The following is a 71,636-nucleotide window of genomic DNA, read 5'->3' as shown; positions in this document are numbered from 1 at the left end:
AATGTTTTGCAGATTTAATTATCTCTGTTTTATCGATGGACAATTCCTGATTATGATTTGACTTGCCTTGATAGTATTTCTCATCTGATTCTCCCATGTTTTAACATTTCCCAGTGGTGAAAATTAACTCAGTTAGTCAATGACTGTGTTTCAGTACAGTTTTGAGGTATTTAAATTAAAATTTTGTACAACTTTATCCTTCTGTCCTTTTATTTTTATTTAACAGCTCTATTACTATTCACTATATTATTCAGTCCAAGATTTTGCACCACAAACTTGATTTGGTTTATAATATTTTTAATAGTACAGTCCCATGAAAAAGTATTTGACCCCCTGCTAATTTAATTCCCCCGCTCCCCTTTTGCTTATTTGTAAATTTGTCACAGTTAAATGTATCAGATCAACAGATCAAAATGAATGAACTTTGTCCCCAATTCACTGAATACTATGGGGAAATGTAGCAGGAATATGTCATGGTCCTGGGCCATGTGGGCCCAGTATTCTTAGTTTTCATGTATTTTTGTATTTTGTTCTTTATTTAGGCCATGCTTCCTGGGTTGATCTGTTACGTTGTTCCTTATGTGTTTTCCCTTCGTGACTCTTACCCCCTGTGTGCCCCTCTGTGTATTTATGAGCCCTCGTCTCTCTTTGTGCTTTATTCTATGTTTTCCCCAGCCCGTTATGTCTGCGTTCTTCCCGTGCTCTCTCTCCTCCTGTCTGAACCTCTGTGCCTGTACCCGTCAGCGTTATGTTCACCCCGCCCTGTCTCGTTATGGTTATCTGTGTCACCTGTGTTCCCCGTGTGTTCCCACTTTCCTCGTTAACCCTCTGTGTATTTCTGTCGGCGTCTTCCTCTGTTCGGCGTCGCGTTCTCCCTCATGTTGTGTGGATCTTCCTGTGTCTCCCTGCGAGTGTTAGTTTACTTTTCCCAGTTAGTTCTGTATGTCCTGTATTCTACCGTGCCAGCATTAAAGCTGTGTTCTTTAAGTTTATCCCCGTGTCTGTGAGTCTGCATCTTGGGTCCTTCTCCTGCCTGCCACACAACGAACCATGACAGGAATATTTCCTGGAATTAAAGATCGTAACTCCTTATACACCATGGAAAAGAAATACTAGGCCATGAACACATTCCACCTACAGGAGCTGCTCAGCTATGGAAACCCATGCCGTGAACCTCCAGCACACAGTTTTTGTGCTGATGTTAATGCCAGAGCTCTTAGAGCTCTGCAGTCATCGAGTCAGCAGAGGTTGGCAACTTTTAAACACTAAGCACCTCAGCAAACCCCACGCTGTAACTTTATGTGGTCTTTATGTGGGGCAGGGATAGCTCAGTAGGTAGAGTGGTGGCCCCATGACCGTGGCAACGGGACAGAAAACACCTGAATTCAAAGAGTTAAAAGTTGTGGCTTAATAATTTTGTTCGTATAATATAAATATATAAACAGACCAAGAGCAAATTTTAACTAAACACGTGAAAAAAATTAGTATAGAGACAGGATGGCCATCTATGTCAAGAATTGGTAGTCAGATATTTCATCTGTTTAATATCTATCCAGTGCATGTAAACATTGTGGGAATGGAAGCACGCTTAACATCACAATAATGAAAGTGGATTAAAAGAAATAGACCTGAAACCAGCTAACAGGGGTTCATTGTAAAGGTCTGATATTCATTGCAGTCTTGGTTTACCACTGTTGATGAATATTTACCTTTGCATAAAAATAGGCAGACCTTACACTGAAAATTCAGTGTTATGAAAGGGTTTTATCTCCATTTATCTCCTTATTTTAGTGATCAGCACATTTCTACATTGGCTATTACACAGGTTTCTCATCTCTCTTAGCACCTGAAATGCATCCAGTTTCACAGACCTCTTCAGCTGGGCAGAAATCGCAGCCAACCAACAATCCTGTGAAACATGCTGATTTCTTCAGTACTCAAGAATATCACTAAAATGTACCTCTCTTTTTTTCCAAACTCCCTTTTCTTTTCTTTTTTAGCTCTTTCTTTACCCAACAGGTGACCATGCATGATTTTATGTTTTTTGTGTCTTTGGATTTTTAGTTTTTGGAAACATCAGTCGAAGCTCAAGGTTGGAAAAATTTGACAGGGTCTGTATTTAAAATGCAGGTTTTGCACACTGAATTCATAATGTGAGCAAAAATGTGCAACAAAACCCATGATAAGTGCATCAGTGTATTTATTAAACACAGCTAAAGGCTGAATGACTCTAGACAAATAATTATTCATCGAATTTCAAATGATGGCCATTTGCATCACAGAAAAGCTGTGAAATGCCGCTTTTTAGCAGATGCACAGAGACTTGTCAGAACCCTTAAACATCTGACACATGGCTTGTGTTACTGCTGTGGTCTGGCTAGGTGTGAGGAGTGCATTAGCACTCAACCAAAGCTGGAAGGGATGCATGTTGAAGCAATACCTTTCCCTCTCTTTGAATGTCTATGCCACTATTCTATCTTTTTAGTTAATGTTCATATTATTTCCATTGCTATTTTTCCACCAAACAGCAACCACAATTCCCAACAGAATCGTGGCAACACACCGAATAGTGTTTTGCGGTCTGCAGGCCTGTTGATGCCCTTGATTAGTTGGTAATTATCCTGTCATGACACAGCAATTAAACGGTGGTATTTAAAGCCAGCGCACAACGTGAAAGAGATTCCTCAAATAATAGGCTCACTTCCCACTCCCGTCCAGCAGCAATTCTCCTGCTCTGTGTGGGTGTGAGTTACTATTGAAATAAAGGGAACATGAATTTGCATATGGCTAACACCAAGTGGTTTAAAAGCTAATCTCAGGAGTTGTTTTTCCTGAGCGCTGTGTAAGAGTTTAATGTACTCGCCTTTTCATTTAATTTATTTATGAACTGAAAGAAATAAAACCTACCTACTACACCAACTATTTGTGTGTAGTGGAATAAATATATATTTGCTTTAAATATAAATATATTATAAAATCTTAACTGACATATCTCTTTATAATGTGAATACAGTGTAGACGATAGTCAAGCCATAATTTCTTTCTAGGAACTTTCTAAACAGACCTGAAAGATGGATAAATGCAGCCAAACAAACAATACCTCAGCATGATGATATCACTGCCATGCATCATGTTGTGTATTTAACTGTGTTAATTGTCTTTGCTTCATTTATTATAATTTGGTGCCCTCTTGGTCACATTAGGTATTCTGGGAGGTTTGTAATACCCAGCTAAGGCTAACAGCTAGCTAACACAATTGCATAGAGGTACAGTTTTAACCAAGTGAAATCTTGGCCCAGGCAAGCCTCTGCTATCACCTTGCTATTTGACTCAGTATGATTTGAGTATATTAAGTTAAGTTACTCAGTTAATAAGCTGTGTAGCTATGAATTATTTGTATGTTTAATACTAGCAAGTATAAATTAGCATGTGTATGCTAATGCATTATCAGGAATAATGCTACTTCACTGAATGTTATTTTGAATTTATTTAGGCTACTTTGGGATTTATATTATTGCTATTTATGACAATGACACTCAGTCTCAGCGATAATGTTTATGCATGCTCAGTAAATGAAAAAAAAAAAGTTCCCCTCACTCCCAAGGCGTAATATACCGATGATTTGTCAAGTCCCAAGGCGTTCCTGAGGAACACGAAAGGTGACCTTCCGCGTTATGCTACACGCCGGGTTATGGATGAAATCGAGTAGAATGATGCTACATGTTCCAGCCATAACCATAACCTTATCCCTAACTAGCACTTTAATGACGTTAGTGTTTTCCAAAGCGATTTAAGTAAAAATAAACATAAATGTGTAGATTCATTCCAAATGGTTCTCATGTTTCCTCTTTTTTCCGATCTCGTAATATAGGGACGTGTTAGGTGCCCGCAAGCATAATATATCAATGATTTGTCACCTAGCGTAAAATGTTACGCTTTAGGAGTGAAAACGTGTTGGAAAAAATATTGATCTGTATTGTTGTTTTGTGTTTATTTAGTTTTACAAAAAAAAATTATCCTGTGCTTCCTAATGTTATAAAATGTTATAAAACAAATATGACTCCCCTCGCCTCATTACCTTCTGTATGTCTGCATCCTCTCCTCATCCTTTGTCGCATCCTCCCTCCTTGCCGTGTGTTCCCTTGGTCCATGTTTCCCAAAGTTATGTGCTCTGTTGCTCAGTGGTTTCCTCAGGTATCAGCTGAGATTAAAGCAAGACAGTTATTAGAAAATACTGATATTATCTAACATTTTTTTTAAAAAAGCATAAGCGGTGCAGAAAACCTCCCTCAAGTCAAAAACTCATGTTTTCTTTTATTTCTTTATTTTTTTTCAGTAATGGAAGCAAACTGCTTTGATTTGCCAGGTTGCAGTCACCTCACAGACACAAGTGATAGACAGAATTTGAGATTTTAGCTCACGATCAACAAACATCTAACATATAAAGAGGCATTTCTGTGAATTTGTACCATATCACATAAAATCAACATTCAGCTTTTGAGAAGGTGAGAGATTCTGCTTTATCAGCTACTATGACACAAGGACAGATGTGAGGATATTGCTCGAAAAATCGTGATACTTAAGGTGGCATCTGTGGTGTGATGGTTAATCCAGCCTTGCAAATTAAAGCAAAAGGGTGGCATGACAAAATGAACACATTATTCCTTCATAACTGCTCCACTTCAAGCTCCATATCTATATTTTCCTTGCAGAAGGTTTTTCTTAGAATAGAGCCTCAAGTATATATATTTTTCTGTCCACATTGGCCTTAACATGCTATTACATTCTCTGTACAAGATTCAGGAGAAAATAACTACTTATTTAGCTGCTAAAGGCTGCACTATGTACTCCAGTCTAGTTGCAAGCTTTGTGTTTGACATTTGCTGCTGGGCTGACAGCATGCTGCACGTTCTGAGGTTTTATTGTGGATTGAAAAAATGGAACAGGTAGAAAATCTCTATCAACAGCACTGATAGAATAGTTATTACGTTATTATTAAATACTCATTAAAGCAGGTTTAACTTTTGCTTCTTTATTTGTTATCGTTTCCTTTTATTTAACTATTTCCTGCCAAATCTTTTGTCGTATTCATAATCATTCATGTGTCTCTCCCGGTTTTCAATTTGAATGTAGTCAGTGAGTCCAGTAGCCATCAGAACTCATCAGAAAAAAAACCCCTGAAACTCAAATTCTGAAAGTATTAGGAAACGAGTTATTTTTATATGGTGATGAATGACTGGTGAGCGGCTTAAATGCAGAGACAGAGTATAGACCAGCAGCAACCACAGCAAGGAAACAGGCAGCCTTTTTAGGAAAGGTTAATCTCACCTTGCTTGTGTCTTAACAGGGATGCTTGCATATTTACCAAAAGTTGACTAAGCCATGTATCATATTTGCATATAATATGTATACCATAAAAAGCTACACAAAAACCAGTCAAATATCTAAAATCCACAAGCAACTTGGTGAGACTCCGTTTCTCAAGGAACCTTCAAAGGCTGTTCAAAGCTCTGTAGTCAAAGGACCAAACAAGTGAAGAAGCACTCCACCCAATTCAGTCAACACTAACTTAAACCTACAGCCCTACACACAATAAGTTGAACCACACGATCTGTTTCATTCCCTACGGCTAATATAGTCGCTTACAGGATCTGTCAACCGTACACAGAATAGCTGCTCAAGTGCGTGGAAGACAGAAGCATACACAAATCATTAGAATGTTTAATAGATAACCAATAAATATTTCAGAGTTCTCGTGTGCAAGTTGATGCATTTTAATGTGCAAGTCTTTTTTCTTACAGTGCAGAGTGTTCGCTGAAGTGCAAATGTGCCTAATGTTCTCTAAGAGAGAATAGATTTTATTCAGGATCAGTAACAAAATACTTCTTCACTACACACATGAAACTTCTTTTTCGAGGTTTTGTTTTTGGCACAGCTCTGCTGAAACTCACGTCTCCTACAGAACAGGTGGATTTCCAACAACTTGCTGCAGGGTGGCAGTTAAAATCATTCTGCCCTCAAGCAAGATCTCTTTGTGTTTCTGGCACCAGTGATCAGTAAGCAGGTGGTGCAGGTCTATGAGGCTATTTAATCATTAGTCATCAGCATTTGTCATGCCATTTGGGATGCATGGAGCCTCCACAATTTTTGCTTTTATGGTGCAGGAAGTCGGGCATCCTCCTGTTCCCCACTGATTGGAACCTGCCAGGTTTGGAGCTTTGATGCATACATCTCACTGAATGCCAGCCCAAAAGGAAAATGAGATTTTTAATGGTGTAAAATAATGATAATAAGAATAAATCTGTTCTTTCTGAAGCATAATGACTCCAGGCGTAGTTTTGGTTTTGGTCCTTTAAAGAAGCTCTTTCACCCAGCCACATTGAATCACCTTCATCCATTTGTGTGTAATTACCTGCTTTTAGCCTCTCAAAGTAAAACCATATAATATATCATTCTCCTTGGCCTGGAGTTTAAATGCATGTCAGAAATGGCAGAAAAAGGAGCTGTGTCTTTCTACAAGCTGCTCACGCATGGCAAATTACTTACTGAAATATTTCAGGCCCTTTAATGAGGAAAGGATTTTGTTGAAGATTGTGGGAGGCCAGTTATTAACATGTCACAGTTCAGGCTTTTTTCTCATCTGCCAAGAACACCAGGACAAAAACATGACAGCTGAGATGTTATGATGGAAGATGACTAGAGACAATCTGATGTTTTTCAGACTCCATCAATCTGAGTAATGGCACATGGCATTGTCAACTCATCCCCCATTACATGCCCACAAAGTACCTTAAATTATTGAGCGTGTTGCTTTTTAACGCTGGCGATGGCAGCGATGACAATCAATCTGCAAGTCAGGTAACGAGACATATGCACTTCAATTTTGGGGAGCCGACAGTGCTTTCCCCGTATATAAAAAGGAGGGAGGACAGATTAAGATGACCATTTCCAAAGCTGTATCACCAATGAAGCATCCACCAGTAGATGCTAAGGTCACTGGGACAACCACTGGAGACATATAAATAGCTTCTGAAATATTGTGGCCTATAGCGAGATGCTATCATGCATTTTATAATACTATATGAATGCCATATAACAGTTTATCACTACAGAATGGCAGGAAGGTGACTTTCTCGTTTATGCTCCTAACAGCACCATCAGTCTGGTCTCAGAAGGAAAGACTGCTGAGATAAAAGTGCAGTAAACTGTTTTTTTCCCTGCCAGAGAACACCACAGCTTTTTAAATATTCTCCCTTTTTTACAGTTTCATAAAATTACAAAAATACAACATACATAAGTACACTTTGCTCATACAGCACATGTGGTTGTCTATATATGCATTGGCATGGAGCGCCTAGTTAAGAATTTGATTGAACAATTCGACGTCATTCACACATTAGGACTATGCAATATGGCGAAATATATCAGATGATGATCATCCATTGTCCATTGTTTCCTATTATACTCTAGCATATATTCCTTGCTGTCCCAAAATACAGTTTGCTGCAGGGGTCTCAAACTCCAGTCCTCGAGGGCCGGTGTCCTGAAACTTTTCCATGTGTCCCTGTTGCAACACACCTGAAGACAATTAGTAGGTCATTAGCAAGAGTATAGAACTTGACTGCATGCTCAAGTGGCAACCCATAACCATACTCAAGTAAATTTAAGTAAATGTTTGGAAAAATGTACTTCTAAAAGTATTTTTATTGCACCACGTTCGTTCACTCATGAGCTGCTGTAGCATTAATCAAATGGCTGAATTGCCATCTCAGCATGCAGCCAAGTTCTATAGTCTTGCTAATGACCTACTAATTGTATTCAGGTGTGCTGCAACAGGGACACATGGAAAAGTTACAGGACACCGGCCCTCGAGGACTGGAGTTTAAGACCCCTGCTTTACTGCAATGCTTCTTAGTTTATTTAGATGAGGCTTGCAGTAGTCACCATGGCGCCACAGAAGGACCATCAAAATAAATTGAGGTCCTCATTCAGAAATGATTGGCTACCTCTGTAGGTTATGAAATGTTATGAAAATTATGGCACAAACTGCTCCCCACCACAGACACCAACACAATTAACCTCTTGTGCTATCTATGCAAGAATTATGTGAAAGAGTGTGGAGAGAGTTTACGAATGAGAAGCAAAAAGAGCCATCAGCTGCAGAGTCAAATGTCAGAACAAGCTTTTGCTGGCATATCATATAATTAAGACTCCTAAGGATAATAGCGACAACTTCTATCAATAGATATATGGTGTTGTGCACTTACCAAAACACTCGACTCCAGGTATACAATGACCAACCGAAAACATTTCTTACAAGTCAATTTGCCTTGTTTATATTACGACTGTTAGGCCAAAGTAGTGAAGGAAATCTACAGCATAGCGTACTATGCTGCAACAAAAGATAAGTGAATGAGTTTAATGGTGCACTTTATCAGAGACTGGACACTCTGCAGTCATTGTCAGTCGGAAAACCCAGACTATACTGTAATTTAGAAGAAAGCGGACTGAACATTGCACATACATGAGAAAAGAATGACGAAAACACAACAAAGACCAAAGGGAGATTCAGACAATGTACAGGGCAGAGGGGACACACCTGAGGAACGTGGCTGAAAGGAATCTAGCTGACAGGAGACAGGAAGTAAAGCAGCACGTAACATGCATGGGTTAAAAGACTGTCAAAACAGGAAACACAACACACCGAGAGCCAGACATACAAACTAGACATAGGGAGAGAGTAACAGAACACAGACACATGACAGGGACCACAGATGAACATAACCAAATATACCAACAGAGAGATATGACAGAATACAAACAGACCCACAGACTAAGCCTGACATGGGACTGTAAACCACACTCGGCCCAAAGGTAAACAAGCACTGAGACCTGACAGGCGCAGAAACACAGACTGACACAGAGACGGAAAAGTAATCAAACATGGACACATGACTGATTTCTACAGAGGGTGCATGGAGGTGAGACTAGGACAGAAGACATGGGGACACAGCTGGAGGGACAGGCAAGAATACAATGCAAGCAAAACTACGGACTACGTAGTAAAACTTCACAGCATCCACCAATAGATATTAAACCCTGTGTACATTAATATACTTTATATTATTTTGTAAATTTTAGTTGTCACATGAACAGGACAGACCATGTGCACATGTTTTTGATGAGTTGTAGGATGACATATGCAAAGATATACTTACATATGGACATGTGCTGTTTCCTTGTAAAAGAGCTTAACTGACAAAAATGTCTTTTTTCAGCCACCTACATTTTCTTGCAAGGGTACAATTAAATTTTTTTTACAAAACAGAACATTTCTTCCCCTTTCTCAGGTCAGTTTAAAAAATATATCTAACACATTCATACTGTCTCCTTCACAGAAAGTTTCCCCATTAAAAAAAGAGAGAACACAATTTCTCAAAGTCCAAACTCTTACCGGGGTTTTAATCTGTCAAACGCAGCTTCTTGTTTTTCCCCATTTTGGCTACTAATAGTCTGTCTCTGCACCATCGACCTTGACACAACTGAGCTGGAAAATGAGTCTTTCTTTATATGTAATTATTAGCTTTGTAGGTCGGGGGAAGATATCTCTATTGACAAGGGATAAACACACCAATCAATATCATCCAGAGCCGCTGTTCTTTTGACTCAGGGACACCCCATTGTTCTGTTTTTTACTTAAAGCTCTAGCTCTGGGATGCGAGGCCTCCTGGAACATGCGCTGCGTCTCTGAAGTTAATCCCCATGCTGTTTATCGGTTCTCATCCAGAGTGGGTGTTAGCCACAAGAGATCCCTTTGGAAAATGCTGGGACATAAAGATGTTCAGAGGCAGGCAGCAGGACAGCTGTAAAATCATCATTTGTCAGACATCAGATGATAAGAGTGGTTTGGGATGGAGGATTTGCCTTATGATGCAGTGCTGCAAATGCACATTGATTACAGATACTGATTCTGTAATCACATGGTTCCCACTCCCAGGCAGTGGAGAGGTTAAGACGATCATGCTGACTGAGCATTGCAGTCATTAAACTTTTATATTGTTTTCCGTTGTATTCAGCATGAATTGTAAACTTAATTTCCTGAGATACTGCATAAGAAAATGTCTTGTACAACACTGTAGACATATTCTTTTGAAATATAGTTAAATGGTTAGTACTGCTTTTACGGTATTGATTGACTGATTGATTGAAATGTGTGGACAGATGCGAAACATTAAACAAGACCTATGATCATTTTCCTTATTCGCTCATATACAGTATGTTCTATATATTCATATATATTCTTTTGGTAGTGAATACTCATATTAAACACATAATGAGGTCAGATTATCTACAAGAAATGCCAATCAGGAAGGTGTTTCAGAAACTAAGTGAGGGGATAACCCATATGGTCATTTTAAAAAACTGGCATGGTTGTGCCGGTCCATTTGGATGACCATGCAGAGTTTTGCAGACCATTGTCTATATGTTATAGGTTATCACTCGGGTGGAGAGATAAAATATGTAGAAAAAAATAGTAATGTGGGCTTTTGCTTAGCCTCTAGCTTCAAGGTTAAGGGTATACTCACTGACTTATGGCCCACTGATCCTCAGCATGCTGCTTCGTCCCTTTCCCATCCTTTTGCATCTTTACAGGAGCTATTATTAACTCCTCAGAGGTGAAGCACTTTCTAGTTCTCAGAGATTAATGAAAAGGTAGTCAGCACGTGAATAATTTAGGTTTGCCCTCTTCATTCATTGCTGAACTCAGTTTTGGACATATTTAACCCCAGAGTTTCTCCTCCTTTGATCTGAGAGCGCTACAGGAATTTTTTTATTTTAATTTTAGTGCGCAATTTTAGAATCAGAAGCTGTAAACAAATGAATAAATTATGAGTAAAAACAGAAAAATATGGTAATCGGAGAGAAATGTAATTTCTATGAATGACTGAACTTTAAAACTGCCAAGCCTCAGCAGCTAAGCTCCGCTAAAAGCTGCAGAGGAAACCATTATTTGACAGTTGACTGTCAAATTTCTGCTTCAAAACACCACTAAATATAATTTCTAGAAATGCTTGGAATGCAATTATGGAAATATTTGCAAGCAGTTCAAACATCATGCTTTAACTTCAGCACTGAGAATATTCTTTGGGTCTTACCTATTAGAAACTTTAGTGTACAGCCATCAGTTTCTAGAGTTTTCCCAGTTCTTAAAGTTAGAGCAAGCATATACACATCATCTCAAGTGACAGGAAACGTCATGGTTTTGGATTTTGATGTAGTTTTGCTTTTTTTTTTTTTTGAAATTGTGGCCAACCAGTCAGTTTTTTGGATACTAAATGAGGGAAATGACTCTGCATGGCAACCATAATGAGCTGCTCTAACTCTTTAAATACTAAGAAAAGGTGTTTCCTTTATTACACATGTAAACAGAGAAGGCTTCTGGAAGAAGATAATGCTGCCCCATTATTCATGCAACACCATTTCAACGCACCATTTGCACAAACAAATGCTCAAAATATCTTTTATGTGATGCCTAAATTGTAAAGATTAATTTGTAGCCTGCATATACATTCTGAGCCTTCAGCTACAGGCTGTTAAGCTCACCGCCAAACTCTGAACATTATGCTGCTGTGATAAAAATCTGCTTCTTTTGAAGTTGCATAACATACCACACGTGATGCTAATTCATCTGAGTTGACTAATTTTCTGTCTCTGTGAGCACCTCTGAAGTGGGCTGGAAATGTTTAGCCAAGGGTGAAGAAAATGTTTTTGGGGTCATGGTGTCACATGGTGTGTGATGTGTCAAAGAAATGTTTTCTTTTAGATTTAACATTTACTTATAATCAGACTTTAACACTATTAAGATATTGTAATGGAAAGAGTGCAAACTGTGTTTGAAGCCCACACAGAATTTTCTCCCATACAGCCTGTTTCTAAACACAACAAGCAGCTGTTTCCCACAAATAAGCCACAAAATCAGCTTACAGCTTGATATTAATACTTAATGCATTGGGCGAGTGTGTGTTTAAACGTAGTGTATTAGAATGTGGATGTGGTTAACCCAGTGCGTGATGCAAAATGTGCAGGGAACAGCAGGAAAGCTGCAATGTAGATTAGAGAAGAGATTTTGACTTGCTATACAAAGAAAAGAACAAGAGTACTAACGAGTGAAGAGTGTGTACTGAGAAGGTGGAAGGAGTTCTTTGAGGATCTCATGAATTTAAAAAAAATGAGAGCAAGGAAAACAGATAGAGGAAGGTTAGTGAATCAGGAAGTGAAAAGGAGGAAATGAGGGCAGCTATGAAGAGGATGAAGAGCGGAAAGACTGTGGGATGACATACCTGTGTAGGTATCTGTAGGAGAGAGGGCACTGGACATTTTAACCAGATTATTTAACGCTATCCTGGAGTGTGAAAGGATGATTTTCACTTCACAAATAGGGGTGATGTGCAGAGCTGTTGAGTACAGGGGGATAAAGCTGATGAACCATACCATGGAGATATGGGCAAAAAGTATTAAAACGAGCTTAAGAAGAGAGGTAATGATCAGTGAGCAGCAGTATGGCTTCCTGCTGAGAAAAGCACTGCAGATGTAAGTTGTATCTTTGAGAGTGTTGATGGAGAAAGATAGAAGACGTCAGAAGGAGTTGCACTGTGTCATTGTAGATCTAAATAAACAATATGATAGGCTGCCATGAGAGGAACTGTGGTACTGCTTGAGGATGGTGCAGGAGATGTATGAGGACTGTGTGACAGTAGTGTGGTGTGCAGCAGGAGTAAAAGGTGGGTTCACGTTGGGGGTGGAATTACATCAAGAATCAGCTCTGAGCCCCTGCTTGCAAGACTTCTTCTTCCGTGATGGATGAATAGCCACTAAATCTTGATAAAAATTGCACTCTGTCATTACCATTCTCCAACAAGGTGGAAGTTAAGGTGGATATTTAGAAATGGTTTGATTAAAATGTAAAAATTTGCAAACATGGTGGAACTCCCCAACCCTGTGCATTACACCAGTTACCCATGAAGTGTAGAAAAGGCACTGAGGCAAATCACATTTAAGAAAACATGTCTTTGAGGTGACCGGTTATCATAGAGAATACTGGTATTTTACCGGTGATTTTTTTCAGCTTTTTAAAAGTTTAATTTTATCATTCAGTGACGAAGGTGTTCTGATAGTTTGCTCATCATGTTGTTCGGTGTCTTTGTTTTTACACTTAAAGAAATGTGACTTCTAGGTTCAGAAACAAACCACTTGTTTTAAAAGCCTTGTAATAAATCTTTGCAAATGAGAATGCCCCTCTAGTTTATACTGGTGCTTTTTTCTACTATAGCATGTGAAAATGTTATACAAATGTGCAGCATGCAGGCTCCGGCTCTGAGGTTGCCTGGGCAACTTTTGCACCTCATGTGAAATGTATTCATTTCACAATAATAACATATGAGAATATATAAACGAACCTACGAACCAGAAGGATGTGGGAACTTTCTGCACACTCTTTTTTTCTGTTTCAGGATTTAGTAAAGCTGGAAGGAGGATATGTTAATGTAAAATGTGAATATAGAGGTGGTATCTCAGCAGGAGAAAGCTTCATCTGCCCTCAAGGAAAGAACAAGCTCTATCTCAAACCGTCCCCTTTTAGTTGTTTGTCCCCTGGTGTTCAGAGCGCTGGAAATGCACCGATGTACATACAGCCCAAAGTACAGCATGGAATAAAATATTCCCATTCTTCCCTGAAGGAAACATTTTGCATGGTCACAGCAGCTCTGCAGCTTTGACATTTTAAAGAGCAATTTGCAAGAAACGGATGTGAATAAGAAGTGAGCTCAACCATGTGATTGAGTTTCCCTCCTGTCCCCAACGATATTTAGAAAAGCTCAGCGCCCAGAACAGTAGAGCTCAGAACACATTATCCTCAGTCGGGTTTTCTCAAGAATCATAAAGTTGTGTGTTTGCCATGGCTGAGGGAGTGCTAATTTCTTATAGGATGATTAACAAACGCACAAACAGATGATAGCTCCTTAACAGCTTTACTTAACTGAGGATCACCAGCCAAAAAAATTGTCATCGTATGAGAACAAAAGGCAGGGGGAACCTTTAAGATGTTATATCTCCTTCATGGGAGGAACACAAAGGAGCAATGACAACTAAAAAAGCTTTCAGTGCAACTTTTTAAAGTGTGGCTTTGTCCTAATGGCAGAAAACCTTTTTCTATCACTTCTTTTTGTATCGTGCATCAGCTTCTAATTTGTCCACATTCTGAGAATGGCACATCTTCTGTTTACAGCATTATTTTTATTTTTTGCATTTTCAAGTTCTTCTAGTTCCTCTTCTTCTTCTCATTTTAGGCGTCACCTCAGCATCATCTGCCTCCCAAACATCCACAGCATGTTTTCCCTCACTATATCCTTCTCTGAAAGTCTTGAGCCACTGCCATTGAAAAACTTCACCCTTTCAGCTCTGCTACCTCCAACTCACCTCCTGTCTTTATGGTAGTCCCACCGTTTCCAAACCATAAATGTAAACTCTTGCTGCTAACCTTCTGTCACAAGTCACCCCAACATTCGTCTCCACCCACTCCATCTCTCTTCTTCGTCTCTCTTTAATGCCAGGAATGACATTAAAGGTGAGAGAGAGAAAGAATCACAACACAACCAGCACAAAAGCAGCTAAAACTGGTCAACTGAAACAGCACAGAAATTTAGACTCTATGAGAATTAAACTACCTTAAACAACATATTGACTCATCTCTGTGAGATAGAGGAGGTTACACACTTGTGAGTAAATTTTTTGTGCCTTGCTTGTTGCCTCTGCGTTTATAGTTGAACACCTGCTCTGACAGTGACAGCGGTCTATTTCTCCCGACCTCTGTGTGTTGTTATGTCTGATCAGGATGAGAGGGTGAGCAGCGGGAGGATTTGGAGATACTTGTTCTGCTTTTTGCACTAAAATGACTTTTCTTTACTGTGATTTGGGTGGGCAAGACAACCTGCTTTAAGCTGAACCTAATTAAGAAGTATTTAGTACATAACCTAAGGAGTGATTCAAAATAAAAGTAATAAGCAAAAACACAAAATATCTTCTGAGAGCAAAGAGCAAACACAAAGGAAAATAAAGAGCAAACCACATATGTCCCAAAGGGATTCATTCCATAAACACCCCTTTGGTTTCCGAAAGCTTGAGTTTTATTGCTCTTTAAAATTGGATACTTATCTCATGGTATCTGACAGAAGAGCAGCATTTAACACCTTGGCATGAAAGCGTTTTGAGAGGTTGTCTGATTATACCAGCTGCCACTTTATGCACACGTCTCGTCTTGCTCACCTGGCACAAACGGATTTTGCAGAATCCTCTGTCAGAAAATGACAACAAAGCCTTTGTGCATTAAAATGTGATGCAAAGGGGCCCTGACCCATGTGACAAGTTGACAGTAAGAATAAGTTGGACAAGTAGTTTTAAGGGTTTGTCAGAGCTCTGCCAGGGTGTGCCGAATATTAGAACATTACACGTGTCAGTCCACAGCCACACAGCACAGCGGACCACCTCTCAACCCCTGCCAGCAGTGGCATTTCCAGAGAGAACATGCATTATTGACCAAGAAGTGCTTTGCAAAACTAAAAAAGAGAGGCACAGAGAGTCTCCAGCGTCGGCACTTGAAAACATTCTCTGAAAGAGGCGAGCTGCCCTAAAAAGTAGACGGGGTCACCAGCTGTGAGCAAGTGGGGTCCAACGAAGAGTACAAAGCAGTTATTGAGTGGGTAAGGCTGAGTGCTCTCAATCTGTCTGAAAGGTCACCATCCTGCCGCTTTCGCCGATTAAAATTCTAAAGATCAATAAATTAGCTGTCAGAAGGAGTTTTGAATCAAAGCAGTCTCCACCTCAAAGTTACATTTCCCCATTTTCCCCTTTAGACTGAAGCGGTTGTTGAGAAGTCGAGTTCACCCTGAAAGATTCTGAAACTGAATAAAAGGAACACGTGATTCTGTTTCAGTATGTCGGCAATAAGCACGCACGCACGCAAGCACGCACACACACACACACACACGCACACACATACACACACACACACACACACACACGCATACACACACACACACGCATACACACACACACACACACACACACACACACGCATACACACACACACACACACACACACGCACACACACGCACACACACACACACACACACGCACACGCACACGCATACACACACACACACACACGCATACACACACACACACACACACACACACACACACACACACACGCACACACACACACAGCAGCAAAGACTCAAATGAAACTCACAAAAATAACACACTTGCACAATTTGTGTTTCCCTGAAAGACACCGCCAGAAATACATTAACAGCTTGAGTCACTCCACAAGTAATCCAACACTGGTGAGTCTCCCTCTGTCGCCTCGAAGCACATCTAACGTCTAGCAGTACTACCCAGTGACACCAGTGCTACCTGTTGTTTGACAACAGGTAGCACGATTAAAACCTAAGTACTTGGTGTTAATCTTTAAAATGATCAAAACTACAACAGGCGCCTTAAATCTTTCATCAGATCAAATGCCACTGGGGTTTAATACTATTATTCTTATAGCACCAGTGGATGAGTAGGACCACTTGCAGAATATAACTTAATACAGATATTAAGGTACTTTACAGAAGAACAGACTGAGTGCAATTGTACGTTATTCATAATTTATATTTATTTAAGTATTTATATGTTAAGCTGCTACTTTCTGCTTCGTCTCTGCTATTTTGAGGCGAATTTGTTTAATTTTTTAATATTAAGATATTTGCATATTTTTTAATATAAATGTATTAATATTTTTAAAGCTACTAATAATCATATTGATGTTATCAGAAAGAATTTAAGAGAGACATCAGGGCACACATAGAATCCTAAAAATATAACTTCCTAATAGGGAAAAAAACTTTTAAAAAATCCTGTTTTGAGTGTTACGACTGTGACCGTAATTGTGTGTGAATTTGAGTGTCCAGGTGCTCCTCCGGGATTGGTGCATCCAGGGTGGATGGATCACACCGATTGGCTGACGACTGGGAGGCAGCGGATAAGAAGAGACCGCCAGGGACTGCCAATTCATTCATCCTCGGCCCAACCCAACCGGCAGACCGTTCACTGTGTCATACTATGTTAATGTAAGAGCATGTAGGGGTGGACCGCCTTTTTGGTTGATCAGTTTTCTCCTGTTTTTGTTAGGCAGGGAGGAAAGTGATTGTCGTTTGGTTTAGTTCTTTTGAGTAGGTAAGTTGCGTTTATTCCTGAGATAGGTTACTTTTGTTTGTTGTTTTGGCCTTGGGTTTACCCTGAAGTTATGATGCTCCCTTCCTTTGTTTAACTGCACCTTGTTGTAAATAAATCACTGTCACAAAATATTAAGTGTGTGACGTGCTGCTTGGGGTTGGACGGGGATGGATCACCCTTTATGTTGTGGTCTGGCCGCGCCTAGACGGGTCATAACATGAGGAAAAGTGAAAGTTTTTAAACTTTTTTGTGACCATGGAAATTTAATTTAATATAAAAATAAAATGCTGCCTAGACACGTGTCTGCAGCTGTCTCAAAATCAGAGTTGTGAGACTTGCTTCTAGTAGGACCTTGATATTACACTGTGATATTATGAATAACTCTACTCAGCAGTATGCAAGTAACTACAGTCATCTTCAGTAAATTCACTCCAAGGTCAGACTGTGCAGTAAAAAGTCTGACATCTCATACAGAGAATTTGCAAACAAATTCAAGAGCTACATTTCAGACTCTATGGGCCTCAGTTAATGTGTTTAATGTTAAATTTTAAAACAGTACAGTTAGGATGTTTGACCACAATGCACAGCGCCATGTATGGAGAACTCGACACAGCACAAACTCCTCATACCAGCTGTCAAGCACGGTGATGGAGGGGTGATGATTTGGGCTTGTTTCTAGCCACAAGACCCTGAAACTGAATGAAAGGGATTTGGAGTCAACAGACAAACTCAAAACATCCAGGATTTATTGAACAGGCAACAAGAATTATTTGAGAGGAGATAAGAGGAGTAAAAACTGACTGCTGGTACACGGGCATCCAGACAGGTGAGTTGGACGCAACAGGGCAGGCAGGTGAAGTTAACTGGAGATTTCAGCAAACAAGTGAGAAACCAGAACTGCAGGAAGGACATGGACAGGCAACTAAGAGGCAGATGGAGAAATGAGGTTAATGAATGGAATATTAGGTTAACAAAGACAGAGCATAATTACCACCATGGTCAGCATAATGATCAGGTAGAGATCATCAGCTGTGGTAAAGATCATAGCTGATGAAGAGGCTTGGAACAGACGTAAAAGGACATCTGAAAGAGATTAAACTGAGAATGGCCTTGAAAAATGAGCGAGAGAGAGAGAGAGAAATAGAGAAACTAAAACTCCCAGCCAGCCTTGATCTGTATTCTAGAGTCACATGTCCGACCATCTGTTCAACTTCAGCTAAAACTTTCCACAGCATGTCTTTCATCCTGTCTTCCTTCTCTCACCCCAACCGGTCGCAGCAGATGGCCGCCCCTCCCTGAGCCTGGTTCTGCTGGAGGTTTCTTCCTGTTAAAAGGGAGTTTTTCCTTCCCACTGTCGCCAAAGTGCTTGCTCATAGGGGGTCATATGATTGTTGGGTTTTTCTCTGTATCTATGAAGCGCCTTGAGGCGTTGTGATTTGGTGCTATATAAATAAAATTGAATTGAATAGAATTGAGTTAGCTGAATTGAGTCATGCAATGGAACAACGACCCCATGCTCATGAGGAACTCTGCAACAGCAAAGACTGAAGGTGTTGCAACGGCCCAGTCAAAGTCCAGACCTCGGCTGTGCTGGGACCTTAGAAGAGCTGTGCATAAACAATGGATCACAAATCTCAATGAATGGAAGAGACGTTGTAACAGTGCAACAGATTAGGTGAAATTGTTCAAGATGTGAAAAAAACATATATTTCAAGTATTTAAATATTACTGTGTTAATTTTTTAAGCAGTCAAAACCTCATATAGCATCACGAATAGCACACCAGTTCCCCACCCTGGTCAAAATCAGCATTTTTGGCAGTAATTTTGAAATCAACACAACACAATCAACAGTGCTCAGACTGCAGTTTGTTGGTTTTATATATTATGCATAAAATGTTTGTAATGTGAGGAATAGTGCATTGTTTATACTGTGTAGGTGAGAAAAGGAACCTTTATTTAGTGCAGTTAATCTTTTAACATTCACCAAATCACTGGTGCAGCTGTGTTTTAGCTTTCAGCCCCTAGTTTTCATATTTTACCTTTTCAAATACCCTCTAAGACGAACCTAAACCCAAGTGGAAGCTTCTTTCATTTTTTTGCATCTTAAAAAAAGGTTCTAATTGCATCCAAAAGTATAAATAATCTTATTAGCCAAACTGTGCTCATTTAAACACCTGTGTTTCTCTTCCCCATCAAGTATCAAACACTGAGCACAGGTGTAGCAGCCAGGATCCTTGACATTAGTTTAACACATAGATAACACAGATCCAGATCATGCTATGCATTTACTGCTTGCGCACTTAAAAATCCTGGTGGGAATTTGAATAAAAGTGTGAAATAAGCATTGCTCTTCAGATGGTAACCTGTCTCCCAGTGCAGTGCTGATATCTGATCAAGTGGAAGGAATCTTATTACACAGAGACTTGCTTAGATTTCAAGTAATACAACCCTGTTTCCTATTTTCATCTCCAGCTCAGTAGCACCTTAAAAATATCTGTAATGATTCATTCCTCTGACGTGCATTAGATGGGGGGAAAAAACCCACCTTGTTGCTCTATTAAATCTATTACAATAAACTGCGGAGTGCATTCAATGTGGGAGTCCAGTCTGAAAGCAAAAAGCTTCGATGAGGCAGAATAATAAGAGCAAGACTGTTATTTAAAGACTGGAGCCATGACAACAGAAGACCACTGCTGGCGAAGGAAATTAGTTGTCCTTTTTTGAGAGTGAATTAAGAGCAGATGGGTACGTGATGCTCTAATGTTATGCATGATATTCTCTAAAGGACATAAGGTTTACTTTTAAATTCAGTACAATGAACTCGACTGACACCAACACTTTTCTCTGTTTTGTCTCACTAGACAGCAAAATCAAAGAGCTGCATGTTTAAATCGAACAACCCTTTAAATCTGACACATCGCAGTCATATTTGCAGGAACAAACCCCGAGGCAGAAGTGTTGCTGCAGACTGGTGAGAGGGTCTAGGATCTAAGATGCAAGAGTTGGCTTTGTTGAGCTGATGTTCTATTATTATAATGTCAAACCCAGAAAAAGACATGCACACTGCAGAGCCTAACAGGAAAATCTAAGATTTGCATAGTTGGGATTGGTTGTTTTCCTTGCAGTTTTTGTTTTCCCACACACAGAGTGGAAAAGAGAATAATTTCTTTTGTTGGATCAGTGTGTGATGATGTTGAAAATACACATCTTTTCTTAATACTATAGTTTCAGGTAGTTTCCACACACCCCTAAAAATGAACTGGTCAGAGTAGTACAGATGTTATAGCAGTTTTTTTAAGTAGTGGTATACTTCCAAGAGTTCAGGCTTGATTAACAGAAGAAAGGCTCAATCATATGGATTTTAAGAGAATGTAGGAAGAAAGAAAAATGTCTGGAATACAAAATAGAATAGAATAGTCAGAAAAACACTGGAATAGGATAAGATGATAAGAATAAAAATAAGATACTACACAAATTGATCTAATTTTTATACGCGTGTATTCACTAAATTTAAAAAAAAAAAAGCCAAACAACAAACTCCTACAACAACAACAAACTCCATAGCTGAAAAATGAAGCCCACGCTGAAGTGACAAAGACTGCAGTTCTTCTAATGTCCACTTGAGGCAGAAGTCAGTCACCACAGATTTTTCTCTTAAAATCCTGACTTTACAGCAATAATAAATATGTTTACAGCCTGTTAAGGGGCAGGGATTTCTGACTTCATATACACACAAAGTTTGCGCTATTACTTCCGCAAAGAACATTATGTTTGTGGTAGGGTTTGTGTTTATGTGATTCTTCCTAAAATCAAAACTGCTCAAGAGGCAACCACATAGAAGCATTAAATTAGGTAGATTTTTTTTTTAGGTTCTGGTGAGTTTAGTGTAAGATTGGAAAGGACTCCTTCAGTTTTTTTCTAGGCTAACAATATATTGTGTTCGGAGAAATCAACAGATGATAGTCATGTGCACAGCTGTGAACTCAAGCAAAGGAAACTCCAGTGCACACCAGGGATGTCTAGATCATCTCCATTTATCCATAATGTGTTTAGCAAGAACAAAAAAAGAAACACATACAGGCCCTTTTGTTTTCCTCTAAGATCTAGTTGCCACGTGAGACTCATTTTGCTGCATTATATTTCTTTAAAAGTACCTGAAAAAAATGAGCATGGGAGAATTCAGCTACCTAAACCCACTCCTACATGCATGCATTACTAGATTACTGTTACCAATGGAGCTAATTAAAAATAGCAACTTTACCATCAAGATCCACATGGTGACTCTGAGGTTGGGGATTGTGGGAGATATCTGGTGTGAAGCATCAAAGCTCCCTGGGGCAATCCAGGTTCGATAAGGAGGCTCTTGAGTCTCTGATGTTTGTTTACAGGTTGCCAATGATCAAACATATCTGAGGGGAAATAGATGAATTATATCCTCCTGTTTAGAGCAGATTTTCTGATCCACCTTTGAAGGTCGCTGCAGACTCTGGTCAGCAACTTGTAAATCAAACCTGAATGTGTCCCTGCCATGCGGTGGGAGTGAGACTGAGTCATCTGTAATGGTTGCTGATGCATAACATATTAAGTGCTATATTTGGCTGAAGTCAGCTAAGTAATATCAATTTCCCTTCATCCTTACACTGTGACAAAGTGGCTAGGACAGAATTCATTTGCCATTTGTCACTTGCATATATTGTTATTTTGTGTTCTGTTATCCCATAGTCTATCATAATGCTTTAATGTAAACACAGCACATGTAACCTTAGCTCTACATACTATCCCGGGTCTGTTTGTGGTAGCATTGGTTATATTTATGTCATCAGTGCAAATGTACTTAAAGCTAAATGTCACTTCATCATTAATTGATTTGAATCTTTCATTTGTTTATGTAGTTTGGTTATACTTACCATTGTGTGTTCCTTAGGATAGGTCCTATGTGTAAAGCAGGTATGTGGGAAGAGCCGCCCCAGTACTTCCTGATTTTATAGGATATGATGTCACTGATCATGTCAATTGGGTGTAACCAAATGAAGGGGTGTTTATTTTGTGTAAAATTGTTTATTTCATTTAAAATAACCTCATGAATCAGATTAGGTAAAGAGATTGACTTTTCAAACTGTTTAGTTGGGTGAATGAGTTTGTTAAGTGGAAAAATGATTTTATTCCTGTTTCTTTGTCTAGACCGTGTTATTTAGTCTACCCTGTTTTCCCAATGTAGAGGTTAATGAGATCCAGGTGTGAGTAGGAATTCTATATAAAGCAGGTGAGATTTTGACTCAGGGCTTCTTATGTTTTTTGAGATAATTGTTGAAGGGCGACGCCAGAAAATAAAGAACACTTAAAAGAAACTTGAACGGTCTGCAGATGCTGTCTTCCTATCACCTTTCATGCTGCTTATGTTATGCTACTTCACAAAACACACACTATGTGATGAACAGTTAAAAATTTACCTCCAAAGTCCAGCACACATTTAGAAAAAATCTGAAGGTGCAAACTTTTGAGTCACACGCCCTGAAAACATGACAGCACAAACATTTTACATAGTGCTTTCTGAGCCAGTGAAGCTGACAGATCATCATCTGAGACGGAGGATGAGGAGGTGGAGGCAGGACAGTGGAGTGAGAAGGAGACGGAGAGGAACAGCAGGTGGGGTGGGGTGATTTTCCGCACTCAGTGTGTGTGTGTGTGGGTGTATGTAGCTTTACTTTGAAGTGTTTTCCCAGCGGGGATGGCAGTTTCTAACAGACCACTGCACTGTTTCGTGTCAAATGCAATGCACAAGGAGAGATAAGCACGGAAAACTTAAAGACCAGCATGAAGATGAAGATCCAGACAGGCAGCTAGATGTACACAAAGGCACACACACAGCTAGACAGACACACACACAGGATCAACAGTTTCATTGATTTATATCACAGAAAATACTGACCCGTTCCTGCACATATCCTGCACCCACTCTCAGTGGTAAAGCATTTTTCGGGTCTGGCTAATCAAGCAGTTATTGTTATATTTCCTGTGCATGCCTGCAGGAAGAAACAAACAATGGGAGCTTAAAAGCAGCAGCTGTAGGATTGTTTAGAAATCAGCAGAAAAATTTGTCAAGGTCTCAGAGGTGTGCATTTTTAGAACCTTAATTTTGCAATTTTGTTCTGTTAAACTTTCTTTACTTCATCATTTTTGGCATCTCTGCTACTCTGTGTGTAATCTGTGTGAATAGATGTGCCAGTTTGCCGAGCTAACCATGTTGTGGTTCAAATGCACAGAAACTATGTGATATACTTTTACTGAATATGTTTCACTTGGGAGCCTTTCAATGCTTATACACTTGGAGCCATGTCACCAAAAGATGTCAGTATGAATGTTGAAACATATTTTGTGTGGATTTTTTGAGGATTAAACCTTTCCTCTGTTTTTCCAACACATTATTTGTTTGGTCTGACTTCTTTGAACTGTGCACTTGCACAAAGAGTGCAAGTGCACAAAGGCATGATGGCCTTTGTGCACTTGCACTCTTTGTGTTCCCTTTGCTCTTTTGTGTATTTGTGCACTTTTGGATTTCTGTTTTTCTTGACTCAGTCCTGTGGACTTTGTGTGCCAGGTAGTAAGCTTCCATCAGCTATCAAAACGTCCTTTCTATTGTGTTTGTATGCCTCATGTGTCCTGCATTTCAGTCCTCACTCTTAAAAATCAAAACAGACGCACTAAACACATAAATAAAAATTGTACATAAATGATGGACATAGTCACCACCCACATCATGATTTTCCTTGATTTTGATTCTAACAGTCTCTATCTAGGGAAAGTTTGAGGGACTAAGGGGCACTGCACACTCAGGCAGTAGCACTCAGCTGCAAGGTAGCCACACCCCAAAGCAAACCCTGCTTTTTGATTCTAATATGGCTATGATTAATAAAATAAAAAACATGTTGCATTGAAAAAGAGTTAAAAGCAAGAAAATGTTAACTGAGGTCATAGGCCAAGAAAGGCCCATCTATCTATCTATCTATCTTGGATAGGTGGATCTATCTATAGATAGATAAATACAGTTTGACATACTGGACATGAAAAAGAATTTAACTTTAAGCCATTTTTCACACCCAAAAACTGAGTCTGTATATTTCATATACAATCTGTCAGTACTTTACACACCATCTTTTGTTTATACTCTTGTTTCCAGTTCTTGTATCTGGGCCAAGCTACAAGAATTTATTCATCTACAATCACTTTATCCAACACTGCAAGCATGCTACCAGACAGAAATATCATGCATATCATCTTTAAACCAGGACTGTTTCTCCTGCAGAACTGAATCATTTTACCCATGAGTTGGGCAGACCTAGTTTGCATGAAAATTAATTAAAAGCCCCCCTTTCCATCCTGTCAGCCCCTGCAACATGACAAGGCCATATGTGTAATTACAACACAGCCTTCATTGAGTGAAGAGGCAGCCCACTACGACTGAAATGGATGCAGCATTTGTTGTGCTTCATTTCTGTTGCATCAAATCTGGACATTTCGAGTTGCTGTTGAGAATTTTTAGAACAGGCTCTGTAACATCAGTCTTTACTGACTCATTGTTAAAGGGATGTTATTTACTGGAGCTTTTCAAGTCTCACTCTAGCCTGGTGATGGAACAGAGGGAGAAATTTTATTTCAAAATTCTCCCGAGTATCTCTGATCTGTGGAGCCTGCGGTTGTTTGGTTTTGCAGCAAAGTTGTTGAGCTGTTAGTGACAGAATGTAGGAACGTTTGCTTCAGGCGAAACCTTAAAAAATATTGTATAGGGCTTAAAAATTATTTGCACTATGAATTCAGTTTTTCATCCAGAAAAGGAGATTCATGTCCCTGCGAAGTGAGTAAAACAAGCAATTTTATACATCTAATCAACTACATAAATAAAGTCATGTAAGATTGACAAACACAACACACAGAACTGATCCAGTCTTAACTAAAAGTCTCACTATTGTAAACCTCCTCTTTCCCTCTTGCTGCTATCCTTCTGTCACAAATCACCCCTGACACTCATCTCCACCCACTACACTCTGTCTGCACTCTCTTCTCCACCTTTCTTCTTCACTACTCAGTTGACTCCAGTTATTTAAACTCATCCACCGTCACTATCTCTGGTCTTCCCAGCCTCACTATTACATGCGTCTCCCTGTCATTCACACACAAGCACACAGTCTTGCTACTACTGACATATAATGGAATATAATGGAACTAAATAATCCTTCCCTTTTACTGCTCGAGACATCAAAGAAATACGTTTTGAAAAACCCAGAAATTTCTCTTTTCAGAAATAATGACCTGACTCATGAAAACCAAGTTCTATTTTTATTCTAGTTATTTAAAAATATATTTAAAAGGTCACCTGAGCACCAGTATCAAATGTAAAGTAATGTATAATTTCTAATGTGTTTTCCATTCTTTTTTTTTTTGTTCTTTTGGGGTGGCTGGAGGTCAGGAGGTAGAGTGGTTCTATTCCTGGTTGTATCCTTGGGACTGAACCTCAAGCTGTTTTCCGTATGTGTGTGAGATTAGATAGAAAGTGCTTAGGTGTAGAAAAACAAATGCTTGTATGAAAGGATGAATAACGTATGTTGTATAAAAAGCTTTGAGTTCTCAAGTAAAGTAGAAAAGCACTATATTAAAACCATATGTCCCCAAAGCTGTGACACGAACACTAAAATGATCTAGCAGCACAGGCCAGAGGAAAATATGCGAATTTGACTTTTGGTGATAAACTGTCCATTTAAAACAGGTGTCAAACCTACAGTCATAAATAGCCCATCATTTCAGGCTACTGAATAGTTTAGCAAATGGCAAAAATTGCAGAGAACCAGGCAGCAATTTTGGATTTCTGCTGTATTTTGCATCAAGGAGCATTGTGTTGCAGGTCCTGAAAAACGATCCATCATGAGAGTGGTCATCCAATTTTGATCTGAGTCAGAGATCTGAGTCATTGTCAGTTTTCGATCCTTCTCGCTGGCGAAGATTTTAACCATTACTTGCCATTCAGCACTGAGGTGAGATCACCGCTCCAATACGCTGTGCCATGCCTCGGTAAACTGACTAAACGTGGAAAAGCTCAGATTTATTGCTTTATCTTTCTTCCTTATTATTTTCCTATCACACTCTTTATCAGGTGTTTGATGGCTCTTGAAATGTGAATGTTTTCAAAATGTACTTCTTTACAGTAAAAGAAATGGGGAGAATTGGAGGTTTTTGAGGTTGTAAAATGAAATTACACTGTGCTGGATGCAGCCCATGAACTAAAATGACTTCTATTAAAGAACAGGTTCACATTTTAACTTTGATTTGCACACATTGCAAACAGCTGTAGAAAACAGTATACTAATGTGATTATATTTTCTGATGATATGGTCATTCTTAACCAAAGATTCAAATATTGCTATTTAAAAATTAGATTGAAAGGATTGGTGTAAGAAGCACAGCCCGATGTTTAAATGAATAGAAAACCGAGAAAGGTATCTTTGTTCCAAGATCTGTTAGAGATCACAGTCTGACTTTAATTAGCAAAGAAAAGGCTGAACAGGTGACAGCATTTAAGTATCTAGCTGTACACTTTGATTGTCAGTTACAGTGGGTTGTATGTGTGTGCATGAATTAGTCAGCGCTTGCATTTATTGAGAAGACTCAGGGTCCATAGCATGGATAAATGCATTGTGTTACTATTTTATAGGGCAACTGTTGAATCTATTGTATTTTATAGCATTACTACAGGCTTTGGTAACCTTTCTACCAAGCTCAGATCCCAAATTCAAAATTGGATTAAAAGGGCTGGAAAGATAATTGAACTGCTCCCTCCAGGAGATATTTGAAGGGTCAGTGATAAAGCAGAGTCTGAAAGTCACTAAGGATAAAAATCACATCCTTTGTAAAGAACATGAATCGATGCCCTCAGGAAAAAGGTACAAGGTACCAAACTGTAACATAAATAGGTACAAATTTTCTATGGTCCTTTTATAAATCTAATTATTCTCCCAGAGACAAAGACTAATCTAATTGTTTGTCATGCTGGTATTTAACTAAACTGAGTGTATGACGAACTGATTTGCCTTTATTCTCATTCATATTGATGTAATGATTTTCTGAGGACATGCACAATATTTTTTCACATGCAGAAGCTTTAATTCTGTGACAACAATCTTCACAATGACAAAAGGAGATAAACGGGCCACAAGCAAAAGCAACACATTGAAAATGGCCCAAACAAAGCGACAGAGGACTAAAGACAATTATGTTACTCTGTATAGGCGTTGAGTTCATAAAAAAGAATTATCTGGGGGCCTTTGATATATTTACTAAATATAACGAATTAATTATTTTTTTCTTTAATCTTTTGTTTCGGTCACACCTCAGTTAATAAATTCCTGCTTCAGTCTTTGTTTCTTTTTTCTTCTCAGAGTTTTCCTTTCTCCTAATAGCTATTTCTCCTGCGCGTCTCCTTGCCGGACTTTAGCTCCATCAGCTCCACTTCATGCTTCGCCGCTGTCTCCAGAACTTTCTGCTTGTTGTAGAAGATGACAAAGTTGTTAATGATGGGGTGGATGGGCAGCGCGATGGCTATCACCCCGCACAGAAAGCTCACGGCTGCGTTGCACTTGCCCAGAGTGGTTTTGGGGTAGATATCGCCATAGCCCACTGTGGTCATTGTGATGATGGCCCACCAAAAAGATTGCGGGATGCTCCGGAATAAAGTCTCCGGGTGGCTTTGCTCCATAGTGTAGGCCAGCGCTGAGAACACGAAGATGCCCACGCCCATATACATAAGCAGCAGCCCCAGCTCTTTGAGGCTGTTCTTCAGCGCGTAAGTCAGAGTTTGCAGTCCAGAGGAGTGGCGCGCCAACTTGAAAATACGCGCGATGCGCATGATGCGGAGGGCCTGGACAGCTTGCTGTACGTTTGCCAGCTCCATGATGGATGTGGTGCCGAGGTAAGTCAGGGCCAGGACCACGTAGAAAGGCATGATGGCCATAAAGTCTATGATGTTCATGATGGAGAGCGCAAAGCGCAGCTTGTTTGGTGACGAGGCAAGGCGCAGAAAGAATTCCGTGGTGAACCACAACATGCACACCGTCTCGATCGCCTCCAGAGTCGGATGCTCCACCAGTTTCCCTTCAGCGTCCATCACCTGGAGCTCCGGGATGGTCCCCACACACATCACCACTGCCGAGACCAAGATGAAAAGGAAGGATGCGATAGCGATGATGCGCGCCGGCAAAGAGGAATCCGGCTTCTCCATCAGCCTCCAAAGGAACCTCTGGCAACGCTGGGTGCGTGTGATGCACTGATCCACCTCCATATCCTCCAAAATGACTTTAACTTTGTTTGCAATTTCTTTCAGCTCTTCCTCCTTCTCACTTAAGTAACTTTTACAGCATTCATCTAAAACATTTTGGTCTATTTTCCAAAACTCCATCTCTTTGATGAAGCAGATGGGGCAAATGCCGCGTTTGATGTGGATTTCATCAAAGTAATAAACGTCGATGATGCACTTGAACGCGTCGGGATCTCGATCAAAGTAAAACTCCTTTCTGCCCGGATCGAAGTCATCGCAAAGTGTCGAGATAAGTTCGGAATTCTGAGTTGAGCAGTTCACCAACTCAGCCAGTCTGCTCTCCGGGTAGCGGTTCAAAACATCCCCGAAAAGCACCACTCTGACTCCGCCGATGTTCACAGCAATCTCCCCTTCGGCGCACAAACCAGCTCTGTAGTTTGGCTTCGGAATTGTCCACATTTTATCAACTGATCAATACTTGTTGATCCTAAAATGCAAAAATGAAGCTTACTAACCGGAGTTAATGCCCATGATGGCTTGCGCGTAAAATGCTTCTCTTCCAGACTGCTTGGCGCACTGAATGGCAGAGTTAGAGCAGCCAGCTTTTTCTAACGCTCTCTCTCTCTCTCCCTCGCTCTCTTTTTTTCACACACACGGACTAAGAGAGAACAGCCTCAACACCTATCATCTCTATCGCAGGCCTCCCTTTTATCACTGCAGTAATTCAGTAAAGCTTTTGGCCCTAAATAAAGCTCAGAAACAATTAAACAACACAATTAACTATTAAACACACAAACTGTGCATAATGGCTTTATATCCTTATTCTTCACTTGATACTTTTCTAAATTTAACATTTCCACACTGTGCATCATAGAATGGAATTAATCCACCAATCAGCTCCTGTACTGTCTCCAAAGGTAATCTTACAGCAGGAAACATGTGGATCAGATATTATTTATATCAGACATCAGATAAAATGGTTCATGCACACAGCAGAGACAGTGCACTCTCTGGTGACCATGTACTGAATAACAATTCAACTGTAGAAAGTAACTGAATACATTTACTCAAGTATTTCATTTAAACGCAATTATTATTTTTTTGTGTCACTTTCACTTGACTATTTACAATTTATGCTACTTTAAGGAAGCACTAGCTATATTTTTTCATGATCCTAATGTTTTTGTCTTTGTGATTGACTGCAAAAACTGATCAATTAATTAATCAATAACAAAAAACAGTATCTTCCATAGGTGAGGTCTGCTAGTGGACTCGTATCCATTGGAGTAACTTTGCGGTTGAGTTTTTTCCTTTTCCTTAGTATAAGTTACACTGTGCATGTAAACTCCAAATCTCAGTTTCAGAAGCTGGTAAGTCCTTACTCTGATTACAAGGTGCCAACATGAGCTGAGGTTATTGCGGTGCCTGCAGGTGATTCTTGGTTTCTGTTGTATGTGTATAGGTTTTACCTTCCCTGTGCTCATGAGTGTTTTCCTTTTACAGGTGTAAACCAAAAGCAGGAGACTTCTCTATTTCAAATTTTAGCTCCTTGTGTGGTGTTTTGTATTTTTACTTCTCTTCACTGTTCTTTTTTCATCCTTGATATTGTTTCAGTTGAGTTTACCCACACCTTATTATCCCACTTCCTGGCGTGTACGTATACATATAGACTGTGTGTTCTCTTTCAGTAAGGATGTCATCTAATCTTTCTCCCTTTCCAATCTTTCCTGTGTTTAGTTTATTTGGTTAGTTTATTGGAGTTTTTATTCCCTCCAACTGTGCAGTGCTTTTGGCTTTCTATATTTTCTCATTGCAGATTTTTCTTTGGTGTAATCTGACTCAAGCTTCACACTGGTCCACATAAAACACCATATAAGAATCCAAGGCCAAACAAGAATTAGTCATAAGTTCAACAGTAAAAAAAAAGTAAGCATTTGACAAAACTATATTTTCTTCTTTGGTGTGCTGTTAATCATCTTACAAAACCTGAAATGCAGCTTGTGACCCTTGTGAGCTCATGTTAGGAACCCCTGAAGTAAACTAGTACTGCTATATACTACTAGTGGTACAAAGAGTATTTTCATCCAGTTAGCAACATGTTTAGATGATATTTTTTTCTTCTTATTAACACATTAAATACATGCAAAGGTCCTCTTTATTATCACTACTGCAGAGGTGCATGCTGCTGTAGTATGCTTACAATTATGACAAACTTCATATTTAATCCACACTGTGAATGTTTACCTTCTCATACCTGTTGCAGCACAAAATTTACCTTCTGCATCACAGACGATACTGAGTCCCCAAACGTAATCTTGTAATAGGCAACACATGGATCAGATATTATTTATATCAGAGGAAAAACTTGTGGGCGTGCATACTGCTAAATGCAACCAGATGCATTAGGATATCTTGGCATCTTAGCAATTGCTGGCATATTGCATTTCACATATTTGCTACTGGGGCATATGAAATCTTAGTAAACCATACAAAATCAATCAACATACTAAACAGAATGATAGTATTGGAAAATGCACCACTGGTCTCCAGCTGTTGAGCAGAGTTGGCTGCAGATGTCTGTTAAGCACTTGATCACAGCCCACCTTAAAGCCTAAGAAAACCGAATTACGGTAGTGTTTTTCCACACGCTGCATGTTGTTATTGCAAAAATGTCAGTACTGCTTTAATTGGCAACACCACCTGGTGATTGTACAGACTATAAAAAATATACTGGCTAATTAAAAAAAAAACTGATTAGAAATTTTACTCTGAATATTGACCGCTCTACCTACTGAGCTATCCCTGCCCGTGGGTTGTTACAACATGGTGACTACTTTCAAAGTGAACCTGTTTTGCTTTTCTTTATTGTTTTTAGATACATGTACAGTTCCAGTAGTGGATATTCATAGTGAATGGCAAAAGGAGCTCTTTTCTCACCCTTGTATTTGTGTGATATCATTGAGGGGAAATTCCAAATATGGTCATTTCAGGCACACAGATCTGGCTCTGAACACAGCAGCCTCACTCACCTGCTCTCAAAGTTTCTATTTATGAAAGGCAACGAGTGAGAAAAAAGATGGTTTAAAAAGGGGGAGTTGTAAAGGGGGGAGGATCTAAGAAGCTGCACCAAGGCCTGATATAGCATAGGTGTGAACTGTGAATCATGCAAAAGTACTTTATTTCACTAGCTGGGCCCACGTCGTCATTTTAGGTTTGACAGCGTTTTAGTAGGTAAAGGTGAATGCTTGGACATGAATTGAGCTGCGGTTTGGGGAAGGCCTTGAAGGGGACTGGCGACGGCTCCTGGGCCTGGCAGATCCCCAAAGAAGGCACCCCCTAGAAGCAGTAACAACTGTGCGATACGAAGGTCGAAGATGTCAGCGGAATAATTTGATTTTTCGATTCGACTTATTTATACAGCACCGGGGTGCTTAGCTGGTTAATTACTTCAGATAAGTTAGCAATAACGACTGAGCTGATTTCTGAATTAACAGAAGTGACAGCACCAGCTCGGGAAGAGTTAATGAATTGAAAGTATGGGCTCAAAATGTGGTCATAAATATTTTGTACTTGTAAAAAAGATTTGTATGTGTAAAAAAGATTTGTGTGTGTGTAAAAAAGATTTGTATGTGTAAAAAAGATTTGTATGTGTAAAAAAGATTTGTGTGTGGACTTAGAAAAAAAACCCCTGCAAGTTACAAGTACGGATTTTTGACCCTATTTTTCTTCCCTTCATCTGATTGGTCAATGTCATGTCAATCACAAATGTAACAATCCAATCAGAGAACAGATGGGTTTGGCTGTCGGAGGGGCGCTTTTTTGAACTGCAGGTCCTTGAAGGGTGATACCGTTTGAAGCTGGAGGATCGCTATATAAATATCCGATAGCAGCTAGGTCCCCTAACTTTCAGTAGCTGTTGAAAGGAAAAGGTTGTGGTATATCAGTGGTTAGAAATAACATTATTGCTTTAGGATTAGTTTAAAAAAAAGTCAGGGCTGACCCAGGACCATTGCTGTGAGTCACAGTGCACAGCATAAAAGTCCTTTCACATCGGACGCAGGATGTGCTGCTAATGCTAACTGCTAACTAAAAGCAAAGGATCCAGAATTTGTTGCGCTGGCTGCTGGGCTCTGTGGGTTTTTGCAGCAGCTCTACCTGTACTAGATGCACCTGCTCCTTGTCGTTTTTATCTCTGACTTTATGTCCTCTACAAGAGTTTGGTTTTTTTGCTAGTTCTTCAAATGTTCAATAAAAACATGTATGCTAATTCATAACGAAGAAAGCTTTGTAATGAAGACTGTCATTTCCAAAACACTGCCCGCCCCCACCCCGCGGTCCGCAGCGCTGTTGAAAAGGCTGTGGAAGTCCCTGTATTAAACACATAGACCTGTGACATAAAAATCACCAAACTCGGACGACCACAGACTGTTTTCCTTCGTGGTGATGAAGGAAAACGCTGGGTTGGCATGTAAAAGGGCATTTATTCCCTTCAAAGACCTGCAGTTCAAAAAAAGCGCCCCTCGACAGCCAAACCCATCTGTTCTCTGATTGGATTGTTACATTTGTGATTGACATGACATTGACCAATCAGATGAAGGGAAGAAAAATAGGGTCAAAAATCCGTACTTGTAACTTGCAGGGTTTTTTTTTCTAAGTCCACACACAAATCTTTTTTACGCACACACAAATCTTTTTTACGCACACACAAATTCTTTTTACACATACAAATATTTTTTACACATACAAATCTTTTTTACGCACACACAAATCTTTTTTACACATACAAATCTTTTTTACAAGTACAAAATATTTATGACCACATTTTGAGCCCATATGAAAGACTGATTAGAGGAAAATAATCCGTATAATAATAACCCCCAAAATCGTCCGAGAGCAGAGTGCGAGTCCACTGGACTTCGTGGGAGATGATAAGCCGTTCAGACGCAGTCAGAACTGTGAGTCGACTTAGAGAGCAGTCTCGAATGATTGTGTCGAGGGTGAATGCCTGATGATGCTAGTGAAAGCACATGAGAAATGAAGGGACGCCATGAAGAATTATGTGCACGACGCAGTTTGGATGTCTTAAAAGGAGCAATAGAGGACAGAACCTGGCATCTCGGTACCACGAAGGTTCACCTTTCCTTTGCTAAGGCAGGAAAGATGGCAGCGAAACTGGCATTGCGGTGCAGAAAGCATGCTGCTGCATTTGCGAATGAGGGATAAAGAGAGAACCTGGCATCTCGGTGCCAGAAGGGTTTACTACTGCTTTGCAATAACGGATGCAGAGAAACTGGCAACGTGGTGGAAGAAGATTGCTGCTGTGATTACGAATGATGGATATAGAAGGAACCAGCTTGAAGGATTCTCTAGCCATGATGGATGGACAGGAACTGGCAACTCAGGGGTAAGAAGCTTGTCACTGCGGTTTGCACATGGCAGATATAGCAAGAACCTAACACCACTGTGCTAGAAGGGTTTGCTGCTGCTTGCAATGATAGAAGCGGAGAAACTGGCAGTTCGGTAGTAGGGAAGCTAGATGCTGCATGCAAATGGGGGATGAAGAAAAACCTGGCAACCTGGTGCCTTTTTATTTATTTGTCTATGCAGACAACTGCCAATCCGATGGTAGAAAAGCTGCTGCTGCTTTCGCGAATGAGGGATAAAGGAACCTGGCAACCCGGTGCCGACATTTGCTATGGAGTTTAGCCGAGGAGGGAAGAGGCAGTGAACCTTGAAACTCTGTGCCCGAAGCATGCTGCATTTGCTACGGAGGGAAGGAGTACTGGCAACTCTGTGCCCTTTTTTCCCCCCTTAACTATGCTGAGAAACTGGCAACCCGATGGTCGAAAAGCTTGCTGCTGCTTTTGCGAACGAAGGAGAAAGGAACTTGGCAACCCGGTGCAGAAATTTGCGAAGGATGGATGGGTGGCTGAGAACCTGGCAACCCGGTGCCAAGGTTTGTTGCAGAGTTTTGCAGATGAGAGGTTGGGAACCTGGCCACTCAGTGCTGACGTTTGCTGCAGAGTTTAGGTTGGGAACCTGGCAACTCTGTGCCAGGTTTGTTGCAGAATTTTGTGGAGGAGGGATGAGCGGCTGAGAGGCTGGCAACCCAGTGCGATGTTTGCTGCAGAGTTTAGCAGAAGAGGGTTGAGTGGCCGAGAACCTGTAGCAGCGGAGGGATGAGTAGCCGAGAACCTGTAGCAGAGGAGGGATGAGTGGCCGAGAACCTGTAGCAGAGGAGGGATGAGTGGCCGAGAACCTGGCAACTCGGTGCCAACATTTGCTGCAGAGTTCAGCAGATGAGAGTTTGGGAACCTGGCAACTCGGTGCCAAGGTTTGCTGCAAAGTTTAGCAGAGGAGGGATGAGTGGCTGCAAACCTGGCAACTCGTTGGCCACGTTTGCTGCGGAGTGTGTGTGTGTGTGTGTGTGTGTGTGTATGTGTGTGTGTGTGTGTGTGTGTGTGTGTGTTCTTTCCTGAGAAACTGGCAATTAAGTGGTAGGGAGCTTGCTGCTGCGTTTGCGAATGGCGGACAGGGAAGAACTGGGCAACCCAGTGCCAACTTGGATGAGCATTTAGCAAAAGGAGGGATGGAAACATCACGACGATGGAGAACAGTTGAGAGTATGGCGCTAGCGACAGATTTCCAGCTTGCATTAAATGGTGTTAGTGGGAATGAGAACAGAGCTGAGCTTCCCCCTGCTACCTGGCGCTGGCGGGTGGGTGGAGCTGTTGGAGCTGCGATTTGTTTGGAAGCGTGGATTCGGCGCTGGTGGCTAACTCGCCCGGCCTGTGACCCGTTTCGGAGCAACATGAGAGGAGCTGTGAGTTCTGCTGGCGGGCGACTTCGCTGGTTTTCGCTGAAGTGGCGGGCGGCCGGAGTTACTTCATGACTGGATTTAGCGGAGATAAACCGACTGGATGGATGGATGTAGCAGACCGTATGTAGGGTGGCGAGAAAACTGCTAGAAGGTCCTCAGCATTCGGTTTTTTGGAAGCGCCGCCGGAGGAAAAGCGATGGATGCCGAGCTTGAGTAGTTATTAACGTAAAATTACATTACTCCTAAGAGATGAGCTGTTTTTAAAGGTATTCGCCAAGAATGGACCCTGTTTGCACGTAAACGACAATGAACAGTTTGCTGAACTGGGGGGAACCTATCCGGTTGTTCAGTCTGACGTCACTAGCCGTGTCTGGGTCTAAACTCCGCTGCAGGTCCATATATCAAACGATCACTATGGCATTACTGAGAGTTGAAAAACTGTCTAAAGTCTTCATCTTTAATAAAATGATCAGCATTCTGCTCTGCCAGGTGTAACAATTGAGTTTAACATCCAGGCATCCATGAAAACGGAATTTATGACATTTAACGGAGTTAGAAGTTAGCAGGGAGATAGCTCGCTAGCTTCTATCTAAATACAATATAGCATGTCCTGACTGCGGGGTTTTGGAAACAAATTAAAACGTACAGCTCTGCTATCACTTCCAACATAAATGAAGACAGAAAGCTAAACAGCAGTGACGTTTGTAGGGTTACTGAAGTTTGGCTAGCTGGTATATAATGATGTGCTACGTGACCGCTAGCGACACAGCTATGTTAGCATAATATAAACAAGCTAACTTTTTCCCCACTCGATAAAAGTTACCGTGAGTGTTCTCGGTGGTCAGGAACAAATGTAATCGCATGGCAGGATGCTGTAAAAGGACCAAACTTCAGCCAGGAGAACAACTGAGATAATCCATCCACAATACGAGGTTAGTCATTCATATACTGCTGCATGGGCTGGGCTGTAGTTACATCCTAAGGTTTTAAAAACTGAGCTTAAATAAATGATTAGCGGTAATAAAAGCCGAGGGAGGTCAACAGTGATCACTGACTGTTTTAGGAGCTTTTTGAGATCAAATAGAAGAAAATACATAACATTAAACATGTTAACAACACAAATGCCATATTAAACGCAGACTACTTTAGACCCGGAAGTAGGATTCGTCGCGTCATCACTGAACAACCGGATATATAGATGACAACCGGAAGGAGCGTGTTTGGAGGCGTGGTCCCGCTCCTGAAATTCCGATACATAATCTCCAGAATCCAGAAAAACACTATGGAGTTGAAAATGAGCAGAACGGCCCCACTTTAAGATTTTGAGACTTGCAACACATGAACATTCTGATCTAAATTGGGTCACAAGTGATGTTTTGATACAGATTCATGAATCCATTCTCTGGATAATGCATTTCTAAATGTACTAGGCTGTCTTGCAGAATAACAGGCAATGGTGAATGAAGAAATCCATTTTATTTGTGCAAGCTGTAAGATTTCTAGAAATAATGTGCTCACCTAAAATGTTTGAAACCGACATTAATATTTACAGTACATATAGTTTTAAAATGAATCCCTGAAAAAAAAATCCCTCTGATATTACACATATTTTAAGGTTTTCCACAATTCCATGTGCAGCACATGACAAACACAGGACATGTGCAGCTTGCTTTGTGGTGAAGACAACCCAAGGATTATTTACACCTTCCTGTATTTACACCTTACATCTTTCTCCTTTAAGGGAAATGTTGAAAACAATATATTTATATTCTCCGGTTTTATTTTAGCCATCGGGGTCTTTATGTTTCTGGCTGTGAGTGACTGAATGGGAACAAACCACAGCTTGTGGGTGCTTGCTCTTTCAGTCTTGCTGTTGACAGCTAGCTGATGTCCAACACGTTGGTGCTGATATGAAAGCAGATGTAGGAGAAGTACTCCTGCTGACAGAGTCCTGGGATGTCACAGCTCACCTGTTTGCAGATCAGACACAGAAAACAGTCACGCACACACTGAACCAGCAGCAGTGTTTCACTAAATTCAGCTTGAGTTTGTATGTTTTTATTATTTCCTTTTTCTCTCTGTTGTCTCGAAGGTCACGAGTGAACTTGACTGAGAGATATGTTATTTCCTGCTGACTGCTGAGAGGTTCTTCCTCACTCAGACATCAACAATCTGGGAAAGCACTTCACTTGTTGGTCTGTCACTGGTCTTATATAACGATACAATTTTACCCAATAAACTATTTGCAATAATTCTGTCATGTTCTTGGGTCTTTTGCCGTTTTTTGGTCATTTGGGTTCTGCTGTTGTTAAATATCTTCAGTTTATTTCTTAGTTTGTTCCCGTGTTTAGTTACTTCCTGTTTTATTTTATTACTTATTGGTCTCTAGTGCTTTGTATTAAGTTTCACATCCCTTGTCTCGTTGCCTCAGTTGGGTTCAGCTGTCCTCCCAGGTGTCTCTTGTTTGCATTAATCACCTTGTATCCATATTCCTTCAATTTGTGTGGGGTCTTCGTTTTGTTCTCCCTCATGGTTCTGTGTGTGGCCCTGCTCTGTTTCACTAGTTATTGGATTTCTCATTCCTGTCCAGCTTTTATTTTCTATTTTGTATGAGTGCAGCATTAAACCTGTGTTTGACTTTATTCCTGTCTCCTGTGTTTCTGCATTTGCATCCAAATCCTGCCTGCAGCAGATGCACATCATGCACAATTAATTTGTGAAAACATTTAGCTTTAAGTTATTTGTTGTTGCTTGAGTCTTGATTTCAAAATGTTTAATATTTTTAACCTAAAAAAAACAAAAAAAAACAGGCTACATGAAAAGGTTCAGGTAAAAATTTACATTTTACATCACCAAGCAGCAAAATAACTGTGCACATTGAGGAAAGTGCTTACAGTCAAACCCAGAGAAGTAAAAGCTGTTACAACAGTTAAAAGGGGTCCAAGAGTACACTACGAATGTTCCACTGTTCAAAAATGAAATCTCATACTTCTGTCTGTGCTACTTTTGTAGAAACACTCTTATTTAAAAAGTAAACTACAGCAAGTTTCCAATCAAATTAAATAGCAAATAATTCAACTGTTATGAGATTGCATATTGTTGAAAAAAATAAGGTTTGAAATTTTTAAATAATGTCTACCTGCAAAAAGCTCATTTTTAGTTTATCAGGATCAGTTCAGGCAGGCCATCAAGTCGAGCACTCCCAGCAAATGAGCTCATCTGTAACACAGTGCAGATCAGATTCTCCTACGTATCTATTTGATAAGCTGATTTAACCTGGCCACAGTTGTTGTGAGCCACCTTGCTGCCTAACTCTACCCAAACTCATAATTTTGAGGCTCTGTTTGATTTACTGAGTCACACAAAAGCTTCACTTGGATACACCATGTTTCCCATTAGTGTTAACAGTTTTTTTTAAAGAACAACATTAAGGTGGACATTTCATCTTTTACTAAGGAAAGTATCATGGGTATGTTTGCAAAAGACAACACAATGAATACCGTACAAAATGGCCCAGATCATTCCTTCCACTAATTTTCAGATATCTGTGTCTGTGTGATAAATCTATGTAGCACACAACTGACGAGGCCAGCATTAGATGACAACTTCATGCTTTCATCCATATATGGTCCCTCCCAGCTTCAACAAACAAGATGTTGTCAGTTAAATCCCTCAATTTGTGGCTTTTCCAACTAATGTTGGTGCATCCATCTTCTGTATGTCTGTGCTTTACATTACTATAATGACAACATTATAACACTATGGCTTCTTACATCAGTAATGCTGGCGGTGGGGTCCAGATGCACAAACAGTGAAGCGAGTTCTTCTTTGAGTTTCTTCGAGTGCTTCCTGTCAGTCTGCAGTAGAAGAGCCTGATAATTCACAGGTAACCCATACCTGAAAGGCAATATCATCACATGAATCAATCGCGAGCCTTCTTCACGAAAAAAAAATCATCACTGTCATCAGGTGCCGACCTCAGGACTGATTCCACAAACACCCGCAATGCTTTCAAGTGAATCCAGGCAACAAACACTTCACTGAAATTCACCTTCAGCCAGCGTACAAAGATTCCCTGTGAAAGAGAGAAGCGCATTAATAAAACATAAAAAAAAAAAACCTTCAGAGAGTGTGTGTAATGTTTGACTCACATATTGCTCCTTTTTGTGAAAACTAAGCTGCATAATCTCCCGCTGTTTCTGCTCCTCCAGATCAAAGCTGTAGTCCCGCACAAAGAACCTGTGTGGACCAGAGGCTACACTTTGGTAATTCAAACAGACAACACAGATTTGACTATATTGGGTGTTTTCTGTCACACCATCCTGCTTACTTGCTTTCCTGGGCTTTGGCTTTGAATTCACACACAGCTCTTTTGAAAAGTGTCACTGAGAAGACTCCCCCCTCTCCGTTCTCATACAGCTTCCTGACAGTCACATAAGACAACAATAGAAAAGATGTAGCAACAAGGTAAAAGACAACAAGGAGTAAGTCAAGTAGTGTTTACTTGCATTTGAACTTATTGCTGCAGGTTCATTTCAAGTCTGTGTTTATTAAGCCAATACAAAGCGCCTTGAAGCAACTGTTGGCGCTATATTAATAACGCTGAATTGAATTATATGGAATTTGTCATGAGTCCTTAACAGACTGATCACAATGTAATAGCAGGTTGATAGGATTTACATGGGCAAAATCAGGTTCACTGTAAGAAAAACACTCATCGGCCACTTTGTTAGGTAAACCAAGTAGTAGGGTCAGAATTTGGCATAAACAACATGAAAGCATGGATCCATCTTGCATTGTCATCAGGCTTGTGGTGGTGGTGTAATGGTGTGGGGGATATTATCTTGGCAAACTAACTGAGTATCATCTGAACACCTGTTGCTGACCATGTCCATTGCTTTATGACCACAGTGTACCCATCTGCTGATGGCTGCTTCCAATGCTTGCATGACAGTGAGTTCACTGTACTCAAATGGCCTCCACAGTCACCAGATCTCAATCAAATAGAGCACCTTTGGGATGCAGTGGAATGAGGTTTTGCATCATGGATGTTAGCTGACAAATCTGACGCATGTGCGTGATGCTGTCCTGTCAATATGGACCAAAATCTCTGAGAAATGTTTCCAGCATTTTGCTGAATCTACACCAGTACAACAAGTTGTACCTAATATAGTGGCCAGTAAGTGTATGAATGTTACAAAAACTAAGATGGAATGTGGAGTGTTATTTTCTAGAAGTTAAACAATTATCAATTTAGCTGTCTAGGCCTTATACTGACAAAAGAGTGTCTTACAAGTGATAAGTAGATTTCTTGGATCAGGGGTGCCTCCAAGGGGGGCAAAGGGGGCACTGGCCACCTCCCAAAATTTGCTGGCCCCCCCAGTGGCTCTTCCTGGCAAGATTGTCCTATGTTGGTAACAATTTTAACAAACATGAGCACAAGTGATAGGAAGACACCCTACATTGAGTTGAAACATTAACTTGCGATTTATTTATGCATATACAATTTTTGTCATTGGTATTGTGTCACTTGGTATGACCCTCACAATTTCCCCTTCCTGTTTTGGATGAAATTATTTTTTTTATAGAAATTGGATTATTTCCTGCACGTCAGCTATGACAAAGTTATTTTTTTCATGTCAACTTTAACATTTTACTTGTCAAAAAAGACATTTTCTTTTCGCTGCTGCAGATCCAGGCCAAAAGACTCTTACTTTCTGCCGGTAATGAAACACCTGCGGTTACTTAGCCTGACCTTTTGGATGCTGAGAGCAGCTACCGGTGCACTTGTACTTGGATCGAGTAGAATTGTTTGTCTCATGGCCAAGAGTGCATAAAGACAGCTCACCTGCTCGACCGCGGAACCACAAATTTTGACAACGACTCGTAACTCCTCTCCCATTGCGAGTAGCTCCCTCTGTGACCAGAAAATATGCAGAAACAAACATTTTAATATTAAGACTATCCCAGAAAAACATAGTCATGTTGTGTCACTGACCGGGCCACCACTACCAGCAGAGTGGTGAGGTACTCTGAGACCACCAGGTCTTCTTTCCTCACGACATCATTCAGACTGCAAGTTTGTAAATTGCCACTGCAGAGACAGAAATTCCACTTTAGTATGTAGATATGTAAACATGCATATCTATAGATAATGTAGGGATTTATTTCTATTTAATATAACTAATGTTTCTCACTCTAGTTTGTGCTCGAGGTTTTGCAAGCTCGCTTTCACACTGTTGTACGCTGCAGAACGTGATTTTAACTCTGCCTCCACCTGCGAAACTTCCTGAAACACATGCAGGTGTTAAAACTTGGGTAGGCAACATGTTTCTACCATCTGAGAGGGAACTAGAATCATGTAGCTGCTTCAGAATTTGTTTTCAGCCTTTGGAAAAGCTTTGGTTTTTGCCAAACGTCTTTTCAGAGTTTATAATTAGAATAAAGTGTTGGAAATGGTTAAAAACAGAGGACTTTGAAGTGGAGGAACAAAGTCTGAATTAAGTGTGATGTCAAAAATCAGCAGTGACTTGTTCTGGTGGACAGAGCTTAAACAGGAGAAGCTGTAAAAGTAGTGCTCACTTTCAATTTTAGGAGTATTTTTTCTCCCTCGTAGTATTTAGCTTTAACAGCACACACATCAAATATGTAATGCGTTTACTAAATACAGAAACAATTTTAAGACAATGTAACCTGCAAGTTTATCTTTATTCTACTGATGTCAGCGTTAATCTCGTTAAAATGACGTTAACGCCATAACCCCATTAACATGGCAAGTCTCCGTTAGCGAGTTAGCGCATATTGCCCCGTGCGTGGGGCTGCATGGCGTCAACGCATTAGTGTGGTTAGCTCGTTAATGTGTTAGCTGACAGCACTACTTTATTCATTTTAAATGTAACTGAATGTAGTGAAATTACAATCTAGTAGTACAATCTAGTTTACTCTGCCATTAGTAGGATTTCTGTGACACACTGTGTAAAGAGTTGTTCAATATCTAGTGTAACTCTGGCTTGAAAATATGAAAATGTAAGAGTTTGTTGTGATGATCGTTAGCTGTGGTTTATTTATAGCCTCGTGTTGGGATTTTACTACTGCTTTTATGCTTCAAATATCAGAAAAGTGAGTCAGTTCATTAAGATTATGAATAAAATATGTAAGTAACTTCTAATGTAAACATTTTATAACATCGCCCAGTCATATAAAACTGCATATGAAGGTATGCTAACAGGTAAATATGTTAGCATGTGAACTGTGACTTTGCTGTGTTTTTTGTGTCTTGACAAGAGTTTAGTTATAAATTGCTGTCATATTTATGTCATTAATTATCATCCCCACTTTTTTATGATGTTGTACCTTGTTGATGATTTCTGCCAGACTGGAGAGAGTTAGAGATGTAGGATATTTTGCTTTGTCCCACTGAAACTTGATCATGAAGTTCATCAAGTCAACTAAGAGAGAGAGGAAAAAACACAAGTTGTGTATCCAAATGACACAACTTTAAACACACCTAGGGTTTGGTATGTCTTTAAAAAAAAAATCAAGCAGATACTACAGATGTGGTTTATAATAGGAGTCACACAGAACTGCACTCCAGCTCAAAGAGCAGATAAAATACCCCTCAGAGACTTGAGGTAAGCTTTCAGGGGTGACAGGGCTGCTCTCTGGTTCTTGCTGTGGTCTGATGGGGGGAGAGTAATCAGACATGCTGGTTAGCCTGGTCTGCTGTTGTTCTCTCCTACAGCCTGCAAGCATTAGTCTACAGTAAAAGCATCAGGCCTTTAATGGAGTTTTTCAGTAGCTGTTAGTCTTAATAGCAGTGTGTATGTGGCCTGTATCCAGTTTCTCTATGAGATAATTAACACTCTCAGCGTGTGTGTTTGTGTGTGACTCACCTCCATTGGCCAAAGCATTTTCCAGCACTTTGTCACTAGACTCCAGCACCTCCTTCATACACTGGCATGTTTTTTTGATCACACTGACCAGGCGACAGGAGAAACACCATCATTACACAGTGTTTATATGTTTTGCATAAAGTTCCTGCACAATGAACTGCTGATGTAGAAACATCTCAGACTGAAGAAAAAGTAAGGAATAAAACTAAAGAAATCTTTTTGCATTAAAGACTTCCCCTGATGCTCTGCTTGCTTGCTTGCCTAACTTGTCTCTGTGCAGATCTCTACACTGTCCAGAGCTCCTCAAGTGTGACGTAACTGTTTTCTGTCCTTGGTTTGCCTGTTGCCTGTTTTCAAGCCTCTTATATAGTTTCGCAAGTGTACCAGTTGCTCGAGTGAGCTCGGTTTTAGCAATGATTTTGCTCACTTAGCTTAGTTTTTCATAAATCTTGCTGAGGTGTTTCAAGGACACCCGCTTGCTTGCCTATACGTCATATTTCTATTCTTCAGTAAGTCAGAAACAGACCGTCACAGAGAAGTGTTCCTGTTAGATTCTATTATAGATGGACGTAGTTTCCAGGTCTGGAAAATTAAGCCAAAACGGAAGTGCCTCGCACCTGCATTCTTTCAAATGGCCAGCAAGGCCTGAGTCCACTGGCTGCCAAAAGGCTTCTGGTAGTATAAACGTCTATGGGGGAAAAAGTCCACAACTCTCATCTAAACACTTTCCTGATCAATTGATGGGCTTAATGGCTAGTTTAAAGTCTTTATTTGGTACATAACTGTAATTATTTGAATCAGATAGGAGGGTTATTTATGTTATGAATTCACTGCAAGCAGTAATACACATACAATCACATCCAAATTCTTTCAATGGTTGTGCAACTGTTTAATTAAATGGCAAAATTATGATATCAAAAAAGTCTGGGCTCCACGCTTCATATTAAGACTTCAGTGGATGACATCACCAGGGTCTGTCCATCCATCCATCCTCAGGGTTTTCAGGGTTGCAGATGGCTGCATTTACCAGCAACATAAGTTATGCTTACTTTTTTACTTAGTGAAGTTCTTTCTTACATTTTCATTGTGCAATTCAACATTTCAACACCTGAAAATACTGACATTCACACCTCTTTGTGTTTTTTTGTTTTGTTTTTTTCCATGTTCTATGTTTTCCATGTAACTCAAACTGCATTTCTTATATTTGAGATTTTACTTTTCAATAGACAAAAACTGATAATTAAATTCTTACTGTTTTCGCTAGTAAGATATTAATTACTTAGTAGTGAATTATAGGTTTCATAGTTTTAATTAATGCAACTAGTCTAAAGTATCTGCTGTCATAATTAAAGTTTTGTTATGATTTTCACTTTTCCTAGCATTTAAATCTGTTTTTCTGGCCCATGTCCTGCTTTTCCCAGTTTGTTTCCTTATTTTTTTCAGTCGCATAAGTAAATTTTTAACTTTAGTTGGATTTATGGGGTTCTTTGTGTTTAAGTTCTTACCTTTAATACTCATTTTACTTTAGGGTGAACTGTCTCTTTAAAGTCTGCACTGTGTCAGCTCAAATGCACCAGCAGTGAATTTAAAAGCAGGAGGGAAAACTAACCGATAGCTGCCCCTGACCATCAATTAATCATGGCACAGACTGCACAGGAGCTCAGAATCATTGGGTCTTAATGAGGAACAAAGCCGCACATGAAAATGCAAACATGCGATGATTAATGAGACAAACGTATTCATTAATCAGCAGGAACAGATTGAGAGCAGCACATTCAGCTTTTTTACCTTTCAGCCAGCGTGTCGAGTTTGGAAAGATCATCTGACACGCTGAGCAGACTGTCCAGTACTCCCACCTGAGGTCACGGCACACACAGCACAGTTAATGTTACTGCAACCTGCGTTTAATAAATCTGACTTCATAAGACCCTGCATTTACAATCACTACATCTAAAGCTGCTTAATGTCTGAACTCTTGATGATACGGAAATGCATTTCCTGGAAGACAAGATGCTCATTGATCACGTTGAGTGAAACGATTCAGATGGAAATTTTGCCTCAAACTGTAGAGAGCAACCTGAGCCTTTACCTCTTCATCAGAGAAAGACACCAAACACCATCACTCTCCTGTACTGCTACAAACACAGAGTTAACACACACTCGCGCCACTTACTCTTTGTTTTTGTTAGGGCTGAGACACAATACCATTTTTTTTATCATTCAGATGATGCACATCCTCACCTTAAGATCTGGAATGGAGAACTTGCAGCAGGAGGAGGCCAGGTTGGTTTTGACAATGGTGCGCTTGAGTTTCTCTACACTGGTTAAACTTGTTTTGTCCAGTGGAACAGAAATCAGCCAAAAGTCCGTCATGACTTCCCACAGGTACTGCCTTTGGCACCAAACTGTGATCCTTAGCAGACAAACTTATAATAACATGAACTCTACCACTGAAATATGTAGAGTCTTATTCTAAGGCAGATTTGTAAAATGGCATGATTCACCTGTGCTCAGGATTTTGTTCTTTCAGCTCTTGCCTTGATAATGCAATAAAGGAAAGAGGAACCTCTTTTCAGAGCAGAGGCTTACCTTCAGGTTATCTTCATGACTGTGCTGTGCCTGTCCCCGTGTGAGTGTTGGAGAGTCTGAGCAGCAGCTCCACCTGAGACTGGCTGACAGCCAGCCCACTGTCCTCTGCTGTCTGTCACCAGAAGCAGTTACATCACTCCAGGTGATCTGAGCACAAAACAAAATAGTCGCCATTTTTGTGTGTGTTTGTGTGGATGTGGCTGACTAATATATCGATGAGCGCGAAGAATATAAGTCCAATTCGTAAAGATAAACATAAAGATCTGATTAAAATGAATCGGACGGTTCAAGAATGGTATGATCTTTTTGATGCCAACAAATAATCTCTGTATAATCTCTTGTACATATTTCTAATTTCACAAAGGAAGTTTGGCTTATATATACAGTGGAGGTAAAAAGCTGAAGTACTTACCAGAAACATAAACAACATCCTCCAAAATGAAGCCAACCGTTATTTACTGCATTACAATAACACTGAAGCAACATTCAAAGTTCCACCCATGATAAGATAAAAGAGGAAAAATATAAGGAAGAGGATATAAAGGCAAGTATTCAAGAGCCTCAGACAATAAACTCACAAATAAACCTCTTCAAGCTCATTTTTAATTTGGACAAAATGCCAATGTTATTAAGAACATTTAAATGATACAGTCCAATTGTATATGTGAAATAGCCCATTAGCCTGAACACTGGAGCGCTGTTAAATAAATGACCCGACCACTTCTGTTCAATGAACATATCACATTTCATTTAGCAAAAATAATAATTTAGATATGTATAATTATAAATGAAAACTATAAGAAGAATAAGAAAAAAAGAATAAGAATAAAATAGTCTACAATATTCAACTGAAATGTGAAATGTATAGTGCTTAAACTCTTACAAAAACAAAGAGTCCACATTCTGGACTCTTTGCTCTACAGCTAGATTTTTATGAGATTGTACATTTTGGCATTAAAGGAAAAGAAACTCCAGCTAAGGAGCCATAAAAAGCATTTTCATTGATTTAGTTTTCAGCTTCAGACAGAAGTCAACAATATAATCAAGTAGAAATTGAAGGAAACATGGCGATAGCAAAGGGAAATAGGTAAGAAAAGGATGATGGTTTCACATCGGTGCGTTGGTGGTTCTTTGTGTCTGGGGGTGGGCGTCCAGGTACACACCGGCTCACTCCTTGGCGGCTGCTTATCGGGGCCTGGAGCCTGGGGCTCGCTCGGGCCACTTCGGAGGTGGGGTGCCCCCGGCGTCTCGGCCTGGGGCTCGGTCACTCAGGCACAGCTGGCTGCCGGCGGAGCTCACAGGCGCGTCACTGCAACTCCCCCTGGCTTCTGCTCCGCGGCTGCTGAGTGAGCCCTCATCTGGGACTCTCCTCAGCTCTTTCTGGGACAGTGGCGCAGCTGCCCCTCTGTTGGTCTTCCTTGGTCTCTTGTGTTCTGGAGGCCTCTTGTCTGGAGTTTTGATCTCCTCCATACCTGCTTCATGCCCTGGAGGAGGGGGCTGTGGCCCCCCCACACCCTCTAGCAGATCATTACATGAAGGAACCTTTTAAAAAAACAAGCGCGTCCATACTCACAGGTGTACACACGGGTGATCACACCCACAAACTACACCCTTTTTGGCTCCTACCTCAAAGCACACTGTGTTCTGTTGATCTTATGTGCTGCACAATAATGTTTAATATTTAGTATTTACTGTCATATTCCCATATATCATTGTGATGTTGTTTATTCTATTACTCTTGTTTTCTTTTTTCTTTCTCAGCAGGTGATCCAGGTGATCGATATATGCATTTTCTTTTTCTTTTTTTTTTCCTGCCCATTCTGTTGGTTTTTGTTTTTTGCCCTTCTCCCCCGTCCCTCTTCTCGGCTGTTTTTCTTTCCCCCAGTCAAGTCTGTCCCGTATTCAGCAAGTGAAAATAAAATAAACAATAAAAGGTGAATCAAATGGACCATTATGGCAAGGCTGGGATGGTCAATTTGGTAAAGTAAATCCGTTGGGCATCTTTCTTTGCCTTTAGACAACAATTCTGATGGCAAAAGAGCCAAACGGGACAGGCAAAAGAAAAAAAAAATAGGATGATGGTTTCACAGAAATGGAAGGAAAGGAGAAACTGGGATGTATAAGAAGGAGTATAAAACAATAAACTATTATCAAGACTCGGATTTGAAGACATTGGATTAAACTTAACATAATTTATATCTATTTATAGCTTCCCCCCCCTCATCTTGACTCTCTAACTTTACCTCCAAAATAGTCAACCTAAGCTGTCCTGCTGATGTACTCATTTCCAATCTTTTTCATTCTGATCACTCTCAATGAAAACAGATCTGCCACCTCCTGTCTTTTTGTTAGTACCACCATCTCCAAACCTTACATCACAGCAGGTCTCACTACCATCTTGGAACCTTTTTCTTTCACTCTTGCTGCTATTCTTCTGTCACAAATTACCCCTGACACTCATCTCCACCCACTCATCCCTGCCTGTCTCCCTTCTTTACCTCTCTCTTGCACTGTCCATTGCTTTGAATTGACCCCAGGTATTTCACTTGTACACCTTCTCTACCTCTACTTATAGCAGCTTCTCCTTTTTACCTGTCTCCCTCTCATTCACACATATATTCTGTCTTGCTTTTACTGACTTTCATTCCTCTTCCAATCAGAGGATAACTGCAAATCTCCAGACTCTTTCCCACCTACTCTCACTACAGATCACAATGTTGTCTTCTAACATCATAGTCCATGGAGACCCCTGCCTGACCTCATCTGTCAGCCTGTCCATCACCACCGCAAACAAGAATGGGCTCAGAGCCAATCCCTAATGTAATCCCACCTCCACCTTGAACCCATCTGTCACCCCGCACACCTAACCACAGTGTCACTGTCCTCATACATGTCCTGCATCGCCCTCACATACTTCTCTGACACTTCTGGCTTCCTCATGCAGTACCACAGTTCTGCTCTTAGCATCCTATCATATTATTTATGTAGATCGACAAAGAAACAATGCAACTCCTTATGGCCTTTTCTATGCTTCTCCTTCAACACTCTCAAAGCAAACATTAAATCTGTAGTGATTTTATTCAGCAGGAAGCCATACTGCTGCTCATTGATCATTACCTCTCTTCTTTAGCTTGTTTCAGCAACTCTTTCCCATATATCCGTGGTATGGTTCATCAGCTTTATCCCCGTGTAGCAGAGGTGGGACCAAGTCATTGTTTTGCAAGTCTCAAGTAAGTCTCAAGTCTTTATCCTCAAGTCTCAAGTCAAGTCTCAAGTAATGTCAGGCAAGTCAGAGTCGAGTCTCAAGTCACTGGTGTAAAAGTCCGAGTCAAGTCACAAGTCTGAAACTTTGAATTTCAAGTCCTTTCGAGTCTTTAAAAAAAACAAACGAAAAAATAATGTTGCAGTTATGCTAAATGTAAATATTAGACCATGTAATTTTAAAATCTGTGTTTTTCTCAACACATACAAAATAGTGAACTTAGAAAATATACACAAATTGTGAAATTGCACCTCTTTAAAATGCAGCTCAATTAAACTTAGCTCCAAGAATAATTTTCACCGACAGTTCTGAGATACGCTGCATGTTATTCTTGGATGCGGTTGTAGGACCAGCTTTAAAATCGCATGACAAAAATATACACATAAAAAAAAACTGTATCACCAACGTAGCCTGGAAAACATTTGCTAGTTAGATGAAGTCAGCTATCTCATCCTAGCATATTTATATGCATATTTATAATTATACGGTTCTTGGAGTGAGTGCATACACTCATGAAGTTTAGTAACTTCAGGTCACTGCAACAAGCCCAGGTACAGTTTACCGACGGATGGGTGCAGGACCTTGAAATGCACCGTGTAGAACGAAAGACCATCGTACGTATCATAAGTTTACCAGTCTCACAAATCGTCTTCATAAATACACATTCGTTAACCGTTTATTAATAGGACCTTTGAGCTCAACGGTAATTAATTAGTAGTAGAAATAATTTCTGGTACCCATCACAGAAATGTAGCAGTGACAATAATATTGTATGCTGTAATCGTACTGGGCAATTAGTGATACAAAAAACCTGTTTTATCCTGTGAATAAAAGTATATGTTTTTGTCAATGTACCATAATAACAGAAGCGAAACACAATATTGTGTCAGGACAATTTACTATTTATGCACAATAAATAAAGGAGCATAGCGCGACAATTTCTGTTCAGCGCCAGACTTGCTTGTAACCTATATCACCAATTATGTTAAGAAAAATGACGCATTAACTACAACAGCAGACTGACCTTTGTGTAAATGCTTGGAGCAGACTAACCTGTGAGCTGGAGTGTTCTAGGACGTTATATTTGATCTTTGAATGGCTGCAATCCAGTCGCCTCTTTGTTACTTCGGAAACATGGCTCGAACAATTTCTCTTCCACAACGTAATCCGATAACAACCGATCTCTTTACCCGTCGGCTTTCCGTGGCTGTCATGCGACCGGCTATTGCAGTTAATAATACAACGGCTTCTTGACATTTTTGTGTTTCTTTTTATCTCTGTGTAACTGATTTTAATTGAAAGCCTGTGTGCGCTAGTACCGCTTGCCACGAGTTCCCAGAATCCTTTGCGGTTCTACCCGTGAATGACGTCACATTTTCAATCTCCATATAATATGCGTGTTAAATTTTATATTTGGGGTAAAATATCAAGTCTTTTCAAGTAAACCGGTTCAAGTCCAATTCAAGTCCCAAGTCATTGGTGTAAAAGTCCAAGTCAAGTCACAAGTCTTAGACCATTTTTTCAAGTCAAGTCTAAAGTCATAAAATTAATGACTCGAGTCTGACTCGAGTCCAAGTCATGTGACTCGAGTCCACACCTCTGCCGTGTAGTACATGTAGTACATTTCCATCTCTGTCCTTAATCACTCCAACCTGTTGCACATTCTTTTCAAATTGGTCTTGCTGCCTTTAGCCAATCATTATAAATTGTCTCCTTCTTTAGTGTCCAACCTAACCTCACTATAAGCCATTTCCTTTGGCTTCACCACCTCTCTATTTGTTGTACCTAGGTTCCTAGTACACATGTCTTCTTTCTTCATCTTCTGGACATCCTTCCTTTGAATAATCTAAGGAGCTTGGAAAGAAAAACGACTGGACTTCCTTAAGTGTTTTCTTTCCAAGCTCCTTAGATTACCATGGCCTGGATGACTGAGAACCTACACAGACATCCTCCTTTGAATACTTTACTGAATACATTATTCATAACAGGGCAGCAAAATACAGGAGAATGTGACTGGGCTTTCTCTTTCTTTTGAATCCAGCAGTTTGTTATTTACCAACAACAAACAGGAAGAACCCTTTCGCTATACGCTATTGTTTTATTTATTTAAAAGGGACAGTGAAGTTTAACAAAGTCCAATTACAAAACACAAAACTGATGTAACGCACATAAGTTTATAGCTATTGCTAATTTTCAACCATTGTCCCTTGTTGGGCTTACAATCACAATACATACATTATACAATTATAATGCTCTGTTTTTGTTTTGTTTTGTTGTCTATTTTTAACTAAAGTTAAACTACATTTTAAATTAAACACAGCTAGTTAAAACAGGTATATGATACATACAAAAAATAACTATATATGTGTATTAAATAGTGAAAAACAACGTAGCTAACTGGTCGTTTTTCAACCTCTCGGAACTTTGTGTAGTCTGTGCAGTTTCTACTCGGACCCAGTTTCTCTAAACTCACCTCCACTTCCTGTTTTTGCTCCTCTAGTAGCAACGTGGGTTCAGCACAGCTCACCGGTGTGTAGCAGCAGCATCAGTGTTATGCTCTCGTTCTACAATGCAGGTTTCCAGCGTGAATGATGTCAAAATTTACAATTTAAGCTACGGGAAGTCTCTTCCAGAGGTAAGAAGCACACTTCCTGCTCCTGATGTCCTTCATGTCATACCTGTGAAGTTACTGCTTACCTTCACCATAGCCGGCTAACCAAGCTAGCCGTAAGATGAGTGTTCTTAACACTGTATTAATGAAATGTCATAGCTGGATTCATACTTATTAACACCGCCATTTAATGAAATTATTCATATAAATAAATGGAAAAAATCTGCCGCTGCTTGGAAGAGGTTCACTGACGTAGATGAGGTCATACTCCGAAGATTTAATCAAAGTTTATCTGTATTTACAGCAGCGATAGTTGTTATTATTTGGGTATTATCACGGATCAAAGGTCTAACATTTCAGATACTACATGAGAATTGGGTAAAACGTTAAAATGTCTATTTAGCAGTTACAAACTTTATTTATAGGCATCTTTCAGGCAGGTTAGTGCAGATCAATGTGCTCCACAGACACAGTAAAATGTGGTAAAACTGAGCAAATGATAAATTAAAAAGACAAAAGATCATAATATAAAATAAAATGCTCATTAATTAAGGGAGCCTGTTGAAACGGTTAATGTATCTGATTAGGATGCTTTCTGCATACGATGAATAAAGTCCACCTTTAGTCTTCTTTTAAGTTTTCTTCTACATGTTGAGAACAAAATACAGCCGGACCACCTCAACCAGGAATCAGTAAAAGACAAGGAATACAACTGAGATGTTGGTGTTGTCCAAGTGGTGATGTCAAGCTCATTCGGAGAAAAACAGAATTTTGAGATAACTAACTGCTCTTTTTTTTTTAAGGTGATTAAGTCCATACATATGCTTCTTTCCATATTCAAAACAGCCGCGTCCTTGTGTTTTCTTTTTTCAATTTCTGACAGATTCTCTATTAAAGGGTTACCGTTGATGTCACCTGACAGTTGCGGCTCCATTTGAGAGCTTTCTTACTGTTGACCCTGTTTACTATTTAGGTTACCTTTTTTACCTTCTATGTAGCTTTATTTTTGTGACCTGCCATCAAACTAAGAGAAGAGGAAGCAGTTGTGTTGTTGAATGTTATTCTTTATGCTAAATCCTGATCACCTTTGTGTTGTTAACACAGTGGCTGTCGGACAGGAAGAAGAGACAGTTGCAAAAGAAAGATGTCGGTGAGTTGACAGCTATAATTACAGTTTCACACACAGATTGATTTCCTTCTAAATGTTTGTCTTTACTCACACGCTTCTGTTCTTTGCATTACTCAGAAATTCAGCGCAGGATTGAACTCATCCAGGACTTTGAGATGCCCACAGTGTGCACCTCCATCAAAGTGTCCCGGGATGGTCAGTTCATCCTGGCAGCAGGTAAAAGATATAAAGCTATATTTCCACCTAAAAGTCTTTTATTCTCAAAACTCTGGAATAACTCTAGAAGTCCATGAATTTATCAGAGTCAATCAAAATCAGAATACTTAATTAATCTCTGAGGAAAGTATGTAGTTAAAAGCTTTCTTCAGACCGTTGTTAGTCTGCAGTTCTTAAACAATTCTTAGGCAAATTAATTGGCTTCATATAGAAAAATAAAACAAAAACAAAAGCTTCGGTCTTTACTAGTCATCCTTGTCTAAAGCTGTGTCTTGATTTCAGAGCTGTCGGAGCAGAGAGCATTAATTTCACATTCTGAAAAAGCTCAGCTGAGCTAGCGCACTTTAGGTAGCAGATTTCTCTGATATTGCAATAAACGTAATAGTGCTCTGCTCAAGTTGCAGTGCCATGATAGTAACGAGCAGTTTCTGCATCACACTGAAATCCCTGAATAAAGCATTTTTTGTTGCTAACTGACAGACATGCTCCTGTAGCAGAGGCACACATCCTGCAGAAACTGAGCAAGGAGCCTAAACCACTTGCACAAATAAGGAAAAAGGTGGCCAAAGTGATGGTTACAGTAAAAGGGCAAGGTTGGCAAACAGCACTCGATGACAAAGCTGATGTCAAATTGATATCACACCTGCCATTTCTGCATGTTGTGCACCTCTCGATTTTATAACCTGGTGTGTTGTGACATTGCTGTGAAAGCTGGCAGCGCCGTGAGTGTACCATTGTGTCAGTTTTTACTACCATTTTAATAATACATCAGTACAGATAGTCAGAGATTCGTACGTTTTGCAGGGGGAGATGTTGCAATTGTTAGAAAACATGGGACTTTGTGGAAACTGTATGTGTGAGTCTTAATTTGAAATTTAACAATGTTAATTTTTAAAAAAGCCTATTTACCATGAGGCAGGTTGAAAGTTAAAAAGTTAAAGTGATCATCTTGTCTTTTTAGTATCCTTATAACTATTGTCACAGCCAAAGGTGCCAGAGGATCATTACATCTCCCAAGTTCACGCAGCAGAACCATCACTTAGTGTCATCTTAAAGTAATACTGCCCGAGTCCAGGGATGCCTACAGGATCAAATCATTATTTTTTTGTTCTAGGCACTTACAAACCAAGGATTCGCTGCTATGACACCTACCAGCTGTCCCTGAAGTTTGAGCGCTGTCTAGATTCAGATGGTAAGTTTTTAGACTCCGGCTTTGCTCAGCTCCGATTACTGGACAGTGACTAAATTTCATTATTGTCTTTTCTTCCTCTGAAAGTCGTGGCCTTTGACATCCTGTCTGACGACTACTCCAAGGTGCGGGCGGCCCTTTTATTTTGAAATGTTGAGTTTTTTCAGCATTTTTAAATTCTGATAGTTCAAAACTCACTCTGCTTTTTTGTTTGTTTTTGTCATTCTTCTCTGTGCAGTTGGTGTTTCTGCACTGTGACCGCCATGTAGAATTTCACTCTCAACATGGACACTACTACAAGACTCGTATTCCCAAGTTTGGTCGGGACTTTTCCTACCACTATCCCTCCTGTGATCTCTACTTTGTGGGGGCGAGGTGAGAACACAGTCGGATTAAGAGTCCTCGGGTGCATGATATAGCAGTCAGCTAGCAAAGTTAAAGCATTAATAGGGTTCAGCATTTGCAAAAATCCACTACTTTGTCTGTAAAAGAGCAATTTAACATATAATAGAAGGCAGGAAGTCCTCAGACATGCCAAGAATCCCCGAGTTAGTTTGTGCAGGAGAGTGGACAAAAGCACCTAGAAGGGGGTGAAGGTACGCATGTTACTTGTGAGTTTAAAGTGCCGAGTGCAATGTTTGTCTTCCCTGTTACACCAGAGCTTTTTGCTTTACAGTGATGATAAAAGATTTAGTGGTAAAAATGTATATCAAAATATAAATCTGGCAGTTTTAGGATATTTTATTTATTTCTGTCTCTCAATTAATTAGTGTGGTTGTTTTCACTTTCAGTTCAGAGGTTTTCAGACTGAACTTGGAGCAGGGACGTTTCCTTAACTCTCTTCAGACTGATGCTGTGTAAGTGTTTTCTGCTTCAGTGAAAAGGTTTTATGTGTGTCGGTACTAACGATATTAACTCCTCAGCCAATCTTTGTTTTTTTCCCTGGACTTCTCAAACAGGGAGAACAACGTGTGCGATATCAACCCCATCCACCATTTGTTTGCCACAGGATCCTCTGAGGTAAGTGTGAAACGGTGACTGTCTCCTTTTAATGCTAATATAAGGTTGTTATTATTTAGTTGTTTATATTGTTTTTACACTTTACATAATCAGTTCTCATTGTGCCACCAGTGCTTGGGCTTACTTACATTATGTGTTTCTCTTTTCAAGAGGTCACTAGCTACAGTAGAAAAATTAGCTCCATACTGAATAATGTATTAATTTTTTTCCCTTTTGAATTTCTCAGCGGTAGATCTTTCTCTTCTCGCCTCTGCTCGGTATTGTTTGTTAAAAAGAATCACACACCAGCTGGGCTGACAAAAATAAGTGTTTCACATGATTTCTGGGTGTTAAAGTTCAAATCGTTGCCTCTCACATAAAATTTAGAGCTGCCTACGGAAGAACTTGCCTATTATAGCTTTTCAATAGTTTTAAAGTTGTTTAGTTAATTAGAAAAGCTCAGATTTTCACTTGTGCGACTCTCTGACTTTTCTTCTGCCGGCTCACCAGGGACGGGTCGAGTGCTGGGACCCCAGAGTCCGTAACCGTGTGGGCAAGCTGGACTGTGCCCTGAGTAGCCTCGCCGAAGGAACAGAGTAAGGAGCAAACTGTCACGCTCAGAAAGCTGATCTCAGCCTGACGACGCATATGCAGCCACATGGCACTTTTCACCACAGCCTGCATGAAAACCATGCTGCAAGCTATGTGTCATTATGGCATAAAACACAAATATCCAGCTTCTTATCCTGTTTCTGTGTGTTTTACCCCATCTTTAAATGGTATTCTCTGGAACTGTCGACAGAGTTCAAGCTCTGCCGTCCATCAGTGCGCTGAAGTTTAACAGCTCCCTCACCGTGGCGGTCGGCACCACCACTGGTCAGGTGAGCCTAAACATTCATGTTACCAGAAGGATAGCTTCTTTTTCTTTATCTATGTTATTGCTAATCTCAAAAAAGCATTTTCTGTTGAACAGCAGTCAAAAATCACCTTACAGTTCTGTGGCTGCATTCTTCTCTGCTTCTTTTGTGTTTGTTTGTTGTTGTGAGCTGTCAGCTCCCCACAGGCTGCGAAGTTACTGTGACTAATCAGCTGACAATTAGGTGGCTGATGTCATGCAGTTTGCTAACAAGTTAACGCAAGTTCAGTTTTCAGTAAAAGGTCAAGGGATGAGCTTTTGGTTAATCATGTAGATGCTTTCTCATGCCTTTAATTGCACTTCTCTTTGTTTTGGTTTTTACATTTGGCAGACAGCTTCATCCAGGATTCTGACAGCTCTCTTTACCTTTCTGATCTCTTGCAGGTGCTGCTGTATGACCTGCGCTCCAGTCAGCCGCTTCTAGTCAAAGATCACCTATACAACCTGCCAATCAACTCCCTCAACTTCCACAATCAGCTGGACTTGGTTGTGTCTTCTGACTCCAAGATCATAAAAATCTGGAACAAAGACACTGTAAGTAACAGCCATCAGTTACAGATCATTGCGCTTTCACTATGTGGATCACAAGAAACTCATGCTCACTCTCATCTTTCATCCATCTTATATCTTTTCCACAGGGAAAGTTGTTCTCCTCCATACAGCCTCAGACCAACATCAACGGTGTTTGCGTCTACCCAAATTCAGGTGAGAATTAAGTTGTGGAAGCTGGAAACAAAGTTTGAGGAGAGCAGTCGCAGAACATCAAGAATGCATCTGCTTGACCACTACATGAACCAACACTGCAGATGTAGCACTGCAGAAATATTCAATAGGATGTTTCCCACATAGAGTCTAACTGTGGCTGCAGCTGTGAGCTGTGGAGGGTGGTCAATGTCAGTTCAGTTCAAGGTGCTTTATTAAGCTTCAGGATTTCCAATTAAGCAAGAATGATGCGATTATTTTAATATTTAATTTGATATAATGATTAATTATATGCGTGTGCTGCTTTCATATAGCGGTGAACTTGCTGTCCTCCGTGTCTCCATTTCTGTTCCCTCTTTGATCTCTTAAAGTTTTTTTTCTGGTTTGATCAAGCGTTCGGCATCTGAAAAAAATTACTTTTATCATTATCCACTTGCATGACCTGTTGATTTTTAACTAGCAGCTGTATACAGATCAACCTCATTGCCCCAGCTATATTTACTTTAATTTGAAGTTATCCTCCCTAACTCCACTCCTTGCATTCTTAATATTACAATATCAGATAACTGCACATAAATATGCAGCAGTGATACGTTCTTGAACTCCTGATCGATTGTTATCGGGAGTCGGGTTTAAGGTGCTGTGCTTTTCATTAAATTAATACAAATGTATAAAATTCACAGGTGGTGGTGGGTGGGTGGCTTAAGCTTTGGCTGTCTTTTAATATGCCTGCAGGTATATTAAAATACAGCCAAAGCTTAAACCCATCTAGAAACCCACTGAAGCAAAAACATTGTGGAAACTCTGCAGTGTGTTGAAGCGCAACCAGCAGCTTTTATGCATGACTAAATAGGCCTATGAATGAAACAGTAATGATTCCTGTAAGTTAAGCTGGTATTTAAAACGACAGTTTTTTGTGCAGCTCCACCTCTGGGTGGCGCCATCTTATTGTAGAGCTCCCACACTTTTACTGTGTGATAGGCAGTGTGTACAAGGGGAATAAAACCTCAGATTTTTCTATAACTTATAGTGATGTTCTCTAAAGCTGTTGAAAAGCAGCACCAGCTTCTTGAGTTTCTTCTGTTTTTGTTCATTTTCGCTGCCTGAATGTTTTTTTTAACTCTTCATTATTAGAGCAGAAATGGGTTTTGCCATTACGATATGAAAATTCAGATCCCAGACAGTCTTTCATATACCAGTGCTGAAGGAACTTGACCTATAAATTACTAGATGAGGTTTTAACTGTTGCTCTGCTCTCTGGTTCATGAGCAGGTATGCTCTTCACTGCCAATGAAGATCCCAAGATGAACACGTTCTACATCCCAGTGAGTACAGAGACATTTATATTCTCATACACCAGTCACATTTATATTTACAGTACACCAAAGCATGATTCATGTTGCAGCTTTTCACACAGCTTTGCAATGCAAGGTCACCTTTAGGAGCTGGCCAAAGAGTGCGCACGTGCCATTTGTTTTCTGTCACCGAGCGAGTCATTGTCAACCCTGTGGGGCGGGGATGAACTGCAGGTGTGACACACAATGATGTGAAAAATAAGAAGAAGCAAACACGAGTTTGTTGATGGTGTTTTTGCTGGTTTATAAAAATCCTGATGTGAGGCCTGTTAACTTTTTCCCAGCTTCAATAGTGAAGCATGCCTGAAAAGCATGGGATCAGACTTCTCACGAGGCCTCTGCTTAATGAGTAATTGTTCCTATCAACAGTCTGTTCTGGAACTGATATGATCTTACCTCATGTGATATTGTCAGTGCATGCACGCGCATCTGTGGATGCGTGTGTGTGCATATGTGTGTACAGTCAACTAGGGTTTGCTTTGTGTAAATGGGTTCTTTCCAGCCCTGATTTCCATGCATGTGGTAAACTTTGGTCCTTTTGTCCTATGAGAAAAGGTGAGTCTGTCATTGTTTGAACATACAAGCCGAAAACCTTACCTGATTTAAAATTAGCCGACCTCCCATTCAGTATCATCTTCTAAGGCATGTCCCGACATTTTCCAGGACAGTTGCTGTTTTTAGACAGCACCATGGAAGTCCTGTTTTGACCTCTTATATTGAGCGCTCTGTGATTTCACCACGAATCCCAAACTTGGGCAGAGAGCAACTGGCCCAAAGTTCATATCAAATATCATCCCTGGTAATGAGAGCTAGCTCTCTAGTCAAGGAAGAGTCTTTCTACTGCAACTCTGCAGTAGAAAGAGAGCACTCATTGGAAGCGATCAGTTTGTTTTGTTTTTTTGCCCACACCAACACAATCTTTGCTCACCACCTAACAATTTTGCCCCCTCAATATCATGATCTGGCTCATGGAAGTCAACAGAGGAGATATAATATGTACATAAATGCAGACATGCGAGAGGCTACTTGTGATCACACCTGTCAGCTGCTCAGGCCAGGGAAGTGATGCTGAAATCACTTGATTTCTTAAAGAGGTGGTATTGCAGAAAAGTTGGACCTGTAGCTGATTTGGAAGAAAATCTTAAAGTAGACTAAAACATAATTGAAAAAGATCATATTACATGTGATTTTTGGTGTTGACATGTTTATGAAAAAGCAGATCTGAGTCACAGATTAGCAAACATTAGAAACAAATGGTTGTTTTCTTTAAAAGCTCATTTCAACACTTTTCCTATTTCCCAGGATTTAACAGTAGAATGCTGTTGGTGTGACTTCAGGGCATTTTCAACCAAACTGACATTTTCTGAACCAAAAAGGGTTCTCGTCTCCACATGTGACCCCTGATGATCTCTGTTAGCTTTGTTAGCTCAGGAGTGATGTGACTAAACAATGACAGGGACACTGGACTTTGACCTCAGTGGTGTGACATCATCGGACTTCGAATCAGTTACTCCTTACTCAGCATTTCGATCAGCGTTCTCCAGTCGAAATATTTGAACTTTGAGAACTCGGTCACTACAAAGTGAAGAAGACGTGCCTTCAGTTTATTGAAGCAAGCCATGATATAAACAGATGACTGAGTTTGAAATGTACACGTGACAAAAGCAGAAAATGAAAGTAAGCATTTGGTATGATCATCCTTGTAATTCCACACAGCCTGCACACTCAGCTTTCTTCAGTTCTTTCTTGTACATTCTTTAAGTAGTTTTCAGGAGGAGTTCTCCAGACTTCTTGAAGGATATTCAAAGCTCTTCTTTGGATGTTGGCTGTCTTTTATTCTGCTCTCTGTCAAGATGATCTCACACTACTTTAATAATTTCGAGTTCTGGGCTCTGCGGTGAACAATCTGTGACTGATAGCTTTCCCTTGTGTATTTTCCTATCCTAGCAGTTGTTTTACTGCACTGGCAGTGTGTTTGGGATAGTTGTCATGATGAAGGTTGAAGCTGTTGCCAATCAGACACTTCTTAGATGGTTGCATGGTGGATTAAAATCTGATGGTACTTTATTGTGTTCATAATTCCTTAAATTTTGATCAGATTTCTAACTGATAAAAAGCCCCAAACCACAATCATCAAAGATGGTGACAATCACCAACTCCCACCTAACCGCCTCCATAGATATTTACAACTAACTTTCTTTCTTTCTTTCTTTCTTTCTTTCTTTCTTTCTTTCTTTCTTTCTTTCTTTCTTTCTTTCTTTCTTTCTTTCTTTCTTTCTTTCTTTCTTTCTTTCTTTCTTTCTTTCTTTCTTTCTTTCTTTCTTTCTTTCTTTCTTTCTTTCTTTCTTTCTTTCTTTCTTTCTTTCTTTCTTTTAGATTTGTTACTTGTTTTGTCCTCAACTTGTCTGGTTTCATCATTCCTTTTAAGAAAATTACAAAAACTGTTATCTTTTTACATTTTTTGTAGATTCTACTAAAGACATGGAAACAAACAATGTGTTTTTACAACAGGCTGCTAAAAACCAAAGTACACAAAGATAGTTTACTTTGGTTCTTTGTCTGTTATGTGTAGACACACCACTGAATCATCATTTGAGTTACATGCCTTTTTTATGCTTGAATGATTCATAGGTCAGTGTTAAGTAGCTTATAAATCAACAAAACACTCCTCTGAATATGATAAGTCACAAGGACTGCACTGAAAATCGGTGAAAAAAAAGCCTAAATTAAAAAAAAAAAAAGAAATGAAGTGTGGCTCAATTTTTTGCACAGTAGTGAATGTCAGAGTGTGACAGATTTAAGTGTCTGCATTAGATGGTGAGCGTGGGGCTCTGGGCAGATATGTGCGCCTGCAAATATTCTTTTGTGATGTGTGGATTTTTCCTCAAAAGTGCTACAATACAGTGCATCACTATGCACTATACACTTTAAGCTGATCACAAAAAAAGCAGGACTGTGCATCTGCGGTATCTGCAGCTGTCCCCATTGTATACTTTAAAAGCTGTTTCCTGTTGGGTGTTTTGCACGTTTGCCTAAAAATAACTGCAAAGAATAATCGGGTCTTATTTGTAAACCCTTACTGACCTGAAGCTCTTTAGGTTGTTCGTAATGTTAGTTGTCTACATTTGAGAAAGTAGAGAATGGTGCCCAGTGAATTTTCGAGTGGTCACATGTGTTTGCTGGTCACCATTATGCTGTCCTGGCTGGAAGCAAATTTAACCTTAAGTTATATAATATCTTCAAGAAAACCTCAGTTTTCTCAACTCTGGTGTCACACTTTCTGTTTTATGCTATGGCTTATGAGCTGGTTCATAGTAAAAGAGTTCTGCAAGTTAGTGACAGTACTGCCAATTTCCACTTTTTGGATACCAGGAAGTTTTACCTAACAGGGGGCTGTCTGGTGTTTGGACCCTGAGACTTGTACTACAACCAACATATATGCTTTAACTAACATCAGCTTTAACTGATTGTCTTCAAAATCAATGTTTATGAAAACTTTACTGAGAAATGCTTGGAACAGAGGTTCTGTGGTGGAGACACATAAATCCATCTTCATGGGAGTCACAAGCTAGTCTACGTCTACTGCTGGTCCCAAACTCAAATAATTGACAAAGCTGTCTCCGTAAGGGCATCCAATGTAAAATTGGTGCCAAATCAATGTGCGTGTCCACACGCTGTGGCAACCCCTCGGGGTAAGAAGGAAGCAGCTGGTTCTTAGTGCTTTTCTATTCTAGTGGAGCACCGATTCATACACTTTTTTTTCCTATACCCAAGTCCTTTCTGTCTAACATTTAAACAAGTTCATATTCTGATGACCAATTTGGGTTTCTTGGGTGATTTTTTTTTTTCTTCTTCTTCTTCTTCTTCTTCTTCTTCTTCTTCTTTTTTTTTTTTTTACTTTTGTGAACACACAAAAGGATTGTTTTTAAAACTACATACTCAAAAAGCGATTTCTCGACCTTTTGCTACTCTGCATTTCCTGTATCACCAGTGTTGCATTGCAAGTCGTTACAATTCCCTGAAAACCCTTAAGGACATTTATTTTCTGCTGTAATGGAAACATGACCTGGCTGAGTTGGGCTATTTTTTTTCTAACAACAAACAGTACTCAACAGTCTAAATCTGAACCAAGCGGGTGGATGTGTTTTTGTGTGTGTGTTTAGGCTCTGGGCCCAGCACCTCGATGGTGCTCCTTCCTAGACAACCTAACAGAGGAGCTGGAGGAGAACCCGGAGAGCACGGTGTATGATGACTACAAGTTTGTCACTCGGAAGGACCTGGAAAATCTGGGTGAGACCTCATTACCTTAATTGTACCTCATGAAACTGCAGAGCACTTGGAGTAAATCAGCCCAAATTTGAGCACTTTTAAAGCAAAAAAAAATCCTCAATCTAAGTGTGCAATTTTTGCGTTGGGCCTTTTGGTTAGAAAGCAAAGAGAGCTCAAGAGATCTTTACACAAAGAGTGACTTTAATACCAGCCCTGATAGTTATATCCAAAACTATGAATCAGTGTGAGCCACTTCGCCGCCTAGGGGGGTTAGTTTGAGTGGCTAGACTGTCTAAGTAGAGGCCACGGGAATGATTGAAATGCTTTAGGTAAGAGAAGTAGGGTGTAGGGGTAAGAGAGGGGGAGCACGAAGGGTCAAAGGAGTGGATATTGGATGGGTTGAATGAACACTGGAATGCAGGCTCAGCAGGAAAGAGATCAAATGACAAGAAGTAGAAAGATGATTGGCTGATGTGTGATAAAAGAAGAGGAGGGAGTAGGCAGGGGAACAGCACTGTTGGTATACAGGAGCCATGTAATGCGGCCCTGTTATGTAACATGTCCATATTGAGTACAGCACACTTGTGAAAGTTTCTGAGAAGAGCAAGTTCCTCATCATTCAGCTTGTAAGAGTGTGTCCTTGTCTACACACGCTATTACACACTTCCTGTGATGGCCCATCACAGGAAGTGTGTAATAAAAAAGTTGCGCAACTTTTAAGGTGAAGTCAGGCGTGGAAAGAAGGTCAATATTGACCATTTCCATATTCATTTACTCACACGTTCACTGGGGTCTGAAAAATTTATTGAGAAGTCTTGAAATGTGACAAAACCAAAGTTTTTAGATATATAATTTTATGAAGTAAAAATATGTTAATGTTTAAAAAAGGACTAAAGTGCAGATCTGTTGTAATCGTAATACAGAATAGTATAGAGGTAGGTCACAAAGATTTTTGCAGTTCATCCTGAAGGGAAGATGAATGTGTGAAATTCGATCCAGTACCTGAGACATTTCACTGATCCACAAACAGTCGCCTCTCGTTAGGAGAAGGGGAAAGCACGAAAGCCCTCATCTTACTACATTTAGAGCCAGTCAGTGTTACAAATCTTAAGACGGATGGGGACGGGAGGAATAGATGTATATCTTAACCAGTGTTTAGGTAAACAGGTGTTGTTGTTGTAAACAAATTTAAATTTTCTGGTTTGCTTTTCTTTTTTCTTTTCTTCTCACGTTCAATAAAATCATTTGGGTTCATCTTCTGGGCACCATGAACGTGTATTTACTGAAAGATTTCATACTAAACCACAAAGTTTCTCCTCTTGATGGTGACACAGGAAGTCAGTCAGTGACACACGTCATTAGAATTTATTCTCTGGTTACTGTCAATGTCTCAGTCGCATTATGTGGCAATCAGTATATGGAATATCGGTAGACATATTTTTTAGCGTTACATTTAGTAGATGTATAACTACAGCAGATTGTATTTGCAAAAAATGTGTGTGTTTATTTATTTTTTTTAATTTCATGGCCAGGTTTGACTCACCTGATCGGATCATCCCTCCTGAGAGCTTACATGCACGGTTTCTTCATGGACATAAGACTTTATCATAAGGTATCATCCTTTTTGTGTACATCTCAGACTTTTGTCAGGACTTGTTCAATTCAAACTGATCCTAACGTGACACACTAAACCTAAACTGCAAATGTTTATTTGCTTGGCCGTAGGTTAAAGGTATGGTCAATCCTTTTGCGTACGAGGAATATCGCAAGGATAAGATTCGCCAGAAGATCGAGGAGGCCCGAACACAGAGAGTTCAGGTTAAGGTGAGAGTTTAGTTTTTCTGCTAGTTGCTATGGAAATGTCAGGTCTCATTTTACTGGCTTTTTCATGTTCAGTACTGAAACATCATAGTTAGAAGATGAATCAACAATCAGCATTTGCTGTCTAAGAAACAGCTATAGCCTCTGAATTTCATTATGGTCGAGCAAACATTCAGATTTAAGTCCATTTAGTCCATATTTGACTGGTTTGGTGCAACAGCTGTAGCAGAATAAACATAATTCATCTCCTTCTTACAATGTCAGCGTGTGACTCCTGTGACAGTCTGTGTTTATCTTTTCCCTCCATGCCCTCATACAACACTTTTCTGTGTAGTATTTATTATGATCAATCTGTTTTTGAAAATATGACCTGAATAAATAAGATTCAGAGCTAAAAATCCCGATAACCTGTTGAATCAGCTACATAAAAAGAATTCCACAGAGTTAAAATACCCATTAAACTGGATTGTACTGGATTGAAGTTCAAAACTTTACTCACATCCTGTCACACTAAGTGCAAAAGCTAATAAATGGTAGGTTAATTTGAGGAATGTGTGATTCACTCTTCAAACTGATTGGATAATTTTCTCTCCGTTCTCGTGTGTGCTAAGTACAATTTGTTCTCTCTGAAACAGAAACTGCCGAAGGTGAACAAGGAGTTAGCTCTTAAACTGATGGAGGAGGGTGATGACGAAGCAGAGGTGGTTTCCAGGAAAAAGAAGGGCAAGGTAGAAAAACAAGATTACAACATCAATGTTTTTGATTAATTGTGAATGTACACGGTGTATTCAGAGATCATAATGTTCTTCCAGGCAGCTTCGTAGAATTCATGACGTAATGTTCCTCTTTGTTGACTTTTTCCAAACCGCAGGCTCTCCCCAGCATCCTGGGAGACGACCGTTTCAAGGTGATGTTCGAAAACTCAGACTACCAGGTGGATGAGCAGAGCGAGGAGTTCCGCCTGCTCAACCCCATCGTCTCCAAAGTCGGCCAGAAAAGGAAGAAGAAGCTGCGGCTGCTAGCTCAGCAGGCTGCTGTTTCCGAGCAGGTAAAATGGTTTCCAAGCAGGTAAACGACACAGTGTTTTACTGCACGAGCAGGTAACACTGCATCGTTTTACTGAGATGGCCTGTTGTGTGTGGAGGCCATGGAATTCAAAGTTTTTTTTGACCAGTTCCTATTTTAGTTTTTACCCCTCAGCCATAAAAGGCTGGCAATAGCCCATCAGTCAGGTGGGTGTGCAACACTGACACCCAAATTTGTGGATGCGATAACTTGAGAATGAAGCAACCTAGGAGTTTCAAGCACCACAGGTGCATCTACTAAAAATTTAAACGAGTCTGAGTCTCGGTGACCTTGACCTTAAGGTTAGCGGGCAGGTTTTTTTGCAAATTTTGTGAAAATGATAACTCGAAAACAAGGTGATGTAGGATTTCAAAATTCATAACTTGGGTACATTTACTAGGAGGCTGAGGGTACCACTGGCCACCGCCAGCATTTTCTAACTCTGGCTTACCAATTATTTATGTTCACAATAAAAGTTTAACTATTTAACAACATTATTTCTAAAATAGGTTAAAGGGCTTTTTTGCACAGTTACCAAGTGTTGATCTATAACTGTGTTAAATATATTCCTCACTTTAAGGATGTCAGCATTTGGCTCAACTTAAAAAAACGGTGTCCTAATTTGTTAAAATAAAATAAATGAAAAGGACCTTTTATTTATGATCAACTGGTTTCTCCCTGCCCTGCTCTCAGTCTCATTATGATTACATCTTAGTACTCATGGAGAGAAATAAGACAAAAACAGCTAAAGAGTTCATTGATTGGAGGATAACACATATACACACATATGTAACAGAAAACACAAAAGCGAGGGAGTGATTGCAGTTACATTTAAACCCCCCAAGCATCCAAAGAAGAACAATTGTTTGTTGTAGGTGTAAAATACCTTAATAGCCCTGAACCTTTACTGTTAGCTTCCTCAATGCCATGTTGGCTCTCTTACTGATGACATGAGGCAATGTAAAGACACAACATAGACCTGCATGCATAATTAGAGCTTTTAGAGCAGCAATGGGACTGATATCAATTTCAACTACTCACTGGTCATATGCCATGTTTACACAGGTTCAGGTGGTTGTCATATCTCGTTTGTTTCAATCTGCACCACAGAAATGTGGTTCAAACTCTTACAGAAGTGCTTGAGAGCCGAAAGGATGGGCTAATCAGATGGGCACAAAATCAGATACAGCTATGGCTAATTTGGTGTGCAACAATGGACGATCAGCTGAAAAACCAGCTGATCCCAGTCACCAGCAGACTGGTGTATGTGCAGTGTTCAGGCCTTTTAGAAAGCAAGTATGTGCTGAAACTTTTGCACAAAAGAAAAAGGGGGGGTGTAACTAAACAGTGGCTTTTCAGATTTATTTCCATTATTAGAACCAGCGCATTACTAATCCCTCTGGACATGATCACATGTTTTTCTGTTGTTTACAAGCCTCACTGAGCCAGCTGTGTATACACGTGCTGTGTTTTCTTGATATATTGGAAGATGAGGGCCCAGGAAGCAGATCACATCAGTGATTTTTTTGTTGCTCTGCTTCATCTCCCTGCAGGTGCCTGAAGATAACGACGAGGAGCCAGAGGGGCGAGCCAGCTCTGAGGAGGAGAGCTCTGACGATGACAAAAGCTGGGTGGAGGAGGTGAGGGAGCAGCGGAGGTTGCTTCGGCAGGAGGACAGAGACCGCCGGCGGCAGGAGAGGAAGGACGCAGACCGCAACACTGTCCTTGTGGAGAGGGAGCAGAACGGAGGAGAAGAATGCTCAAATGTGGCTGAGAGCAAGAAGACGAGTCAGCCGCAGTTTTATCAGATCAAAGCTGGCGAGGAGTTCAGAAGTTTTAATGACATGGCCCACAAGCAGAAACTACAGAAGTATGTCTTTGGAAATGTACCCTGTGTTACATGACTTATTGTTTGAGACACTCTTTGAAACCCAAATTGCTTCAGGGTTTGCAGCTGTTAAAGGCAGAGAATCACCCCACCTGTAAAGTATTAATAGTCTGTGTCCTAACGCTTTATGACAACGCTCTGTCTGTACTGTTTTGTATATTGTGCCTGACGATCATGCGTTCCTTCTTCTAGGACTTCTCTGGAGGAGCGGCTAAAGTTAGAGGAGCACTCCGAAACCAGTGGCACGGCTGACACCGCAGTGGGCAGCAAACAGCTGACCTTCACTCTCAAAAAGGTACACTGCTTACTTAATCATCACAATCCCTCACAAAGGAGCAAATAATGGAGACACTTATGATGTCTCCAGGATCCAGAACTTAAATCTGGAAAATGTTCATAAGATGAAGGTTTTTAAAAAAAAAAAGAGAGAGATTTAATCACTGACTCTATACATTTATCTCACTGGGAGATAAATGTATAAATGTAAGGTTACTTGGATAATCCTTAAGAAGAACAATCCCTCTCCTCAATTGAGCATTACTTAATGTCAAATTCGCCCATGTCTGGATGACATTTCGCTGGTCTGAAGTCATCTCATTGTCAGACAAAGCAAGCTAAAGCGCTTTTAGAGAAAATGCAGAGAGGGTTGTTGGTATATGATTGGTTCTTCACCTTAAACAAGTCAGTAAATACATCATCAATCTGCAGGTAGAATCGCAGCACTTGCATTTGTTTAACATCCATCCTCCTGTCCTCCTCTGCAGTCGGAGCAGCAGAAGAAGCAGCAGCAAGCGGAGCGGGAGCACCACGAAGAGAGGAAGAAGCTGAGGCGCTCCGCCGGACACTTGAGCAGCATCAGGGGCCGCGGGAGAGGCTGGGGCGGCAGAGGACGAGGCCGCCATTGACTGACGCCTAACTGGCAGAAACCTTGCCCTGAAGTCAGAGTTGAATAGTTTGTTCCATTAACTCAGCTCTGGCAGTCGTCTTCAAGAGTAGAAGTATTGTACTGACTTTAAGCTTTTAATCAGTGGTGGGAAGGCTGGAGACGTGCTGCAGAGACTGGTACTGCTGCACAGACGAGCCCGTCCCTCTCCTGGGTGGTCTGGGTCATGTGTTTACCTGTTCTCTGCTAATTCAGAGCATATTAAAAAAAGAGAGATTACCCATGTCGCTGTCTGTATGAATATAATGCCAGGCCATTATCCATAAGTACCCTGACTGCATATATTTTAGCAGGAGGGCCCAGGAGAAATTAAACACAGAGAGCTGAGAGGACTTGGCATGTAGCTGCTTTCTGTGGCGTCGTTTCTTAAAGTGGCTCCGTGGTGGAGCCTGCTTCAGCTAAAGAAGAATGGAATGTGTGGAATGAAAATGTAATTGTTTTTTATTAATGCAGAAACATTGTTAAGCCAACACTGAATTAGAAACATTTGTACTACATTATATTATATTTGGTACATTTGCCTGTCTCCATTGTTTTTACTGTTGAAAATCAAAATATAAAATAATCTGCCAGAATATTGGAGCCTCCCTCCTTTGCAGCAGATCACTCCCTACTTGTGTGAGAGAAGAGGAGAACAAATGAATGAGGAGACCTTCTTCCCCTTCCCCAAATACAACTGCAGTTCTTGGAAACTGGAGGCCTTCCCATCAGTCCTTCCCATCCCCCAACCTGCTGATGGTGTGAACCCCCTCTATTCCAGCAGTGGCTCTTTTCAAATGTGAAAGGGGGCTGTTTTCTGCACTCGGCATGGTAACCCCAACCATTTGATGTTACCACGCCTCTGCACCACAATCCATCAGGTTTGTGACAGCGTGGATAGTATCTCATGCAGGAGAAATCCATTTCAGACACATACTTCACCCTGAAAAGTTGCTGCAGAAGCCTCATAATCTGTACTCTGTATAGACGAATAGTTTAAAATGAACAAAATGTAAGTGAGAAAAAATACACCTAAACATTAATATTGTATTTACATGATTAAACGTAACATGGGGATTTTGTTATTAAACAAAGATAACCTGAGTTATCTCAGTCCTTTATTTATCCAGGTAAAAAAAATCCCATTGAGATTAAAAATCTAATTTCCAAGAGAGACCTGGCATCATGGCAACAAAAGTCAAAATACAAATACCACATAAGTATATAACATTTAAAACAAATACAATATTATGTACAAATGTGAAAAATAAAATAACAGATCAAATTAAGAGTGACTTTAAGAACAAAAGTAAAAGAGTTATTTTCTTGTTCCTTTAATGGACTTAAACTCCCTCAAGGTAACCAATTCTGATCATTTCAGTTCCTTCTGCAGATTATTCCAGGAAGCAGGGGCAGCGTATTTAAAAGCCGTATTTAATACAATCAATTGTATGATATTGTGAGAACGAAGGCTGTATTGGTTGTGGTTTTTACACATATAAACACATAAATAAGATGGAACCAGCCCAAGGAGAGATTTATAGATAAAGATCAACCAATGGGAGAATCTTCGAATATGCAAAGATGGACATTTAGCAGCAGCATACAAAGAACAATGATGTACACGATTTCCATAACCAGTAATAAAACGTACAGCACAATGGTACACAGTATCCAACCTCTTTAGGTAGTGGGCGGATGCATTCATTAAAAGCAGGTCACCATAATCTAATAAAGGTAAAAAAGTTGCATGAATCAAATGTTTTCTTACTTGGAGGGAGAAACAGGATTGATTTCTAAAAACACAACTGCACAAAGTGCAGTTTTTAAATGAAGTTTTCATTTTCTAAGGGAAAAAAAAACATCCAAACCTACCTGGCCCTGTGTGAAAAAAGTAACTGTCCTCTAAACCTAATAACTGGTTGTTTCACCGTTGGCAGCAAGAACTGCAATCAAGCGTTTGCGATAAACTGGCACTGAGTCTTTCACATGGCTGTGGAGGAGTTTTGGCTCACTGTTGCATGACCCTAAACATCCTTTTTAAGGTCAAACCAAAGCACCTCAATCACTGCTCCTGCATAACTCAAGTGCAGTTGAACTTTAGGGTAGGAGTTCTCAGGGATCATCAAGATGTTTTTGGCAAATATGACAGAAACTTTTGTGTCCTTTGTGGTCAGCAGTGGTTTTCTCCTTGGAACTTTCCCATGGGTGCCATTTTCGACCAGTCTCTCTTTTCTTGTTGAATTGTGAACACTGACCTTAACTGAAGCACGTGAGGCCTGCCGTGCTCTAGATGTTGGTCTGGATTCTTTTGTGATCTCCTGAATGAATCATCATTGTGGTCTTTGAGTGATTTCGGTTGGACGGCCACCCCTGGAAAGGTCCACCAAGCTTGAAAGTTTTCTCCATTTGTGGATCATGATTCTCACTGTCGTTCACTTGAGTCGCAAAACCGTAGAAATGTCTTGGAAACCCTTTTCAGATCTTTATTTGTGATTTAACAAGGCGCAGCCTTTACTTTTTCACACAAGGTCAGGTAGGTTTGGATAGCGGTTTCTCCTTAATGAATAAAATCATTATATTCACGAATGATATTTGTCTAATATTAAAATTTGTTTAGGCATGACAAATATAAAAGAAATTAGAAATAAGGAAGGTGATAAATACTTTTTCACAGCACTGTAGGCATGGACGTTGGGTCTCTAGTTGTCTACCACTAAGGTAGTGGTACAGGATGGGGTGTATGTGGATCAGGCTTGTTTAGAATCTGGGTCAACATCCAGCAATTTGATTCACTGACTCAGAGCTTTTTATAAGCAGTTTTTTTTTTTGCTGCAGACAGAAGCCCTGGTGAAGGAGGCTGAAACTCAATAAAAGACACATTTTTGTTTTATTTTTTATTTTTTTTGGAATCGCATCTGTACCCGGAAGGTCGCCGGTTCGATCCCTGGGCTCTCTGTCCTGGTCGTTGTGTCCCTGGGCAAGACACTTTACCCTACTTGCCTACTGGTGTTGGCCAGAGGGGCCGATGGCGCGATATGGCAGCCTCGCTTCTGTCAGTCTGCCCCAGGGCAGCTGTGGCTACAACTGTAGCTTGCCTCCACTATTCATTGTGAATGAATAGTGGTATTGTAAAGCGCTTTGGGTGCCTAGAAAAGCGCTATATAAATCCAATCCATTTACTCTTAAGTCAAACTATATATGAATTGTTAATAGGTCCAGAGGTGTTTTAAGGGTGTTTTAATGCCTTAGTATGGAGATGGTTTTCTTTTCTCTACCCATATGACAAATTTTATCAGTGCTTCCACATCTACCTCCCCCCCATACCTCCCCAAGATATCAAATTATGATTTTAATCTTAAGTTTTCCCTTTACTCGAAATGAGGACGTGCTCCTTTAATCCTCTCAAT

At 40.1% G+C, this 71,636-nt stretch overlaps 3 protein-coding genes and 1 long non-coding RNA gene across 10 annotated transcripts; 1 reads left to right on the top strand and 3 right to left on the bottom strand.

Annotated features, from left to right (window-relative positions):
• Positions 1–17,776: 17,776 nt before the first annotated feature.
• Positions 17,777–22,356, bottom strand: LOC113012290 (uncharacterized). Of its 2 annotated transcripts, XR_003270676.1 has the most exons (5): positions 22,187–22,356; positions 21,541–21,688; positions 21,358–21,433; positions 18,080–18,200; positions 17,777–17,973 (listed from the first exon to the last, which is right to left on the bottom strand). It is a non-coding gene; the product is annotated as an uncharacterized LOC113012290 (long non-coding RNA). The 2 variants fall into 2 exon arrangements; XR_003270677.1 differs by lacking the exon at positions 21,358–21,433.
• A 5,053-nt stretch (positions 22,357–27,409) lies between these two features.
• Positions 27,410–29,226, bottom strand: kcnf1b (potassium voltage-gated channel, subfamily F, member 1b). The gene has a single exon (XM_026152329.1). The coding sequence runs from the start codon at positions 29,038–29,040 to the stop codon at positions 27,721–27,723; it is 1,320 nt and encodes a 439-aa protein (XP_026008114.1). The 5' UTR covers positions 29,041–29,226; the 3' UTR covers positions 27,410–27,720.
• Positions 29,227–36,643: 7,417 nt separating this feature from the next.
• LOC113012156 (V-type proton ATPase subunit C 1-B-like) lies at positions 36,644–51,655 on the bottom strand. 6 transcript variants are annotated; one of them, XM_026152180.1, is made up of 15 exons: positions 50,198–50,229; positions 45,883–46,029; positions 45,535–45,706; positions 45,082–45,149; positions 43,294–43,376; positions 43,017–43,079; positions 42,755–42,849; positions 41,599–41,690; positions 41,400–41,495; positions 41,250–41,318; positions 39,732–39,824; positions 39,553–39,640; positions 39,379–39,476; positions 39,175–39,298; positions 36,644–37,371 (listed from the first exon to the last, which is right to left on the bottom strand). In XM_026152180.1, the coding sequence occupies exons 3-15, from the start codon at positions 45,664–45,666 to the stop codon at positions 37,282–37,284; spliced, it is 1,191 nt and encodes a 396-aa protein (XP_026007965.1). In that variant the 5' UTR covers positions 45,667–45,706; positions 45,883–46,029; positions 50,198–50,229; the 3' UTR covers positions 36,644–37,281. The 6 variants fall into 6 exon arrangements, 5 of the variants coding, with proteins under 5 accessions (XP_026007965.1, XP_026007966.1, XP_026007964.1 ...); XM_026152181.1 differs by having other exon boundaries at positions 45,535–45,698; XM_026152179.1 differs by lacking the exon at positions 50,198–50,229 and adding an exon at positions 51,618–51,655 and having other exon boundaries at positions 45,535–46,029.
• nol10 (nucleolar protein 10) lies at positions 51,635–68,766 on the top strand. Its single transcript, XM_026152178.1, has 21 exons — positions 51,635–51,779; positions 52,860–52,905; positions 53,002–53,100; positions 54,215–54,292; positions 54,377–54,414; positions 54,528–54,664; positions 55,081–55,146; positions 55,249–55,309; positions 55,799–55,884; positions 56,091–56,169; positions 56,589–56,738; positions 56,843–56,909; positions 58,179–58,231; positions 62,425–62,551; positions 64,063–64,142; positions 64,256–64,354; positions 64,987–65,079; positions 65,223–65,399; positions 66,970–67,286; positions 67,497–67,599; positions 68,069–68,766. Exons 1-21 carry the CDS (start codon positions 51,714–51,716, stop codon positions 68,207–68,209), a joined length of 2,163 nt encoding a protein of 720 aa, XP_026007963.1. The 5' UTR covers positions 51,635–51,713; the 3' UTR covers positions 68,210–68,766.
• The last annotated feature ends 2,870 nt before the right edge of the window (positions 68,767–71,636 follow it).

Source organism: Astatotilapia calliptera, chromosome 19, assembly GCF_900246225.1.
Source record: "Astatotilapia calliptera chromosome 19, fAstCal1.2, whole genome shotgun sequence".
NCBI lineage: Eukaryota > Metazoa > Chordata > Actinopteri > Cichliformes > Cichlidae > Astatotilapia > Astatotilapia calliptera.
The sequence above is the reverse complement of the archived record's forward strand: the minus strand, read 5'-3'. Positions and strand labels throughout refer to the sequence as shown.

Coding starts and splice junctions, on each gene's coding strand:
- kcnf1b (XM_026152329.1), bottom strand. CDS start 29,040: ATGTGGACAATTCCGAAGCCAAACTACAGAGCTGGTTTGTGCGCCGAA.
- LOC113012156 (XM_026152179.1), bottom strand. CDS start 45,666: ATGACGGACTTTTGGCTGATTTCTGTTCCACTGGACAAAACAAGTTTA. Junction 43,080..43,293: donor AAATGCTTTGGCCAATGGAG/GTGAGTCACACA, acceptor TCCCCCCATCAG/ACCACAGCAAGAACCAGAGA. Junction 39,641..39,731: donor GCCAAAGCCCAGGAAAGCAA/GTAAGCAGGATG, acceptor TGGTCCACACAG/GTTCTTTGTGCGGGACTACA.
- nol10 (XM_026152178.1), top strand. CDS start 51,714: ATGCAGGTTTCCAGCGTGAATGATGTCAAAATTTACAATTTAAGCTAC. Junction 55,885..56,090: donor AGCCTCGCCGAAGGAACAGA/GTAAGGAGCAAA, acceptor AACTGTCGACAG/AGTTCAAGCTCTGCCGTCCA. Junction 64,143..64,255: donor ACATAAGACTTTATCATAAG/GTATCATCCTTT, acceptor GCTTGGCCGTAG/GTTAAAGGTATGGTCAATCC.